The 70,294-nt window shown below is 37.5% G+C and overlaps 7 protein-coding genes and 1 pseudogene across 11 annotated transcripts in view; 5 read left to right on the forward strand and 3 right to left on the reverse strand.

Annotated features, from left to right (window-relative positions):
* The first annotated feature begins 4,063 nt into the window (after positions 1–4,063).
* LOC131954730 (thymidine kinase 2, mitochondrial-like) lies at positions 4,064–9,119 on the forward strand. Of its 2 annotated transcripts, XR_009388791.1 has the most exons (11): positions 4,064–4,350; positions 4,836–4,879; positions 5,487–5,561; positions 5,738–5,791; positions 5,910–6,005; positions 6,443–6,516; positions 6,668–6,756; positions 7,385–7,464; positions 7,638–7,715; positions 7,847–8,007; positions 8,140–9,119. XR_009388791.1 is itself a non-coding variant. In XM_059318471.1 (10 exons), exons 1-10 carry the CDS (start codon positions 4,188–4,190, stop codon positions 7,928–7,930), a joined length of 837 nt encoding a protein of 278 aa, XP_059174454.1. In that variant the 5' UTR covers positions 4,064–4,187; the 3' UTR covers positions 7,931–9,119. The 2 variants fall into 2 exon arrangements, 1 of the variants encoding a protein (XP_059174454.1); XM_059318471.1 differs by having other exon boundaries at positions 7,847–9,119.
* A 7,017-nt stretch (positions 9,120–16,136) lies between these two features.
* LOC131954732 (uncharacterized) lies at positions 16,137–20,220 on the forward strand. 2 transcript variants are annotated; one of them, XM_059318472.1, is made up of 4 exons: positions 16,137–16,297; positions 17,534–17,788; positions 19,011–19,163; positions 19,929–20,220. In XM_059318472.1, the coding sequence occupies exons 1-4, from the start codon at positions 16,237–16,239 to the stop codon at positions 20,126–20,128; spliced, it is 669 nt and encodes a 222-aa protein (XP_059174455.1). In that variant the 5' UTR covers positions 16,137–16,236; the 3' UTR covers positions 20,129–20,220. The 2 variants fall into 2 exon arrangements, with proteins under 2 accessions (XP_059174455.1, XP_059174456.1); XM_059318473.1 differs by lacking the exon at positions 19,011–19,163.
* A 152-nt stretch (positions 20,221–20,372) lies between these two features.
* On the reverse strand, positions 20,373–26,163 carry LOC131954733 (uncharacterized). The gene is made up of 4 exons (XM_059318474.1): positions 26,039–26,163; positions 22,409–22,627; positions 21,561–21,701; positions 20,373–20,611 (listed from the first exon to the last, which is right to left on the reverse strand). The coding sequence occupies exons 1-4, from the start codon at positions 26,097–26,099 to the stop codon at positions 20,373–20,375; spliced, it is 660 nt and encodes a 219-aa protein (XP_059174457.1). The 5' UTR covers positions 26,100–26,163.
* Positions 26,164–27,029: 866 nt separating this feature from the next.
* Positions 27,030–41,943, forward strand: LOC131954736 (uncharacterized). Its single transcript, XM_059318483.1, has 14 exons — positions 27,030–27,239; positions 28,056–28,095; positions 28,756–28,927; positions 29,913–30,001; positions 30,319–30,388; positions 31,601–31,844; positions 32,321–32,414; positions 34,340–34,394; positions 35,798–35,959; positions 36,180–36,299; positions 36,893–37,000; positions 38,594–38,695; positions 40,893–40,964; positions 41,579–41,943. Exons 6-14 carry the CDS (start codon positions 31,615–31,617, stop codon positions 41,608–41,610), a joined length of 975 nt encoding a protein of 324 aa, XP_059174466.1. The 5' UTR covers positions 27,030–27,239; positions 28,056–28,095; positions 28,756–28,927; positions 29,913–30,001; positions 30,319–30,388; positions 31,601–31,614; the 3' UTR covers positions 41,611–41,943.
* A 3,724-nt stretch (positions 41,944–45,667) lies between these two features.
* On the forward strand, positions 45,668–46,611 carry LOC131954729 (keratin, type I cytoskeletal 9-like; annotated as a pseudogene).
* Positions 46,612–48,046: 1,435 nt separating this feature from the next.
* Positions 48,047–53,589, reverse strand: LOC131954737 (nucleolin). Its single transcript, XM_059318484.1, has 10 exons — positions 53,468–53,589; positions 52,263–52,542; positions 51,878–52,007; positions 51,491–51,669; positions 51,311–51,370; positions 50,864–50,984; positions 50,258–50,385; positions 49,803–50,147; positions 49,145–49,394; positions 48,047–48,474 (listed from the first exon to the last, which is right to left on the reverse strand). Exons 2-10 carry the CDS (start codon positions 52,519–52,521, stop codon positions 48,459–48,461), a joined length of 1,488 nt encoding a protein of 495 aa, XP_059174467.1. The 5' UTR covers positions 52,522–52,542; positions 53,468–53,589; the 3' UTR covers positions 48,047–48,458.
* A 1,395-nt stretch (positions 53,590–54,984) lies between these two features.
* On the reverse strand, positions 54,985–58,398 carry LOC131954735 (E3 ubiquitin-protein ligase RING2). The gene is made up of 3 exons (XM_059318482.1): positions 57,570–58,398; positions 56,940–57,005; positions 54,985–56,767 (listed from the first exon to the last, which is right to left on the reverse strand). Exons 1-3 carry the CDS (start codon positions 58,360–58,362, stop codon positions 56,562–56,564), a joined length of 1,065 nt encoding a protein of 354 aa, XP_059174465.1. The 5' UTR covers positions 58,363–58,398; the 3' UTR covers positions 54,985–56,561.
* Positions 58,399–64,317: 5,919 nt separating this feature from the next.
* Positions 64,318–70,294, forward strand: part of LOC131954727 (transcription factor E4F1) — an 11,249-nt gene continuing 5,272 nt past the window's right edge. Inside the window, exons 1-9 of one of the 3 annotated variants that reach the window (XM_059318465.1) lie at positions 64,318–64,336; positions 65,036–65,117; positions 66,037–66,411; positions 66,668–66,758; positions 67,174–67,525; positions 67,686–67,812; positions 68,297–68,375; positions 68,766–69,078; positions 69,626–69,895. In XM_059318465.1, coding sequence (XP_059174448.1) covers positions 64,334–64,336; positions 65,036–65,117; positions 66,037–66,411; positions 66,668–66,758; positions 67,174–67,525; positions 67,686–67,812; positions 68,297–68,375; positions 68,766–69,078; positions 69,626–69,895 — 1,692 coding nt within the window. In that variant the 5' untranslated portion in view covers positions 64,318–64,333. Of the gene's footprint in view, positions 64,337–64,996; positions 65,222–66,036; positions 66,412–66,667; positions 66,759–67,173; positions 67,526–67,685; positions 67,813–68,296; positions 68,376–68,765; positions 69,079–69,625; positions 69,896–70,294 lie in introns of those variants that run through there. The other 2 variants (XM_059318466.1, XM_059318467.1) reach the window with 2 other exon arrangements.

Consider the following 70,294-nt stretch of genomic DNA (forward strand, 5'->3'; position numbering starts at 1 on the left):
TACCACTACTCTATGCTTACCACTACTCTATGCTTACCACTACTCTAAGCTTACCACTACTCTATGCTTACCACTACTCTATGCTTACCATTTCTCTAGGCGTATCACTTATCTGAAGCTGGCTAATATAACTCACTATAGGGTATGAACATCTACACATCAACCCCTGAGTTTAAGGTGATATGTAGTAGAGCCTACCATCGCCCAACTGGCATGTTTAAATGACCTTGTGGCTGATCCAATTATTTTTACTTACTGGAATCCTATTCAGATTTTCTACTTTCAAATTAAAAAAAAAAGATTAAATTAATAGTTTACTATAAGTTTCGATTAATCAGCTAATAGTTATTGCACCATTAAATTAAAACATTGTCTTTGTTTGATGATACTACTGCGTATAAAATGTTGACATGACAACTATTAATTTGTGTACGTTTGATAAAAATGTATTGCCTATAACAAAGGTTTTCCGAAAGCTATTTTAATTTTTTTATTACCTTTTTGTACACAACATTGTATATATTTTCTTTATAAACTGTTGTTGTAACATCACCTGTGTACAATGTACACATCTTACAGTCTTTCAACTTGTGTGATCAACTGTAAAAAAAAGTGAACTTCGAGAAACTGAAATTCTTTTTTAGAAGAAATATAAACCGATCTACTACGTAGATATCCTTATGGTAAACAGCTCTTCTGGAATTGTCTGTGATTTTTTTTTTTGTGTGTTCATTCTATTCTTCCACAATTTGCAATATTTTTTTTTTCAAAACTCATGATTGTTTTATAACCACATTTTAAAATGACTACGTCTTGCTATAAAAGTATGCAAATAAATTTAGATTAAATAAAATTTATTGTTATGCATATTTAAACTAAACAGACCTATATGCTTCATAGGCGTAAATCACTTACAGAAGAAGTCCCTGTGTTCAAAGCCCCCCACCCACCCCCCCCCCCCCCCAAACCCCCCGCTTACCAGTAATTCAGTAAAATATTCATCTGAAGTATTTGAGTTAATTTACTGAAGCGTTTAAAATTGTTCATCTGAAGTATTTGAGTTACATTTAGTGAAGTATTTAAAACTATTCATCTGAAGTATTTGAGTTACATTTAGTGAAGTATTTAAAACTATTCATCTGAAGTATTTGAGTAACATTTAGTGAAGTATTTACAGTTTAGTAAATTGTGGCCCTGGAACAGACATACACCAATCACACACCATGTCGCACACATTGAAACATACTCTCTCTCTCTCTCTCTCTCTCTCTCTCTCTCTCTCTCTCTCACACACACACACACACACCAATCAAACACATTTGAAAATATTCACACACAGACACCCCAAAACACACACTAAGTCGCACACATAAACACACAGACGCACATACACAATCATACGAATTCGCAAATATTCACAAACCGGAATAAGAGTAAGTACCACTTCCGGTTACCAGAAATTGTTCAAAAGTTTATATAGAACTACAAATTTGGTATAATACCTATGTTTTAAATTACGTCAACATAACTGAAACGGTACTCAAGTTATCGTGTTTACAGACACACAGACAAAATTGCACAACCAAATTTTTTCCGACGTTGAGATTTGAGAAAATCTCAATTTCGATTTTTTTGCAAAATTACAACACTTTCTGTGTACTTCGTATACCAGAAAGAAGAGACCTCTGCTTTGCTTTCCTGACTGTTTTCAAATTTGTGAAATCATAATAAAAGCTCTCCGGGCGGCGAGATGAGTCACTACGCCTCTTTCTCGCTAAACTCTTTAGGTGATCCGTCAATTAAGATTAACCACTTGAGACATCGCTACTGAAGGAATAGTTTTTAGCATTCTATTTTTTACCTACGAAATTGCAGAAAGCTCTTAAATGTTAATGGCTTTAACATTACCTTCCACCCCCCCCCCCCCACACACACACATTTACACACCTATCCGTTAATTAATTTCTTCAGTGTGTTAGTGCTTTACACACTATCTTTAAAAAGCCTCGTTTCACACCATGAATGATTTTACGCACCAATGGAAGCTTTTGACACGTATAGATCTGTAAAAAGGAATCGATAAGGCAGGAGTACCAGAGTGCATGAAGACACCGCGCCTATAAAACACCTTGCTGATTCGTCTAACGCCGTGCCCATAAAACACCTTGCCGGTTCGTCTAACGCCGTGCCTATAAAACACCTTGCCGGTTCGTCTAGCACCGTGCCTATAAAACACCTTGCCGGTTCGTCTAACGCCGTGCCTATAAAACACCTTGCTGATTCGTCTAACGCCGTGCCTATAAAACACCTTGCCGGTTCGTCTAACACCGTGCCTATAAAACACCTTGCTGGTTCGTCTAACACCGTGCCTATAAAACACCTTACTGATTCGTCTAACACCGTGCCTATAAAACACCTTGCTGATTCGTCTAACACCGTGCCTATAAAACACCTTGCTGGTTCGTCTAACAGACTGGACCTAAGAACCGACATCAGATACTTTGGGTTTCAATAGCTCCCCCCCCCCCACTACACCATCCCAGTCGCGTAGGCAGGGGGGGGGGGGTTAGGGGGGTCATAACCCCCATAGACCCCTCGGTATATATATATATATATATAAAGTATGAGGGGGGGGGTGCAAATCGAAAGTTTGAGGGGAGGTGTGCAAATCGAAAGTTTGAGGGGGTGGTGCAAATCAAAAGTCTGAGGGGGGGGGGGCAAATGGAAAGTTTGAGGGGGGTCCAAATCGAAAGTTTGTCCCCGGGTAAAAATTGCCCCACCCCTTGAGACGATCCTGGCTACGCCACTGCACCGTCCCACACAATAATCCCCACGTTTGATAACCCGACCAAGTGATTGGGTACACCGTATAGGCCTGTAATACAATTTTTTTCCCACCACCAATATAATGTTGTGGGGACGGCGTGGTCTGGTGGTAGAGCGTTAGACTGCTAACGCTAAACTTCTGAGACTGGATCAGGAACTCCAGTCTGTACAACATGCCTGAGTCTACCCAGGCGGTCATAGTGCTGACCCCCCCCCCCCCTTGCATGCTATTGCCGTGATTATTAAAACAGTTTTCGGCACGAATGAGAAAATATGATGAATATAACATTAAGTAACGTTTACCATAGGTCAGAGATTTGTTAATTAACTAAGCTACAGAGCGAGGGTACGACTGCACGCCTGTCCTTACGTACATCGATTCTTTTCCCTGCCGGTATCGTTATGATTATAGACAAGGCCAGATTTAGGGGAGAGCGATAGATCTACTAACAAAACTAAATTCGATACAAGTTGCCGGCAAACATAGAAGTTAGTTCCGATTACTGTAAATCAGTGTCATCAAAACACACTCATGACTCATGTGTCAACATGTACTGATTAGACTAATTAAATTCCGCTCATCTGGAATCTTTTTAAAAAAACCTGATTTAAAAAAAAAGTGTAATGCACGTTTTAAAAATTAGATGTAGACTGCAGACTTGTATTCTAGCATATTAGATTCTAGTAGTAATTACTCTTTTTTAAAAACAACTTTATTCGGTATTCTCTGAGAAATGTATAGACTACTTTGAGAAATAGAAAAATAAGTCATTAAGATGCATTGCTTTAAAATTTCAAATTATTAGATTTCTTATTCAAGAAAAATCTTTGTGTTTTAATTTTGCAGCTTGTTTACCACTGGAATCACATTATAGTGATTATACTTACACTCTTCTATAGTGTGTTAGATCTCTAGATTCTAGATCTATATGAAATCAATAATATTGCAATTTTGTTGACTTACCGGGCGCATTATTTTGATTTTATTAAGTGTACTAATTTAGCCTATAGTTTAATGCATTTAGATCTAGATAACTTAGTGAACAGTTCTTTGTTGATTTAGACTAGGCTATAGATTTCTACATCTGTCATTTTCATCGCGATTAGAAAGAGAATTTATTTGCGAATTTATTATTTAGAGAATCTATTAAAAATTGCGTAGTAGCAAGTTATTTGGCCTATCCTGCACGCGAGCAATGTATTGATTATCTTTGTAGACTGGTCAAAAATAAATAAAAGCATACTAACATCTGGACTGAAAATTGCATTACTGTGTGATAAAATGACCAATGACTAATGTAACTAGCGGATAGTTTGTAGGATGCCGCCAAAAGTGGAATAAAGACACGACATCGGAGCAAATGGTTGCATCACTAAACAACTTTTATACAGCTCAAGTTTGGCGGAATATTCAAGCCCGTTTATTATCTTCTCCTAAGACTAGTTTGACATTAGGTCTACGTAGTAAAAGACACCAACCCAGGAGTAAAAACCTGATCAAAATTAGAGCAATGAATTTAGAAGGTTGGTGACTGATGGACCTAAAAAGTTGGACCTTAATTAATATAAGATCTAGAAATCTAGACTAGAATCTAATATTCTAATAATAATAAGGCCTAGTTAACTAGGGCCAGATCTAGATCTAAATCTAATTATATCTATATCTATATATAGAATCTATATATAGATCTAGGGCCTATAATGGCCTATATTAAATATTTAATATATTTAAAAAGACCAATTTAAGGCCTAGCCCTAGGCTAAGAGTGCCTAAGGCCTAAGAAGTAGTAGGGTCTATAGTCTTCGAAGATAACTGTGGGCCTATGCCTAGCCTGCCTATGTTTTATTTAAATTTAATTTTTTATAGCCTACATTTTTTTTTTCAAAAAGGTCTATAATAATAATATAGGCCTAGATCTCTAGGTCCTATACTATAGAATAGTCTAGATTCTAGATCTAAAGTAATTAGTAGGGCCTATAAATTTTGTATAAATTTCCATATTTTTCAGAATTAAAAGAGCATCTTCCACATTCAAACAAAACCAAGTTTACCGTAAGTTTAAAATATTTTCCTCAGCATCTTAAAATAATTGGATTGGAGAAAGGGTTATTTATTATTAATTATTAAGCAGCATTATCATTTGTTCATTGTAAATATAGACCTAAATGTATAAATACTGTTGAAGGATACACTGAGAATAGTAGTAGAGTTAAAATAATTTCCTAATTTTAATGAAGGGCGCTAGCTGCTTTAGAACAACCACCAGACAGTAAATACAGTACATTAATAAAAAGATCCTTTTAAAACCTGACAGTCTATGGGGAAGGTGAAGTAGAGGTTGCATGTTTCTGTAATCTCTGCCTATGAATAGCTAGAGTGGTCATCACTATGCTCAGCCACCCTTGCTTTAACTAACTTGAGTCATGTACCAATCAGAATTTGGTTTGACTCAGGGATTCTAGCCGAGGATCAGAACTCGAGACTTTCAAGTTAGCAGTCCAACCCTCTACCATTTAACCTTAACTCCCCTGGTATTTATATGCTACTGATCTATTGCTGTATTCATGCTGTCCAATGGTAAAGTCATTGAAGATAAATAGATGCATAGTGGTGATTTAGTAATGTTGATAAAAAGTTAACAAATACTTTTATCTCTCAGATTGCTGTAGAAGGTAACATTGGAAGTGGCAAAACAACCTTGCTCCAGCATTTCCAACAGCTTCCATATTGTCAGGTATGCCACACGGTATTTATAAAGCAAAATAATATATATTTAGAGCCACATTTTTATCATCTGGACTGTTTCTCAAGGTATTATTTGTCCTTAGTTGAAGTTAAATGGATAGGATGGGTGGATTTTTCTTCAAATCATATGCCTTCTCTAAGATCCTGAAACATCTGTGTTTTCAGGTAATTGGAGAACCTTTGGACAAGTGGACAGATATCAAGGGGCATAATGCACTTGTATGTACAAATAATTTTATCAGATTTGATATTTGTGACATAAAATGTTTACATTTAATTATGGGTGTGAAATTCTTGCATTTCAGCTGGAAACAAATTAATTTTTTCATTTTTGCAGGCTTTGTTGTATGAAGATTCAGAACGCTGGAGTTTCACTTTCAATATGTTTGCTCAGTTGACTAGAGTACAGATGCACAACCAGCCCCACAATCCTGTAAGTTCTCTTGAATTAAGTGTTGTGTCTTCTAATATGTTCTTTAGAGCTATCCTGTCCCTGAGTGTTACAATTGTCAGACAATGGACTGTTCCAACAATAGGTGTGTTAGGCTTGTAAATGTTATTAAAAGTAGAATATCTGATTTAGTGTTAGGATCTGAAAAAAAGGGGTTGGAGGTATTTTAGGACTTAGATTAGGGATAGCATTAGCATTGATATTAATAAGATATATTAATTTATATTTTCCTACCATTAACCTAACTTCGTTATTTAAGAAGATTCCATTATTGTTGCATTATTTCTTTTTACAAGTACACACATACATAAAAAATAGTTCCTAATTTAAGTGTTAAATGTTACAACCATATTCAGTGTTCTTCAACTAATTGCCTCATTTTATAAATATTGAATAACAATTTTTTTACCCTATCCCAGTCAAGGCCAATAAAAATGCTGGAAAGATCTTTGTACAGCACTCGTTATTGTTTTGTCCAGAACAGTTACCTGGAGTAAGTTCCCTTTTTAAACATTTTGCCTCATTAGTTAACACTTTTACTCAGTCTTAGCTTGGTAAAATTATAAGTAGGTGTATGTTAACCTGTTGTTTTGTCTGTACATAGAAATAGCCTTTGTTGATGCCATTTTGTTTTTATCTGACAGTAAAACAATCAATGGCTTTGAGTATTCTGTCCTGAACCAGTGGTTTGATTATCTTGTTTCATCTGGGAATGCTCCAGTTGATCTGATAGGTTTGTTGGGCTTTCAATACATAATGTTTATTGTTGTTATTTATAATTATCAGTCTTATTTTTATAACCAGATTTATTAAATAAAAACTCTCTCAAAACATTATTAGTACTTGCCTGCTTTGTGAAGGAAAGTAAACTTGTATTTATTGACAGGCAAAATTAGATATGTGCTGTTTTATAGTAGGGACAGTGTGGCTAGCGGGAGAGAGCTAGACTGCTAACCCAGAAGTCTCGAGTTTGAATCCAGGTTCAAGTCAGTAGAACGCCCCTGAGTCCACCCAGCTCAGATTGGTATCTAACTCATGTAAGGGAAACAGGGGTGGCTGAACATAGTGCTAATCACACTATCCCTTTACTAAAATCTCTGAAGCAGATGAACTCTACTTCATCTGACCTATTTGTTTTGGGTACGAATAGGAAAATATGATGATAACCGTTAATACAATTTCTTGTATGTTATGTCTAGTAGTATAAAAATTAAAATTTTAGCTTTATTTTTAAAATGTGTTAATTAAATGTTTCACTTAACACTTTTTAATTACGCTTGTGTGAATGATCAAGTTACAGCCTTTCAACGTCTGTAGAGTAACAACACACATTTCCAATGTCTAAATTCTATTTTGTTTAGTTTATCTGAGAGCCAGCCCTGAAAACTGCTATGAACGTCTGAAGAAAAGATGTAGGAGAGAGGAAGTTGGAGTGCCATTTGTGAGTGGTTTGCTGTATACTTAATACAAATTATAGAGTTAACAGAGTATCTCACAAGTAGCAATTACTATTGCTTTCATATAACTGTTAAATATGTTGATACAAGTTTAAATAATGGTACATTATATTTCTCTGTATTTAGTTCCATGGCTAATTGCTGTCAAATATTCCAGGCTTTTGTTGAGTCTCTTCACAAACTGTATGATGATTGGCTCCTAAAGCAGAAATTTCCTGTACCTGCGCCAGTCTTGGTAGGCCATTGACATTATGTTAAATGAATTAATATTAATGTAGTAGTACTAAAATTAATTAGATCATTATTTGACTCGTTTTAATCAAAAATATTCAATTATGATTTAAATATTTTGTTCTTAAATTTCAGCTACTTGATGCGAATTTTGATCTGGACACAATGAAAGAAACTTTTGAAACAAGAAGACAGGAAATCTTGTGTGGGTACAGCTAACATTGGGTTGTAGTTTGGCATTACTAGCCAATTGCGGATATACAGCTGTTTGGCTTATGATCTCAGGTCATTTGATTTCACTTGACATTCTCAGTGCACTGAAATGGTTGGTATCTTCAGTCCTAATGAAAGAACTTAGTGTGCCCAGATTATAAACTTGGGAAGTAGATCTTGTACTTTAACAGATTCTGCCTACTTTTTATTTGTTCTCACTTGACATCCTCAGTGCACTGAAATAGTGTATCTTCAGTCCTAATGAAAGAACTTGGTGTGCCCAGATTATAAACTTGGGAAGTAGATCTTGTACTTTAACAGATTCTGCCTACTTTTTATTTGTTCACTCTGCATATTCACACCTGTAGTGTGACAGTCTGTTTGATTGTGGGCAGCATTTTTAGAGCATATAGAAGAAATGTGACTGCCTTGTATTGTTCTGCTTTGATGATTATTTAATTTTCATAATAGTTAATGTCATTTTATTTTGTTAGAGTCTGTTTTAATCAGAGCTTCTTGCTTTTAGCCTTTTCCACCTTGGCATTAAACATTATTTGCACTAACAAATTATGGGGACATTTTAAGACCCGCTCATCTTAACTGTTCTAAGTGTAAGGGGCTACCTGACTGGGCATTGATGTTTCTTTACTTCTGTACAAGAACGGCATTAATGTATCTTTACATTCAGAATGTATTAATTATATGAAGTATTGTTTATAAGTTCTCCCATTATGCTAGAAAACGTGCCATGTCCATACTACTATTGTGTTCATATTTTTACAATTTGTTTTTCCATTACAATGTAATAAAATTAGTTTCCTGATGTCTTATAGAATATAATATTTAATAATTGTAAATGGTGTTTTGACCTTAAAGAGTTATGCATTTACAGAAAAGAATGATAAAACATCACCACTAGAAATGTATGCATGGTTTTTATTTTATTGAGGTCTTCATTATTTTCTATTATGACATGAACAATGTAAACACATATCCTTTTTAATTTTCTGCTTATGCACAAAATAGCCTGTAGAATAATCATATTTCTTACATGAACAAGTACATTGTGTCATCTATACATGGGGCATTGCATCTGGCATTTCCTTCCTGTATTCAGATTTTTTTTTGTATTAAAGCAAAGAAAAGTACTTTAACTGTATAAGTCTAAGTCAAAATAAAACTCAAGTACAAATTATTCTGTGTTGAATTGTAAAAATGATACATGATATTAATATTTGTGTAAAGGTCTTTTAAAGCAGTTATTTATTGCACTGGCATCAATCTACATTAGAATCATCCAAAAGGACTATATTGTTGAATTCACAACAAAGGCTGAATAAAATAAAGTTCCCTGTACCTCTGCATGGGAGGGATACATGGTCTGAACTAAGCCCAGTCACCTTTAATTTCTGTATGTGAGCCAGGTACCCATTAGAGCTGGATGGATTCAAACTTGAGACTTACAGAGTAGCAGTTGTATGCTCTAATGTCTGACCAAATGGTAGAGTCCACCGAGTATCCCTGACTTTACTCAGCTATTATGGGTACCTGACATGAGTTAGGTGCATGTTGCTGACCTCATGTTCCCCTCATATGGGGGTTCTCCGGATCAAGTTTAATGTGATTGTAATCAATTTGTAAAGGCACATTAAGTAGACATACAATGATATAGAGCACTAAGTTTGCATAAAAGTATTAGAAAACGTCACATTCGAAAATAAATGCCCTCTGTTTAAGGGGCAAAATGTTCAGAAAGTCAGACGTACTTCAATCAATTAAAAAAAACTTAAACTTTTCACTTCATGCTCTGAAATCAATGATTTAAATAAAAATCCACCCTTGTAGCTGTTCTTCAAGAAACCATATAGTAAGTCAGTTTGCTGGTTTTTTATATATATTTTTTCTCTATGAAATTAAAACATGTTTACCTTTACCTCATTGTTTTAAACATGAAATTTTAAGTTTATAAATAAGAAAATATTGATGCTGAAGGCTTTGGTGCTGGAATGGTTCTGCTGCTGATCTTGATGAGAGAATTTGTTGGCTTACTTTTCTTTCTTCGAATTCTGGCATAGAAAAAAATTTTTTGGACAAATGTTAGCACTAAAAAAAAAAAGAAAAATCACTTCGACATCGTGGATTGAACACTTGCTACCGATTGCTTAACTTACAACATACTTAGCTTACACTAGGGCCTACTATTTGTTATTCTTTAAATAATTTAGCCCTAGGGAAGCAGCGAGGGTGTCTTTAAATAAAATGTCGGCTAAATTTTTTGCAATTGTAGCCAATTACATCACACCCACCTTACCGTTATGACACTATTATTAAGTCAAAACCTGCTATATGATACAAGGGAAATAATTCCAGACTGCAAACTACTGACATTTTGCACTGAGTTGTATCCCCTGCAATGTGACCGTCGTAGTAGGACTAAATTATAGTCCTGTAAAGACGGACTGGACACGTTCTCTTTCGAACCTGACGGTCCATGGGGCAAGAGAAGTAGAGTTCGCGTGTTTTTATGAAGGGACAGTGTGGTCAGCACTATGCCCAGTCGTCTTTACGTTCCATGAGTCAGGTACCCATCAGAGCTGGGTGAACTCAGGGACGTTCCCGTAGGCCTAATTAAAAATCTACAAGAGGAAATCCAAAACTATCTTTCTTCTAACTACTACTACTATTTAACATCAGCGGAATTATTTTTTTTTAATGACGATAAGCTATTTAGCCAACTTTCTACCCACCCCCGTCCCATGGCGGACATTCTAATTCTAAAATGACGTCACTAAGTTTCGCACCCAACACATAAATAGTGATAATTACATTGTTTCATCAATGATATACTTAAGAAATTCAAAAGATATGCTACGTAGCATTTCTGTAACCCCGTCTCCCAACATAGCCCATCATGACAGAAGCCTAACCCCTTCACATATGCATGGGATGTTATTTATGGTCATAATCGCATATTACCTTCGTGTGATTGTATGAGTATTAAAACAGTTCGATAACTTGCACCGTGACCTACTAGAATTCGATCATGACCTAACGGATGACGTGATTTTAATTATACCACATCAACTTTACGGACCACGTATTTCAAATGATACCACATTTCATTTTGTTATCTAAAACACAATTGTATCTTTATCTTGCCTCGCAGATCTAGCACAGTAAAAAAATAAACAAGCCGGTGTGATATCTACGTAACACACCAAGCTATTGTGTTATGTTTACTTACACACGGCTTGCTGGCTCGTGGTGTGTGCTCACAGATTATCCCAATTCATCAAACTTTTTTTCAAGTGGTAGGCTTATCTTACACTGAACACAAATGCCGACCGGTAATACTACTTAGGGGTCGTCCATAAATGACGTCAAACTCGAAGGGGGGAGGGGGGTCCGTAACTTTGTGATGGTGTGTGATGATGGGGTGGGGGGGGGGGGGGGGGGGGGTTTAGGTGTGTGACGTCACACTTTTGCATTATAAAAAAGCAATGTTAGAAAACTAGTTTTAGCCGTTATTTAGCGTTTTAAAAACTGTTTTAATAAATTGTAACTGGAAATTATTAAAATACTCTATGTTGACAGAGTTCAGACAATATTTTGGAAAAATAGCGATTTTTTAAGAAACATTCAACTGCAATTTTGAGGGGGGGGGGGGGGGGGGGAGGTTGTAGGCTGAGGTGTGACGTCATTTTAGTGGGGGGTCTGGCTTTTTGTGACATGTGTGACGGAGGGGATGGGGGTAGGTACAAAATCGTCAAAAAAGCGTGATGTTATTTATGGATGACCCCTTAGATCCAATATAGGTGGGATTTATGTGGGACTGCTTTAATTCAACAAGCTTACTTACAGCAAGCTCAGGGCGTGTCTTACTTAGCCCATACCCCTGAAAACACAAAACTTGTAACTAGCCAGTAGTAAAAAAAAAAGCCTAGAAAACATTTTTTTTTTAAAGAAAGACACCGAAAATATGCTCAACTTCCTTAAAATGTAAATTACTGACCTGAATCGATTGATCATTCGAGGCATGGTCGCCATGGCAACCGGTCTTCTTCCTGCCGACCACGACCTTGGTGATCAGCGCGAAAAAACTCGGTCAAGGACAGGTCTGTGAGCTGCAGCAGGTCGCGGACAACGAACTCCACCAACTTTCCTCCCCCGGCCAGCAGGAGAGCTCCGATGACGGCGGCGCCCGCGGCAGCCAGACAACTCCCCCCCTGGCTGGTGTACGCCCAGACGACAAGACCGACGTAGGCAACACCAAGGACTAGGCAGCTGCCGACGGTGATGGCCAAAAGCGCGCCAATTTTGATGAACTCGACGACCAAGCTAACCGTCAGACGATAGACGACGGACACAATGAATCGGACGATATTCGTGGCTGCCTCGCTGCCCGCGTCTGGTTTCATGGTTGACTGGGTTAGGAGTTGAGCAGACCTCAATATTGGAGTTCAGCAGACGTTAACAACTCGAAGTTGACATAGTCAACTGACAGTCAACACAGGACGACGTTAACTTGGCAGTTTGTCTGATAGAGAAAAAAAAATACAATTAGGAGATAGATATTTTTAAAAAATGTCTGGATAGCTAGAACTAACTGAATCAGAGGCGTAGCGACGGGGGGGGGGGGGGTGTTGATGTCCCCTGGGCGCCGACCCTAAGAAGAAAAAAAGTAAAATCTCATTTGAGCTGCAGTTTTTATTTATAATTATTAAAAATATATGTGGGGGGGGGGGGGGGAAGGGGGCAAATTGAAAGTTTGTCCCCGGGCGCCGGGAGGGGTCGCTACGCCTCTGAATTGACTCCAACGACCAGCAAAGCGGGATAGACGATTAGGTCTTTATAAATATTTTAGTTTAGTTAATAATTAATTGACATGGAAACAGTATTGTTTTTTTTTTTTATGGTGTCACCCTGTGTGGTCCGCATCCTTCCTGGTACGCTACTGTGTTTTTCGAGGCAGCGACGCCCGTGGGACCAAAACAGCAGCGGTCCATTGACTCCCCCCCCCCCCCCCCCCCCCCCTCACCAGAAGAGATGTCTGAAACTCCTATCACAACACTACTTCTAATGACGCTACTTAATATTTTCATTCACTTAGTATCGATTATCTGGGTTGTAAATTTAAATGTGACGACCTAGAGAAAGTTTTGTGACTCACTGTATACCACCACATGAAGGGGTTTGGGGGGGTGGGGGTGGTTAAGCCTTAACCTTACAAATTTTTTTTAAAAGAAAACATTTATGCCATCAGGGAGTAAATATGGGAAGTAATTTTAGAGTGTTGTAGTTTGTGACAATCTGTGGAGGGGTAAACACCAGCCACGAAATCGGGTAGTTATGTATGGAGAACCTATCGAACACTTCTAATTGCAACCACCCCCTTCCCCGAACACACCAACATTGGCTGTCAAAATAGTGTGCAGTGTGTGGGATATGGTGTATTTTTATTCTGCTAGTATCGTAGCTATTGCTGTAACGATACCAACATCAACATGAAACATAGTACTGAAACATATATACCGAAACAATACATATTATGTTTTTAATTATAAACCATCTGCTAGGCAACCTTTGCATTGTATAATGGGCACCCCCCCCCCCCCCGTTTCAGAATCAGAAAACTACTCAAAACATTGCATTTAATGAATGGGCTAAATCGAGTACCTGATAAGATAATCGAACTTACTTACATGCGCAGCTTACAAATACACTGTGCTACACCAGCACAAAGTATTGATAAACACACCGCTGTGTCATCTATTGCTCCATAATTACCGTATAATGAGTCCTTGCTTAGCGCGGTAATTAATATAGTGTATTCAGTACCAGTAATGTTTATTCCTGGTACCGTCATCGGTGTCTTTATGTTGGCCTTACGTGAGACATTCCTTGCCCATTGTATGACGCTGTGCATTTGGTGTAGCTAACTACCAAAAACTGTTCCAAGAAAAGTTGCGTCGATTTACCGAAAAAACGACTCAAGATTTCGAATAATCAAACATATAGGCCTAATTTCCATGAAAGTATGCCTATATAAAATGCTCTAATTATGAGTTTTAGTCATACGGTTCTTATAAAAACGCCGACATTACACAATTTAAAAGTAGGCCTGCCCTAAGGGAACGAGCTTTAAAAAAAAAATCTTAATGAAGTCTGGTTTGGTTAGAGGCCCGTTAAGGTATCAATGCTTTTTCAAAATATATTTACTCTAAAACATATGACTTATCTAGATCTAGTAGATTCCAGTTTGGTGTTTATATTTTATTATTAGAGGCATTTTTAAAAACAGTTTTTAATGTGAATGTGCTATAATGGAATTTTTTAAAGAGGAATCTTAGGGTGATATTTGAAAAAAAAATTGTTAGTAAACAAATTGCTAATTTTATTTAAATTAAAAAAATAATCTAACCTTTAAGTCACCGTTCTCTGGTTGTCATAATGTAAGTACCACCGTAAATAGGTTGACCTGGAGGAACACCATTAACGATTACACAACCGTCTATTTTTTTAAAGCAAACACAGGGGAGCTAACCCACGGATTATTAATCGATGGCTCGGTATTATAAATGTGACTGATTATTGAAGTAATCAATGCAGTGTGAATAATTATTTTTTTCAGATCGATAAGTGTAGGTTTTTTTTTTAAAATGCTCGACTAAAAATGCATGTTGCTCATTCACGTTCAGTGGGGTGACAAATATCCTTCCACGCAGCTGGCATCACACCCCCTCACACTCCCTCACATTTTTCTAACTACACACTATAGGTCGAATCAAAGCTTAAAGAATTGATTTTTTTTTTACACACATACACACAACAATAGAAGCTTGTAGAGAAAAAAAAATCAGTGGGTTTAGTGTTCACAGAAGTACACCGAGTTTTTTTTTTTTTTTTTACTGACAACACACTCCTACACCTGCCAGTCCCACCAAACACCCCGCGTATGTTTCTAAACACAGACGATAGGCCTAACAGAATACCGTACTTATTTTTTTCTATGTACACACACTCACATACACACTCTGCTGTGTGTAAAAGAAAACGTTCAGCGTGTTAACTGTTGATCAAACACATGGCGCTGTAACTGTAGAAGGTCAAGGTGAACAGGTTTTAGTCACAACAATAAAACAGCTCACATTTTCCCTTTCCCAACCTGTTCTCCGAGCCTGTACTGTAATAATAGAATTAGCCAGGGGCGTATGACTGGAAACAGCTGGCGGTGATATCATTAAAAGTGTCTCTTCTCCAATCCAGGGTATTTGTTTAGGAAACACCGTGTTTTTATCAGTGTCAGAATAGATGAGTCATGACGTGAGTAAAAGAGCTCTCAACAGCATCACACAGTTTTAGTCTATTTAACAAATAAGGACAAATTTTACAGTCCTATGTCCTTTTCACCCACTCCCCCTTTACACACATACACTAGAAAGTAATGTTACATTCTAAGAACAAATTTACAATCCCGTATCAAATTTTCCCTCCCCTATTCTTCACAAGATTCATATCGTCACAAACTCAGACCCACCCCACCCCCTTTTTTTCTGTGCGCGACTTCATTTTTTGACATCTGTATATATCTACATCCAATTTTTTTAGCTTCACAACTTTATTCTTTTAAAAACATGTTCGAGTACTTTACGAAGGCAGGCAACATATTTTTACGTGCACTAATAGCAATAAATATGGTGAATAAACTATTAATGAAGACCCATTATGGGATGGAGCATTATTGCTCTTATTCTTATACGATACAAATAGACAAACCAAAGAATTTGTATGCAAGAAATGAGGAAAGCAATAATGCTAAAACGTTATGTAACATAACCACTGTTGTAGGGCTATGTTTGACAATTAATTAATATCACGTCGAAGAAAATTTCAAAATTTTCAAAATTTCAAAATTAAATCTCTTTCAGTTTTTCATGAGCGCTTCCTTTCGCCAGTTAGACCGGTAAGCCATAAAGTCAAAACTCTCCCCGTTACCAGCTCGGTGGGAGAGATAAAGATAGCTGATATATTTTACCACTATTATCGCAACTCCCCCCCCTCCACTCCCCGATGTGTAACGCCATTGTATGTGTCTGAAGATGAAGGTTTCAAAGCAAGGCAACTCACAAATACCAGCTTAGATGACGTCATATTTAAAAAAAGATTAATCTCTAAGAAAACAAATACTTACGCACACAACAAAATAGTAGATCTAACAAGGAAGAGAGGCAAACAAAAATGCATCGGTAAACTCAAACAAACGAAAAAAGAAAAGTAATGAAAAAATATTTGAAAGAGTTTCTGTGTTAACAATGACTGTCAAACTTTCGGCAGACATTCTCTTTCTCTGCCTCCCTGTTACGGTGCTTGTGGGTAAGCCATGTAAATGATCTGATAATTCAACTATTACTTGTCTAAACAATTAGCTTGCCACAATGATGTCTTTCAGGTCCAACACCCCCGCTCCCCCAGACGAAATAGAAAAAATATTTAATTTATATGCTTAGTCCACCCAGCTCTGAGATCCTAACTCACGTTAAGGAAATCAAAGGCGGCTGGCTATAGTGCTGACCACACTATCCCTTCAAATGCCGTGGGGAACGACTTCATCTGCCCCATGTGTCTTGGGCACGAAAGAGAAAAGATGACGTTGATTATATGACGTATGAACGTATAACTGACGCAGGGGGGGGGGGTGCCTCAGAATCATCGGCTCCAATACATTGTATTAAAGCAAGACCAAATAAATAAATATTTATAAAATAGATAATGATAGTCACGGGGCTCCTGCGATAGTTTCCAGCACTTAAAGTCAGATAAAAACAATATGAACATATATCGATTATTGTTTACCTTGCGATTGTGATATAGTTGATGGTTCTATAGCCCTACGTTAGCAACATCAGCTCAACATGCACGAACAAACAACTGACAAACAGAGTTTCTTCCAGGCATCTCTTCGGGGGGGGGGGGGGGGGGCGAAGCCCCCCCGAAATTTTTTTACCGCCCCCCCCCCCCGAACGAAATGAAATTTATATAATTTATATAGAAAATATATACTTTCAACAGTGTCCGCCCCCCCGAAGAAAGTTTACCGCCCCCCCCCCCCCCGAAAATTTCAAGTGCCCCCCCCGGAGAAAAAAGTCTGGAAGAAAGAAACACTGCTGACAAATGTTTGTGTAACCCGCTGGTTCAATTTACGTCAAGTTCTCGTCCACAAGATTTTGTTGCCGGAAATGTTAAGCATTTTATTTTTAAAACATGTGGTACACAACTACAACTAGAGCGTTTAGGTGAAATGGTGGTTAGAAACTTAAAATAATTGGGGAAAAACTAAACTGAACACAAAACTACCTGAAACTGTAAGAAATGTTCAAAGGGAGGTAAGTATGAAATTTTAAAAAAAAACACGTTATTTACATTTTTAATTCCCTTGCCGTGATTTATTTCATAATATTTGGATTGGGGAAGAGGTATCCTTGGCGTCTGACATTGAGAGTGACTTAAGGAGTGTGACCATAAGGGGTGGAGGTGAAGATCGGGTCGTTAGTTACAGTGTTCCTTCCGTACTTTTTTGCTCATTTTTTATCACGTTCGCTTTCTCTACAGGTCTGATTCTGCAGGTGGTGGCCTTGACCTCCAGCTCCTGGGTGACAGTGGACCGGTACGTGGTGACCTACTGGAACCCTGTCCACAAGAAGCTCTACCGAGATGACGACCACATGCCACTGGGGACGGGGGCGGCCCACCGGTGGGAGCAGCTGGCCACAGCGGGGGTGTGGTCCGTGTGCTACAGCTTCCCGCACTTCCCCGACAACCACACGGCACCGTACTGTGCTCAGTTCAGTGAGGACTCGCATCAAGGTAGGCGACTTGACCACCACAAAGTAACGTAGGTAACCCCACCACCTCACACTAACGTAGGTAATTCGACCCCCCCCCCCCCAGAGAGAGAGAGATACACACACTAAAATAGGCCATTCGATCCCCCCACACACTATCGTAGGTACCCCACCACCACACACTAACGTAGGCAATTCGACCCACACACACTAATGTAGGGAACCCAACCCACACACACTACGTAGGCAACTCAAACACCACACATTGACGTTGGAAACTCTTGAACCTCACATTAGCGTAGGTAGCTAGGACACCTCACACTAACGTAGGCAACGCGACCACCTAACACTATCGTACTGTGCTAAGTTTTGTAAGGACTCGTATCAAGTTAGGCCACTCGACCACCTACATGTCATGGTGGGGTGGTCACTTGTTTTATTGACCTCACCCATGTAAACAAAGTGCAGGTCAGCATTAAATGAAATGTTAGAATTGTAAGCAGTAGCGTAGCGAGGGGGGGGGGGGCGGGGGGGGGGACATATGTCCCCGGGCGCCGACCTTAGGGGGGGCGCCAAATTGAAAGTTTGATGGGGGGGTGCAAATGAAAAGTTCGAGGGGGGGGGGGGGTGCAAATCGAAAGTTTGAGGGGGGGGGTGCAAATGAAAAGTTCGAGGGGGGGGGGGGGTGCAAATCGAAAGTTTGAGGGGGGGGTGCAAATGAAAAGTTCGAGGGGGGGGGGGGTGCAAATCGAAAATTTGCTCTCGAGGGGGCGCCAAATTGGAAGTATGTCCCCGGGCGCCGGGAAGGGTCGCTACGCCTCTGATTGTAAGCAAGTCGTCAAGGGCTTCTATAATGTAAGAGCTGTATGTTGTTAAAGTACATGAAGGAGAGTTGCGGCTTAGTTGTAAACGGCGTATGAGTGTTGTGATTTAACTGTTGTAAGCCTGTGAAAGTAGTGTTTTTTAAAGGCTTTGGAGAGTTTTACGCTTGTTGTCAATAGCCTGAGAGATTTGTTCTTCTGTTGACAAGGACCTATGTGATGTGAGGGTTGTAGTTGTATATCAATAATTATGGGGTTTTAAGTATGTATATCCTACATGATGCAGATTCGTGAAAAAAAAATGTGCGCTTGTTGATAAAACTAGTGTAAAAAAATATTCCAGCGTGTTGTGTGAATTAAAAAGTGATCACGAAACACGTGTAATCAGCTGAGACTTATGTAATGAGAGCCTTTGTTCCCTAGACATATGGCTGTTGACCATCCAAGTCCTATCCACCCTGAGCCCCACCCTGTCCGCCCTGGGTCTTGTCATGTGTGTCTTGGCGCCCCTGTTCGGCTGCTGCTGCGGCTCGGGTCGTCTGGTGTGGATGGCGAGACGTCTGCTGGCGTGGAGTGGTGAGCGCTGCCATCCGTTGCATGCGTTCTTGTGACGTCACACACACACACGCACGAACACACACACGCACACAAACAAGCACACACACACAAACACGCACACACACATAAACACGGACAAACACACATACGCACACAAACACACACACATAAACAAGCATGCGCGCGCACACATGCATACACACACATACGCACACACACACGCATACCCACACATACACACAAGACTTTAAGACGTCTACCATGTCACAACGGGACGACATGGTCGAGGGGTAGAGCACACGACTGCCACCTCGGGTTGGTCGGTAAAACGTTCGTGAGTCCACCTAGTTGAGTCTAATGGGTACCTGAATAAAGTCTGGTATCCAGAGTTTCTTCCAGGCATCTCTACCGCCCTCCCCCCTTAACGAAATGGAATTTATATAGAAAATATATACTTTTAAGTGTCCGTCCGCCCCCACCCCCCGCAAAAATTCCGAAAATTTTAAGCCCCCCCCCCCCCTCCCCGGGGAAAAAGCCTGGAAGAAACACTGCTGGTATCACAGCTATGATTGGGTCTAAGGCTAGAGGGGGGGGGGGGGTAAAGGCCCGGTGGGTGGGGGGGGGGGGGGAATAATTTATGGGAGTGGGTAAAGTGCGAGATCCCATCAAAATAGAGTAGAATTATGATGAAGGCAGTGATAAAAGCAAAAACCAACCCTTCCAACTTTAAAAAAATTGTAACTTGTTAAAACAAAAACCAACTCTAAAGACCAACTCTTGCAGGTTTGTTGGGGCTGGTTGCTGTGACGTATTACCACGTGATGATGTCCAAGGAGTTTCTGGTCTATTACGACACAGGACGTTACGAAATGTTCAAATGTTGGGGGTTTCACGCCTACCTCGACGGGGCCCTCATCCATCTCATGGTTTGTCTAATTTACAAAACGAACGAGAAAAATCTGAACACGATCCAGAAAATTTAAATCTTCAGACATTTCGGCTGTTTGCTCTTAAATTTAATTTCTTGCATGTGAAATTTCACTAACACAATAAAAACAAGAGTCTTTTGTATGTGAAATTTTATTATGGTTTATGTTTTCAACGCAAGCTGTTAAAATAAATTTTTCTGCCAGTTTAGTTTAGTCGTAACATGGGTCAAACAGATACGATGGGAGCAGGAGGTAACAAGGTTTTCCTAAGCGGACAAGGGAACACAAGTCGGGAACATTATCTTACGCAGCCAAGAGAACACTGTTCTGGAACAACCCGCCATCCCAAGTAGACTGGTCTTTGTAGCCTGACGACAAACTGAAACCCCGCAGATACGGCTGCGATGATTGGACCAAGAAGAGCTCGGTAGAACGGCCAGCCAATCAAAGACAGTGTTGGGGTCTCGTGGTGAGGAAACAGGAAGTCGTTAGTCAGTGAGTGGTAGGTGAGGACAGCCGACAGCAGGCCAGCGGCACCTGGAGGAGGAAATAGAGTAAAAACTTGGGGCATCAGCAGTGTTTCTTCCAGACTTTTTTTTCTCCGGGTGGGGGGGGGGGGGGAGGGGGCACTTGAAATTTTCGGGGGGGGGGGGGTAGACTTTCTTTGGAGGGGGGGTGGACACAGTTAAAAGTATATATTTTCTATATAAATTATATAAATTTCATTTTGTTCGGGGGGGGGGGGGGGGGAGCGGTAAAAAAATTTCGGGGGGGGGGGGGGGGCGAAAGCCTGGAAGAAACTCTGGGCACCAGGACGGAGAAGATCCATTTCCGGTTACTTTATTTTTATTGATTTAAAAAAAAACAATTACAAACTCCTGTAGGTAACAATTTCTATCAAATATTGATGTCCCATCGGTTAATAAAACTGACTGATATAGCTATAGAAAATGTGTGTTTAACATACTAAACAATTTTTTATGCATTTAAAAGCTTGTTTTGTAAGGATTTTTATACTTGATCTATTTTTATCAGCGCAGCATTAAGACGCGAGTTGTGTTTTGTGAAATTTCGAATATATTGTAAAAAAAAACAGTTTTGTTTCATTAACTGCTGTATGAATACGGTACCGTAGTTGTCTTAGTGTGCTTTAACATATCGACTTTCTGGCGATGCTAAAAAGAAATTATGTCCTCAGATAAGTATGGAACGTAGGTAGATCTATGCCCAATTGCCCTTTCTAGTCGAGTTGGCTATTAGAACATTTTAAAAAATTCCTTTCACATGGCCTCGAAATATAAAGCGATTGTGAAGTCAGCATATTGTTGCGCTAACTTTCCACAACCTTACACATGTATCCCCCCCCCCCTCAGAGCTGGATGGACTCACTGAAGTAAAAAAAAGGCGGCCATTGCCCGCTGTCACGCACCCCAAACTACCGACGACTACCGCAAAACCCCGACAAAAACCGTACCAGTCTACTCACCAGCTGACATGAAGAGGACCAATGAGAGCGCCCGACATTTTCTGGCGCCGACCAAGTTGGTGTAGGCGACAAGAACCACGCCCACCCCGCTCAGCATCAGGCTGTAGATGGTCAGGGTCTGGGCCAGGAATATCCAGGTCTCTGGAAGACATGCAAGGGGGTCGTTGATACACGGGTCATTTTGATACACGGGTCATTGGTACATGGGTCGTTGATACACGGGTCATTAACACACGGGTCAGCGGCCTATGTCCCAGGAGGGACGACAGGCAAACCTAACCTAACCATGGGTTGGTACATGGGTCATTGATACACGGGTCAATGATGAAGGTCCGATTGATTTATAAAAAATTCAAACAACAGAGATCATGGTAACGCGTTAAAGTAAAAAGCTAGAGGAAAATAAAATATTACAGATAATATTAATGATGTCTACATCACAAAATACGCACTATGAATGACGTCTACATCACAAAATACGCACTCTGAATCACCTCTACAGCACAAAATACGCACTCTGAATCACGTCTACATCACAAAATACGCACTCTGAATCACATCTACAGAACAAAATACGCACTCTGAATCACATCTACAGCACAAAATACGCACTCTGAATCACGTCTACATCACAAAATACGCACTCTGAATCACATCTATAGCACAAATACGCACTCTGAATCACGTCTATAGCACAAAATACATAACGTGGATGACGTCTAAAACACAAAATACATAACCTGAATGACGTCTATGAATGACGTCTATAGCACACAACACCCACCCTAAATAACGTCTTCATCACAAAATACCCACCCTGAATGACGTGTACATCACAAAATACCCACCTTGAATGACGTCATCATAAAACTGGGCACAGTATGGCGGGCTGTCCTCCACAATCTTGACGATAAAGCCGACCTCAGACGTGTAGCAGACGCCCCACAGGCCGGCCCGGACCACCTCGCGCTGCTCCTCACCCCCCACGGGACAGTCGGTGTAACATTTCTGACGTTTGAGCACCACCCACGCGTCGCTGGTCAGTGACGAGAGTTGCAGGAGAACCCCTGCGTGACGTCATAAAATTGTGCTCGGGTCAACTGACGTCATGGGGAAGCTTGGTCGTGTTTGTGACGTAGTGGCGTGCGGGGTATACGCCATGTCAGTTTGTGACATATGTCATCACTACTACATCTGTCAGTATGTGTGTGTGTGGGAGGGGGGGGGGGGGGGTAATGTGAGTGGGTTGAGGTGGTTGAGTCATTGGGGTTGTGGATCATGTAAGTATTATATAGTGATGGGATGGTGTTTTATTATACTGTGATGTATGTAGTGGGGGTTGTGTTGTAGCTCATATTTAAAATAGGTCTATATTTTATACAACATTCCCTTTTATTTTTATGTTTTCAATATATTGTTGACATCAACATTGGTTGGATGAATGGGCTGACACCTCAGGCTAGCACGTTTATAATTATAAATAACGAAATTTGTATATTAGGGACCTAGAAATATTTTTAAAGTATTAGTTACAGCGGTCTATGGAAAAATAATGGTATGTGGGGTAGTCGTGTGGGTAAAACATGAAGCAATTCGTGCTGGTAGAGAAGTGCAAGAGAATGTGGGAAGGGTTGGCTTGTGGGTTAGGGAAGGTTTCGTTTGTGGGTGGATTATGGGGGGGGGGGGGGCGGCGGGTGATTTATGGGGTGTGAAGTTGGTGTGTGGGGAATCATTGTGTGAGGGACTTAGAGGTGGGAAGGTGATCATTGAACTAGGTAGAAGAATTTACTACAATTGTGTCGGGCAGAACTGAGGTCGAAGAATTCTTTCGTGGTAGAAATGTCATTGTGAAATGGCTGTTGAGAGTCTTTTGTGAAATGACTCATGTAAATCAATGTCAAATGACTGATGTAAGTCAATGTGGAATGACTCCTGTAAGTCAATGTGGAATGACTCCTGTAAGTCAATGTCAAATGACTCCTGTAAGCCTATGTCAAATGACTACTGTAAGCCTATGTCAAATGACTCCTGTAAGCCTATGTCAAATGACTACTGTAAGCCTATGTCAAATGACTCCTGTAAGCCTATGTCAAATGACTACTGTAAGCCTATGTCAAATGACTACTGTAAGCCTATGTCAAATGACTACTGTAAGCCTATGTCAAATGACTCCTGTTAGTCAATGTGAAATGACTCATGTAAGCCTATGTCAAATGACTCCTATAAGTCTATATTAAATGACTACTGTAAGCCTATGTCATATGACTCCTGTAAGCTTATGTCAAATGACTCCTGTAAGCCTGGCTGTCAATGTCAGAGGTGTATTTTGTCCCATGACACATCCCATTCCTCGTGCTGCTAATTTACTTACCATTCCTCGCGTCTTTGTCCCTCCTGACAACATGACCGTAAATTGTGAGCTAAGAGTCTAATTATAAGCCACATAAAATTTACAACGCGCTTGTTTACAGCATGTAACGTCGATCGATAATCAAACACTAAACGTAACAGTGGGGGTGGTGGGGGGGGGGGGGGTACAGCTATTATTGTATTGTCTGTGAACACAGGTAGGACATTGTAATTTTATCAAGCGTCTTTCACTGAACAAGTGAAGTAAATATTCTTTATCTCCGGGCTCAGGCTATGAAAGGGGGGGGGGGGGGGGTGATACTGTTATTGGCACTATGCCCAGCAACCTTGACTTTCCTCGATTGAAATAAACTACCCTTCAGAGTTGGGTGGACTCGGGACGCCCTAGAGACACGAGTGCGTGAATCCAACTCGAGACTTTCGGTCAAGTGTTCGTGCGCGCTACCGTTTGACCTGTATGTGTGTATGAACCTCGTTATGACCTAATATTCGCATGTAAAAAATAATTCATCTCCCCCCCCCCCTTCCTAACTAGTCAGGTCATTATAAACGGTATTATCCATATCGGCTATCATCACTATCATCGTCATCTTTTCCCGTTCGTGCCAAAGAAACATGAAATAGAGTTCATCTGTTTCAAAGACCTCGGCATATGAAGGGATAATGTGGTCAAAACTATGTTTTTTTTCCCCTAACGTGAGTTAAGTACTCATCAGAGCTGGGTGGACTTAGGCGCTTTCTACTGACAACCCGGATTCGAACTTGAGACTTTCGGGATAGCAGTCTAGCTCTCTACCACTATCAGTAGGTGATAATGTAACGGTGTTGGACAACTGAATGTGGCCTCGCGGTGCTTTCAACACTTGATAATGTAATGCTATAGGGCAACTGAATATAGCATCCGCATAGTTGTGAGCCGCTTTTCAATAGGACTTTTATACGAACGATGCGCATCAAGGATAAACAACATTTACGAAGAAGCCGGTCGACTCAAGAACCGGAATAAATAGGTAGACAAAGACCGGAACAGACCGGTAGACTCAAAGACCGGAACAAACCGGTAGACTCAAAGACCGGAACAAACCGGTTGACTCAAAGACCGGAACAAACCGGTTGACCCAAAGACCGGAACAACCTGGTCGATGAAAAGTCTGGAAGAACCCGGTCGACGGAAAGACCGGAACAAACCGGCAGATTCAAAGACCGGAACAAGCCGGTCGACAAAAAGACTGGTTGAATGTGAACTCCGCGATAACGATCCTAACGATATAAAGACACTTTAACCTTTAATGAGGGTAAGGCTTTGCTTAGGATAATGCAACCTTAATGCTAGTACGGTATGGGATGGCTATTCAATGCGTACCAAGTGATGGTGGGATCTGATAAAACCTGGACAAGACAAAGTGGAATCGCAGAGATTTTTATTTTTTTTTTTTGCCGGTTACGTTATTAGGGTCAGGATTAGCGTCAAGTTTAGGGGGGGGGGGGGTATTGTTTCAGGCGTAGTACTATGCAGTGGAGTTACAACGATTATAGAGCCCGCATCTAAAGTACTAAAACTAGAGGCTATTTTGGTGTCACCCTATCTTCGAGGTGTCACCCCAATCTCAGATGGTGTCACCATGTGCCCAATGATGTATACGACTTTAAGAAGTTATCAAATTAACTGTGAGAGGCAGACTTTATCATTAAAACTAGCTTGATTTCGATTTGGTGTCACCCTCTTAGATGGTGTTACACGTTGTGGTCCATACTACTTCCGCCCCCCCCCCCCCCGGATAGGGCGCTACTCGGGCTATGTTTAGCTTTAGACCTTGGAATGCCCATCTATTTCAACTATCATTTAATAATTTCAAAGAAAAGATAGCGCTTGCTTACTAGAATCTAGATCTAGCTAGATTCTAGACCTAGAATCTAGTATCTATAAAATTAAAATAAATCTAGATTCTAGATTTCTAGATCTAGAGTTCTAGAGTCTAGGTCTAAATAATAAATATTGGACGCTAGATTATAAATCTAGACTTTAACATCAAAATAAATTACAAATTATTTGTTATTTAATAATAGCAGGCGTTTTTCATTTTACACAATTGAACTCGACTACTAACCTATAATATTCCCTACTGTAGACAATAAAACGGCATTTGTGTACAAGCCACAAATCCTCATTTGGCCGGAAGTAATGGGATTTTTTAATTGTCATATCAACATCCGGCCTGTCGTGCATCTTCCATTTCTTTTGATTCAATGTAACGATTTAAAAAGTACAACGTCTACTATAAACAACGAAAAAATAAACGCATTTTTTATGTTGCTTTTTTTCTGGAATTTAAAACTCGACACATGAATGAATCTGTGATGGCAACACATTGAAATATAAAATTAATTTAATTTTCAATCCTATCGATTATTGATATACTTATCCTTTTTTCTTAAATTTATAAATAGTATAAAATCAACGGGAAATCATGGCCGTGCCAGTCATTTATTAGGTGAGCTGGTGAGTTGGAGCGTTGCTTGCAAATATTGTAGCATACATTAGTAGCTGATAACTGTGAGATTATCGAGAAGTCCAACGTTTTATGGGGGGTCGTCCATAAATGACGTCACACTCGTTGGAGGGAGAAGATTATTCGGCGGGGGCTCTGCCCCCCCCCCCCCCCCGAACGAGATGGGATTTATATAGTAAACATACACTTTTACTAGTGTCCGCCCCCCTCCCCCGAAAAATGTTGACCGCCCCCCGAAAATATCAAGTCCCCCCCCCCCCCCCCCCCCCTCGGAGAAAAAAAAGTCAAGAAAAAACACTGGTGTCCATTCGGGCAAACGGCATTCGGGCTAATGTCTTTCGGGAATTTGTCGTAGACCCATTAAAAAGAAACCATAAAGTGGAAAGGAGATCTTAGAGATAGTTAAGTATGACAAGAATTCTTATTTATACAGATCCAAGTGTTAAAAACAAAGAAAAATTAACAAATAGTAACCTACTTCATATCACCCCAGCCAAAGTCAACCCCCCCCCCCTTTTTTTTTAAATTTTATTTTACCAACCGAAATCTCTAGGACGTCAGCCCTTAACAAACCCAAGTGCTTGCAACCAGGAAGTGGTGTGTGTATCAGCCAGTGCCAGAGGTTCTCATTAAGTCTGCGAACACCAGGTTGTATGTCTATGATGTGACCTGTTGGGTGAAGTCTACAGGTGTAGTTGTATAATACAAGTGTGTAGTGTGGAATATTTTTCTGTGAATTTTAATGACGTAGTGTTACACGATGGTGGTTGTAGACCGATGGATTCTTGTCGTGATCTGCGTGAGTACAATTGTTGTTTTCTTGAAAAAAAAAGGTGTGCAGCTACTGTACAGCCACTGTACAGTTACTGTACTGATATACAGCAGAGACCACGGGAAGTCTCTGGCATAGTAAGGCTCGGGCATAGTAAGGCTCGGGCATAGTAAGGCTCGGGCATAGTAAGGCTCGGGCATTAAAGGCTCGGGCATAGTAAGGCTCGGGTATAGTTAGGCTCGGGTATTTGGATACATGGGCACGGGAAGACTCGAGCATAAGAAGATCCGGGCATAAGAAGACTCGGGCATAAGAAGAGTCGGGCATAGTAAGGCTCGGGCATAAGAATAGTCGGGCATTGGGATACATGGGCGTACGTAGACCCGAGCATAAGAAGATCCGGACATAAGAAGATCCCGGCATAAGGAGACAGACGAGGCATAGGGCGAGGCATAGGAAGATACAGACACAGAAAGACAGTTTGACCATAAGAAGACGGGCCGGACATAGGAAGACCCGGGTATTTAAAAGACCCGGACATAATAAGACCCAGAAGACCCAGAACATAGAGCGACCCGTGCCAGGTGCCATAGTTTTTTTGGAAGTGACTGAGAAATAAATATTTCAGTCTGGCGCTGGATTGTAATTGCCAAACATTGACACAGGACTATAGACACAGGACTGACAGACAGACATAACACAGGACTTTCAGACATTGGCACATGACTGGCATAATCTAACACCTGACTACCTAACGTGTATACATGAATGCCAGACTTGACACAGATGTGCCTTATGTAGTTCTACACTGTGAATATTTACCTTTACCTACACACTTTTCAGGTTCTGACGGTCCATTGCTCAAGCGTAGCCAAGTCAGAGGGTAAAATATAAAAATCACATAATTTATGTTTGTCTGTTTGCGATGGTCTGTTATGTAATCATATACATAACCGAATATATATAGACGCTGTTGTACATATAATATGCATGTCTGTATTAAGGTTGGCGCGCTTGTGTATTGCCTCACCATATATATATATATATATATATATATATAATGTATATATATAGGTATATATATATATATATATATATATATATATATATATATATATATATATATATGTGTGTGTGTGTGTATATATATATATACATATATATAGCCTGTATATATGTGTGTGTGTGTGCGTACGCGCGCGCGCGTGTGTGTGTGTGCGTGCGTGAGTTTTATACCTTTAAATTTAATTTCTACATTTTCAAAATATTTATACTGATTAAGCTATCCAACACTAACAATGACAGTACTGATAGCCCTAAACCAGCTCATAATCCAGAGCCTTTACCCTAATTTTAACCCTGACTTAAATCCTAATCCAAACCCTGACCCTAGCAGCATTACCAGCAACAAATGGATTGAATAACAGAGGATGTTTTATAATCATAAATACTCTTGTGCTTGTTACATTTTTAAACCATTTAGATTTACGACGTCTTTTTTCGTGCTCTATTCACACCCTCCCTCCTTCATCCCCCCAACCAGTTCTCTGTCCTAGGGGCTATTATTGGCACGAGCCGACAACCAGCTGCCAGAAATGTCCAAGGGGAAGCTACCAGCCAGGCCAGGTAACCACAGCTGTGACAGAGTGCTCCTCTTGTCCGGAGAACCTCACAACCCTGATCACCGGGGGCAACGGCCAAATCCTACTGTGTCCGTAAGTTAAACCACGTCAACCATAAACGAAGTCACGCTTTTTAAAACTAGGTTGAACAATCCTCCTCTTCGTCACACATCGTCACAAAAAGCTGACCCCCCCCCCCACACACACACACACACACACACAAATAATGTCACACCTAAGGCCCGACCCCTTATATTTTTGTAAAGACCGAATTAACAACAAAGTTCAGGCCTTATACTTTTGTAAAGACCTACTTCATAATGAAGTTCAAGATCAATTTCAATTTCGCTGGTATTTTTTTTTTTAATTTTATAAATCAGCAATTAAAAAATGCCAGAGGGATGGGGTTGGCCTGAACCAAACTGACTTAGGTACGCAATGATAACTGTGTACATGTTGGTAAACTAACTGTGTCCATGTTGGTAAACTAACTGTGTCCATGTTGGTAAACTAACTGTGTCCATGTTGGTAAACTAACTGTGTACATGTTGGTAAACTAACTGTGTACATGTTGGTAAACTAACTGTGTACATGCTGTTAAACTAACTGTGTACATGTTGGTAAACTGTGTACTTGTTGGTAAACTAACTGTGTACATGCTGGTACAATTTGTACATGCTGTTAAACTGTGTACATGCTGTTAAACTAACTGTGTACATGTTGGTACAATTTGTACATGCTGTTAAACTAACTGTGTACATGTTGGTACAATTTGTACATGCTGTTAAACTAACTGTGTACATGTTGGTACAATTTGTACATGCTGTTAAACTAACTGTGTACATGTTGGTAAACTGTGTACTTGTTGGTAAACTAACTGTGTACATGTTGGTACAATTTGTACATGCTGTTAAACTGTGTACATGCTGTTAAACTAACTGTGTACATGTTGGTAAACTGTGTACATGCTGGTAAACTGTGTACATGCTGTTAAACTAACTGTGTACATGTTGGTAAACTGTGTACATGCTGGTAAACTGTGTACATGCTGTTAAACTAACTGTGTACATGTTTGTAGTTGATTGTCCCCTGGGTCACCAGTACAACTTCACGACCAAAACCTGCACTGCCTGCCCCATCTACCAGTACAGGAACGAATCCTTGCAGGTAGGACTTAATGTTTCTGACCTTCTCAGTTACCTCTGGCTTTGTTTCATTCTTAGCACACATTGTAAAATTGTTGTCTGGATATACAATTGAGATCTACGAAAAATTTTAACTGTATATATTATTGATGTATAATACAATTGTTGACTGTATATTCTATTCAAATATAGTCTTGAAAATAAAATTGTTGATTGTATATTAATGAGATATATTAAAATTGTCGACTGTATATATTATTGGTATATAATAAAATTGTTGACACTATACTTTATTGAGATATAATAACATTGTTGTACACCCCCCTCCCACACACACAGGCGTGTTACTACTGTCCCAGCGGGCAGACAACCAACGAGACTGGATCCAGCCAGTGTTTCCAGGCAACAGGTGAGTGACCTCCCCAGTTACAGTCAATTTTTTTTATCGTGAGCACTCCCTCCCCCCACACACACAACACACACACACACACACCCACACGCACGTCGTGGTGTAGGGATATCCCCGGTGCTAGTCTATAAGATACTGTGTTTTTATGTCAAGGTCACATTGTATCAATCTAACATTTTTCACAGATATTTTCTTTGTTAACTGATTTAATTTAATAGAAATTGATAACCTGATCGCATAAGCCTACCAACATGTTTAACACAGAATGCAACACATCATATCTCAAGATTAAAGCCATGCTTTTTGTTTAAATGAAAAAATTTAAACAAATAGGATCTACGCTCTCGTTCGCGTACATTACAGGTTTGAAGTAAAGTTGCCCTTTCGGACCTAGCGGTCAATAGGGCAGCTGCCTTTATTTTCCTTAACTTGAGTCCGGTACCCATCAAAGCTGAGTGGACTCATGTATGTACTACAGACTTGAGCTCGGGATTACAACTCGAGACTATTCGTGTTTAGTCGAGCCTTCTGCTGTCAAACCCAGTGTATTGTACAGTAAAGTATAGCTATGGGGTGGTCGGTCTAATGGGAAGACTGTCCCGTGTTCGGTTTCTGGGATTTCAAGCACTAATGGGTATCTGGATAGTCGGGTGTCCGGGTGTGGGAGGTAAAGTTGATGAGGCATTGTAGAGTTTCTCTTTAGACCTAGCGGTCCATTGTGCAGATTAAATAGAGCTGATATGGCGTGGTCAGCACTATGCCAACTCGCTTTTACTTTCCCCAAACGTAAGTCAGGTACACATTAGGGCTGGGTGGACTCAGTCACAAGTCCGAACCGAGATCCGAACTCGAGACCTTACGTGGTAGCAACCAAACTCTCTACAGTCAATACAGATTAACACCGCCCCACGACGATGCATAGTCAGAGTTTCTTCCGGGGTGGGGGAGGGCGGAGTCGGTGCCCCCTCCCCATATCCCCCGAAGAAAGTCAAACGCCCCCCCCCCCGAACAAAATGCAATTTATATAGAAAATATATACTTTTAACATAGTCCGCCCCCCCCCCCCCCCCCGGAGAAAAAAAACTGGAAGAAACACTGTGCATAGTACTGATCACAAAATTTTTTCACAAACACATTTCACACCGAATGTATTCCTCTATTCACCTTCAGATGCTAAAACCGTTTCCGTCTGCTTAATTTAATTTTCCATAGAGTCGCCGCCTGCCATGACGTCATTGACCGTCAACGTGGACTTACAGTTCCGGATAGGGAAGTGTGAAAACGTGGACCACATGAAAGCGGTCTTGGTGGCCAACGTCCTTCTGCTGATGCGGTACCGGAGGAAGATCTACCCTGACCTGTGTCCGACTGACGCCTGCTCTAACATGCTCGTCAGCGTCACAAACGTCTGCAAAGGTGACACGGCAGACGTGCGGCTGACCATCGTAGACGTCAGGTGAGATTTTCGTAGGAAATTAAATGACGTACGGCTTATTGATGGATTCTTTTTTTTTATTAAACAGCCGGGTAGAAATACAATAGACAATTACATGGGTTAAGTGGGACGTTTGTAAAAATGACTTGGAAGACTTACGAAAACGTTCAGTGATTTTTTTTTATTGAGTGCCAGTCGTACGGCTGACCATTTAAAAAGGCACGTGATATTTTTTTTATCAAAAGGCGGGCGGACGTAAGCCTGACTATTACAAAAGTCACATGATATTTTTTATTAAATGGCAGGGGTATAAATACAAGTGAGCATTGCAGACGTTAAGTGAGATTATACAAATATTAACGCAAAAACGTGAATATATACATACATATCCAATATACTGTATATATATATGTGCCGGGTGGATATCTGAGGTCAATGTATACGGTGCTCCTTACCTATGTACGTCCCCATTAAAGTTCTGCTTGATGGTGTTTCAGCTCTAGGTTAAAGGAAGATGGCACTTCACTATATCGAGACGCCGACCAAGTTATTCTGGGGGCTTTTTATGACCTGACACCGCTCTTTGACAATGTGAGTAGAATTGAAAACCCGGAGGGGCACAGTTAAAACTTCCCGGGGGATTGGGGGGGGGGGGGGGAGCGTACTCTGGTTTAAGTATTTAATTTATAGAGACATTTTTTTATTTTGTCAAGGGTGGGGAGGGGTTGTGGATGTGCACTGGGAGTGGGGAAACGGTAGTGTATTTACACCGTAGAGATAGCCTACCTGAAAGAAACTCTGGTGGGTTTTGGAATACATGTTAAAAATTATCTTCACTACCTCATAAAAACCACAACGTGCTCTCTGAAAGTAATGAATAGCTGTGGCTCTTTTTAAAAATGAGGTATAAGAATATGGTACAATAAAAATAGGTGAATGAATATGTTACTTTATTTGGTTGTTGCTCTAGTAACTCTACTAAATATTAAAATGGCATTCAATGCATGGGAGTCGTCCATTCAATTATAGACGATTTTTCCCCACAGTTCCGTATCCTCATTCGTCATCGTATAAAGTCAAACCCCTCTCCCCTCCCCCACCCACACACACACTGAATAATTTAAGTCGAGTCCACCGCCAATCCCCACCCCATAAATCTAATGTAACTAAAATGTTGACCATTTTTGTTCTTAAGATATACAAAAAAATGCCCCCACCCCTCATCACACGTCTAAAACATCTCATTCTTCCAGCAAGGTCGGTGACGTCATTTATGGACGTCACCTTGATGCCAAAACACTGCACGTCTTATGCTTAAAGCATTGGATGCTTGATGTCTAAAACGTACAGTGCCGAACAGCATTGATTGAAATCTACGTAGATTGTATTAACTGATAATTAACTGATAATTAATATTCCAAGGTGATCGGAAGGAGATTTGATGTCTATGATGTAACTTTTTAATCTCATGATTTGCTCATTATGATGATGGTTAATTTGTTGTGAAACAAATTGTAGATGTGCCCATTGGGACAGTAATTTGGTCATCTTAAGTGTAGAACATACAGAAACAGCTAAAATGGATTTCAAGGAACTTATTAATCATCTTATAAAGTTAAACCCAGATCTGTATAAATATTGAGCAATTGTTTAAAAGTTGTGCTTGGTTATGGGCGTCACAAGGTCGGTTACTCTACACGTTTACTAAAGGTGTCACCCAATTGTCGCCAACAACTTTGCACTTTCGGTGGGATGTCACCCCTTGCTCACATATTTTAGCTGGATACAACATAGTTTTGAAAGTAAATGTTACAATGTTTCGTCAAGGTGTCACGCGTAAAGGTTGTCATCAGATGCGGGTCGCACCTCTGCCACCGCCATGTGACGCTTCAGTGTTTCGTTACTTTAAAAAAATCAAATCAACTGTAAGCCTGTAACATCATTACAAAACTACGGGGTAGTAGGCCTACGATATATAAACAATCAGGATGTATAAAAAATAAATACACCGAATATTTATCTATCTATATATATAATTCTCTTCTGGGAGACGCTAGAAAACAAGCTGTAAACGCGCTCCCTACCATCCCCACCCCTACATGGTCTTATTAGTGAGCTGTGGTTCACGCCATGTTTACCTTCGTGGAGTCGGGTTTAGTGACGGCTATTAGGGGCAGATAATTTAGTTTGAAACGATTTTAAACGTTGGGGGGGGGGGGGGGGGAGGAATGGGTGGGGGGGGGGTTATGGTCCTTAACGAGCTACTTATAGTGTTTTAAAGAAATATTTTCAGTGTCAGCGTTGGTACTGTCGAATTCACAAATTATGAATTACTGAAAAGTAGAAAAAACAACAACTAAATAGCGGCGTATGTTATGCCGCGGGCCGGCTCGTATTATTTAAAACCCTACATCGGAAGTAGCAGCTGATTTCTTCGTTTAACTCTGTTGTAGTCTAGCATAGGGGCCCGAAAATCCTAGCTACGCAACTGAACTGATTTGATAATTTACTTACAGATAAACATCTTGCCTTGTAAATCTGGAGAGATCATGGATCTATCGGGAACATGCTGTAAGTCTTCTCGATCAGTGTTCTACATCAAGCATCTAGTCATGTTCAGATAAGCCCCGCCACTAATGCAAAAAGTGCACACGCGAAAAGTGTTTGCCAGTTTCAATTTAATGCAAGCAAACTTGAGGGCTAGAGTTAAAGGTACCTAAAACATGCAAATGATTAATGGCACGTCCCAATTTCATCCTCTACTATAAAATCTATAAGTACAAGTTTCATATCATATTGTTTTTAACCTTTTTTTTTGGGTGGCGGGGGTTAACTTTTGGCGTGGCTTATCTGGACAAGATCTCAGCCATCTCTTTTACTGTTACATTGTTCTGTATGAGTGTTCTGAGTGTTCTGTATGAGTGTTCTGAGTGTTCTGTATGAGTGTTCTGAGTGTTCTGTATGAGTGTTCTGAGTGTTCTGTATGAGTGTTCTGAGTGTTCTGTATGAGTGTTCTGAGTGTTCTGTATGAGTGTTCTGAGTGTTCTGTATGAGTATTCTGTATGAGTGTTCTGAATGTTCTGTATGAGTGTTCTGAGTGTTCTGTATGAGTGTTCTGAGTATTCTGAGTGTTCTGAGTGTTCTGTATGAGTGTTCTGTATGAGTGTTCTGAGTGTTCTGTATGAGTGTTCTGAGTGTTCTGAGTGTTCTGTATGAGTGTTCTGAGTGTTCTGTATGAGTGTTCTGAGTGTTCTGAGTGTTCTGAGTGTTCTGAGTGTTCTGTGTGAGTGTTCTGAGGGTTCTGTATGAGTGTTCTGAGTGTTCTGTATGAGTGCTCTGAGTGTTCTGTATGAGTGTTCTGAGTGTTCTGTATGAGTGTTCTGAGTGTTCTGTATGAGTGTTCTGAGTGTACTGTATGAGTGTTCTGAGTGTTCTGTATGAGTGTTCTGTATGAGTGTTCTGTATGAGTGTTCTGTATGAGTGTTCTGAGTGTTCTGTATGAGTGTTCTGTATGAGTGTTCTGTATGAGTGTTCTGTATGAGTGTTCTGAGTGTTCTGTATGAGTGTTCCGTTTGTGAGTGTTCAATATCGGTCTTCTCTATCAGTGCTCTAAGCGTTCTAAGATTTCGATTTTGTTGTATTAAAAAGGTCTTTTACAGTATTTTTATCAATTGAAATTGTCAAAACTGTTCTTTGAAAGTAGGTTGTGTCTTTTATGTAAGTGTTTTTATGTATGCGCCATTTAGTTAATTTCTTCAACAAACCATACATTTACACTACATATGGTCCTCATTTATACATATATAAGCATTAAGCTTAAGTGTATGGTTTATGGAAGAGATTATGTATATCTATATATATATATATATATATATATATATATATATATATATATATATATATATATATATATATATATATATATATATATATATATATATATATATATATATATATATATATATATATACCAGCAAAGTGCCAAGGCGGTGAGTTTGCCAACCATACAAGTGGCCAATGCGAGAGGTGTGGGAAAGGAAGTTTTTCTGAGCAGCCTGCAGACAGTTGCGTGAAGTGCCCAGACGGTGAAACAACGAAAAACCTCGGTAGCAAGCATCGGTCTGATTGCTTTAAAGGTAGGGCATAATTCTGTGCTTCGTATTTTTTCGCTTTCGTATTTTTTCTGTTTTAATACAGTGTGTTTCTTTTTTAATTATTTTAAATAAAAAAATTCAATTTTAGGCTATAGTTTTTTGTATTTTTTATAACTTTTATGCTCATTTAATAATGGAGAGTACATTTTATTCTCCTTCATTGGAGAAATGAACTTTTTGAAGTCCCCCTTTTTTTTTACAGACATGGAGCTAGTGATAATTGTAAGTGCATCTTGTGGCGGTGTCGCGCTTATCTCTATCATTATTACAATCGTCGTCTGTATAAGTATAAGGAGACGTAGAACATCCCGTCATCAGCAAGGTGAGTTGTGTCGTTAACACTTTCAATAAATCCGAATTTTTAATATTTTTTTTAAACTGCTGCTCTCTGCTTGGTGCCTGCTATCAAGATGTTTCACATACTTACATAGTTCATAATTTATTTAACTCAATCTAATTTAAAAAAAAAAACTTACTAATTAAATCTTATCGAAAGGGTTAATTTCCGTAATGTTAAGCTTTTGGCACGGATGGCAAAATCAAAATGTGCAAATAAATCCAGTAAAAACACAAAATAATGTCTTGAAAAAGATAAAAACTGATTAAAATTATAATATTCCATAAATAAAAACACACCTTAACATACCAAAGATCTACATGGTTAAAAAATTGCAAAAAAAAAGCTATTGAGGATTGTTTGTCAAAGATGCCGATGAAACAATGAGCATTATCAAGGTGATCTGCTATGGCTGATGAGCGATTGAATTGCTGAGAGAGTTCCTTTCAGGCATCTCTTCGAGGGGCTACTGCCACCCTTCACCCGGGAATTTAAGTCCCCCTTCCACCCCCAATGTTTTAAGTATCCCCCGGAGAAAAATGTCTGAAAGAAACACTGAATGCTGGTATGTTTGGCAGGTTTGAAGACGTTCAATGAAAGACCCGAGAAGGCTCAGCGCGCCCAGAGCAACGATTATACCAAGACTGCGCATGTCCAAGCTAACAGCAAGCCACGATCTCGGGCAGGTGTGTACCTCTGTGTCTGTGTTTGTTTGTCTTTCCAATCAAATCTTGCGATCGAAATTTCTGGCACTTCCCAGTTAGCTAGCGCGCTGAAATTTTCAGGGAAGCTTTCTTTTGGATGACCATAGAATATGCAATTGTTATTATTACTAAATTGATCAATGGAAACATTTTATTGAGCATTTTAGACCGCTATATAATCTATATATATAATTCTCCTCTTCGAGCCATTAGAAAAAAAACCAGCGACGCGTACCTCGCGCGCAGTGAAGCGAACGATCCAACGTTGCCACAGGCTTAGGGTCAGATAATTTACTTTGAACCGAGTTTAAACTTACAGGATATAGGCCGGTTTGGGGGAGACGATATGGTCGAGTGGTTGGGCACACGATTGCTATCCCACTCGACACGGGTTCAAATCTATGTGTTCTAGTCAGTAACGTATTCACACAACGATTTTTTTTCGAGTTGTCTTTTTACGAGTTGTCTTCGTTTACCCAAAAAAAAGTGAAAAGATAAAATCGATAGCAAGATTTTAATGCAAACAAACAGACAAAGACTAAAAAGTAGAAAATAATAATCATTAAAAAAGCGATCAAAAACGTGGAGCGCCGTGATTTTCTTACAGTTTCTAATACTGTTGACTCTCTACAAGCTCCCTAATAAAAGTCAGTAGTATTATCTAATCAATAGTAATATAACTTTTACTTCGGCGCCCCACGTTTTTGATCGCTTATAGTAGAGTGATCGCTTGCATTATTGTGATGTATAGTATTTATTTTCTACTTTTTAGTTCAATCAGAAAACGTGGGTTTTTAAAAACTTTTTTAATGATTATTATTTAAACAACGGACCACATAGATAATTAGACACATTTCAACCACAAACCACATAAATAATTAGAAATATATTAACCACAAACACATAGATAATTAGACACATTAACCATACATCACATAGATAATTGGCCACTTTTAAATCACAACCAAATATGCAAAGATGTACATTTGAAGCACACGCCGCATGATGAATACAAACCACATTGACAACGAACTTCATCTTTAAACCACAAACCTCATACACATTGAGTTTGATTATAACCCAATTTTGGGTTCGTCCATATAATAGTGTCGCAAGCTGCGACGTTTAGCGAAGTTCAGACTTTTGGGACGAGGTGCTTATCGTTACATTGGTAGGTTTTAAAAGAAACGTGATCAAATATAAATACTAATTGTTGTGAGAACTGGGTTTTTTTTTAAAGGAGAGCGCTTGGGTGGAGATGAAGTGGGCGAAAATCGGAAACGTCATTTCGGCTGTGGGGTTTGGTTTAGTGACAACAGGGTGAAGTGCAGTAAAAAAAAATGTATAAAATTTAAATACCACACGCAATCAACGGACAACACATAAAACCGCGACTCACAATAATAAACCACTCCTTAAAGCAACAAACCAAACGAACACTCGAAGCTGATGTTAAGCAACAGATAATTCTCTTAAAAGCAAAAAAAAAGCTATCACAATTTTCACAATGTTCTGAGTGCGTAAAAACACAGCACCAACACAACGTTACAGACTACAAACAAACTGTTGTTTCAGGATCAAATCCCAGCAGAGACACAAACCAGCCAACTCTCTATCACATTCCTCAGCCAGAGATAGATGTAGATGTGATGTCCTGTCATTACTACCTAAAGCTAGGTAGGCCAATATATTGTTTTATGTATGTGTGTGTATACCAGAGGCGGATCCAGGTTTTAGTTGTAGGGGGAGCAAAAAGAGCAAAAAAAAAGGCGCAGAATTTCTAACACGTTCTATATACGTGTATTATATATATATATATATATATATATATATATATATATATATATATATATATATATATATATATATATATATATATATATATATATATAATTACTAGCTGTATGTCATTACTTCGCTATGATGTTAAATAAATTGAAAGTAGCACTCTGAAGAAATAAGAAAAAAACACACAATATAGGCCGACAAAACAAAAATTGTATCAATCTAAACAAAAAAATATATACACACACTACAACCAAAAGCAATGAACGTAACGCAATCTGTTTTGTAATTCTTGTAAAAAAAATTCGTACATAATAATTCCTGGGAAATTATTTAAAGACAAGTGAAATAGGGGAAATAATCACTCTCTTAATATAAATATGTATATATCTAGACATTTAATTATAAATGTCAAAACAAATAAATAATTACTTAAGAATTTAATGAGATTGTTTAAAACTGTGTTTGCAATATGTTTTTGTCTAGAATCAGAATTTAATATATCGTCATCATAAATGCTAAAGTATTACAGGATAATGAAAGTTTTTTAAAATCAGAGTTGGTATAAAACCACGCTTTTCGATTTAATAAAAACGTATCTGTAGTAACAGCCTACAATGAACTTAAAATCGGTCTTTTAGTTCAGATCATATATTTTTAATTAACTACTGCTTCTTTGTGTTAAAAATCATTTTTTTACAGAGTGATAGGTATGGGTTAGATCACTGTATTGATCACACACCTTTTTACTAGTAATTGCAAAAACAATATTCACAGAGTTTTACGTTTAAAACGCTAATTTTCTGGCGGCATCGTACTTTGGTACATCATTACGCGTTTTTCTACATGTACTTAACAGATCAGTTCGGGGGTGGGGGTGGGGTGGGTTCAACTTTATTCACCACTGTCCGGTTACTTTAGGTCTATTATCCAACTAAGTGTATACCTAGTTGTGACATTAATGTCGCTCTACACAATTGTGGTGGTGAGGTGTGTGTGTGTGTGGGGGGGGGAGATAACCAACTCAGAGTGAACATAGCGTCAGTTTTTAGATGACTGTTCTAAACATACATATGTATTACACAAATATATATTACACACATATATATTACAGAAATAGATTTAAATAAGTAGCAGTGGTATTATGACAATTTTTTTTTTACAGAGGGGTCCATGGGGAGGGGGGTTGTAACTGTTTCATATAATTTGTAATCGTAATCACTATCGCCCACACTGTAAGAATACTACTACTTCATCGTGATGACGTTGTTGACCTTATCAAAATGTCCCCACCACTACGCAGTTTGCTCATAAGTAAATTTAAATAGAGGTGCCACATCAGTTGTATTTGTTTCTGTATTGTAATTTTTTTAAATTAATCACACGATTCAAACTGTATATATATAAAGTAATTATGTGTGAAGTTTTATGTATAACATTTTCTAATTAAATTATTCATAAGCAAATACATTATACAGTTGCCTTAAACGTAACACCCCTCTTGCCAAGTGGTACTACCCGTAGAGGTTTCTTAAACATTGCAATGCATCGTAATGGTTATTTTTAGAATGGCAAACTGATGCAGCTGTTAATACGTATTGTAAATATAGACACTCCTCTTACTAGACTAGTACAATAATCCTTAATAGCTGCATGAAAAGAAATCTTGTGATTTACATAGATGTGCCGACTAAAAATATTTTTAACAAATATCCTATTTTAAAACTTTGAGTTTAAAAAGTTTCCAAAAAGGCGCCACTTTGCTGAAAATGGCCATATATGTATATATATGTGTGTGTGTTTTTGAGTGTGTGTATATATCATCATCATCATCATTCCTTTGTGGCCCCTGGGAAGCAAAGGGCTGCAACTACACATTTCCAGCGGACTCATGTGTATATATATATATATATATATATATATATATATATATATATATATATATATATATATATATATATATATATATATATATATATATATATCCATGTACGTGTCTGAATCTGTGCTGCACTGTTTGCACGCCAAGACTCATCAACATGCTCAGTTTGTTCAAATTCGAAGTCAAAATAAAATTGTGTATTTTCAGAACCGCCAGACCTTGATTATCTTGCTCCCGATTACGACACCTCAAGCGTTGATTACAGCAAAAACATTGACGGTGACTCTTTTGTTGTTATCATGTTGTTGATTGTTGTCATGTTGTTGTCATGTTATGATTAGTCTAGGACTTCTACAAACGAGAAGTCATTACTCATTTGTATTTTCTGAATCAAAACATTTGTGACGCAGAGAAAATGTGTTTCGAGTTTTAAAACATTTTTTTTTCAGGACAACTGAAAAGAATTTTTTTTATTTTATGTAGGTCTAAATAAAATTTCAATAGAAATTCTTTTTCGAACCTGAAAGTCGACGGGTAAGATGAAGTAGCGTTCAGCTGCTTCTGTGATCTCGGCGTATGAAAGGATAAAGTGGTCAGCACTATACAGCGTTACCTTTACTTTCCCTAATGTAAGTTAGGTACCCATCAGAACTGGGTGGACTCACAGACGTCATACTGGCATTACCCGGGATTCGACCTCGGCACATCCGGGTTAGCATTCGTATGATCTACCTTCCGACCACACCGTCACATATGTTATTTATATATATATATATATATATATATATATATATATATATATATATATATATATATATATATATATATATATATATATATATATATATATATATATATATATATATATATATATATATATGTTTGTTTTCCAGATAACATATATGATGAAATAACATCCAAGTAACAGGTGAATGGAATTCTGTGTAAAAAGTGAAATGGTGTTGCGATAGTATCTGCTAAAGATAAACTAATTTAATTTGTTATTACCTGTATATAGCGGCGTCACTATGTCGGGTATAACCTGGTGATGTCACCCCCTCCCATAAAAACAATTTTGCCTTGTAAGTTTGTTGCCACCCCACTCCCCCTATTTTATTATTTTAATTGGATACAACATTGTTTTGACGGTAAATTATGTTACTATTTTTCGATTTCGTGTCACCTCGTAATGGTATCACCCGGTGCGGACCTCACTACGTCCCCTCTTCTTGACGCTACAGCGTACATCTACTGCTAATTATTTTCAGTCAACAAAAACATCGTCAAAAAAACTGCCCTCTTATAAGCACAACAGATTATTCCAAATACAAATTTTTTTAAAGGTAAAAATGAATGCGAATGTTGTTCCTACGCTGAAGAATAATGTAGCATTATGTTTTTTTAGCATTATATTTACTTTGATCGTGGGTTTTCTTTTTAAAACGGCTAAATGCCATGTATCACTCTAGACCAGGGGTCTCCAAACTACGGCCCGCGGCCGGATGCAGCCCGCGAAGTCCTCTCAAATCGTTTGTTGGTGATTGCTGAGGAAGTATGCCCAGAAAAATCAAAGACATGCCTGGAAGAAACTGGCCCCCGCACTGAAATTTGATAGTTAATGCGGCCCTAGTACTGAAAAGTTTGGAGACCCCTGCTCTAGACTCTTGTCCATTAGGCTGATTTTAAGGCTGATTGTTTTTAAACATCAAACAGAAAAATTTCACGCACTGGTTCAGATAAGCCTATACTCGCTTTACTAGACGACGCTTCACAATCACAAAGGGATCAATTATTTTTAATGCCACAGTCTTGGGGAGAGTTGTGGCTTAGTCTTCCGTAATGATGTAATACAAGTATACAAGGGGGAGGGGGGAGAGAGAATTTAATAAATGTGATGAAATATTTTGCTCTTTGTAAGAAAAAATATATTTGTTCTAAATACATATTAATTTAATAATTTATTACTGTCACTGTTCTGATGTCTTGCGGAGGGAGGGAGGGGGATAAAATTGAGCTAGAATAATTTGACAGGTTATCGTGTTATATTTACAGGCCTATATAGTTAAATATAAACGTTTTATCATTGTTTTGAATTATGTACGTGTAGTGTGAAAACAGTAAAATATTTTACCTTGAGTCACCGTCTTTTATAGGCCTGTATAGTCTAAATATAAACGTTTTTATCATTGTTTAGATTTACGTGTGTGTAGTGTGAAAACATTAAAATATTTTACCTTGAGTCACCGTCTTTTATAGGCCTATATAGACTAAATATAAAGTTTTTATCATTGTTTAGATTTACGTGTGTGTAGTGTGAATTTATATAGAAAAAATATATACTTTTAACAGTGTCCGCTCCCCCGGAAATTTTAGTCTGCCCCCCCCCCCCCCCGAAAATTCCAAGTGCCTCCCTCCCCCCTCCGGAGAAAAAAGTCTGGAAGAAACGTTAGGTGCTTTGCATCTAATAAAAATGGCGTTAGTTTATAAATCGCTTACCTACTTGATGTCAAATTACCCAAGGGAGACAATGTTTATTTGATTCACAAAGTAATTTTTTTTTAATTTAATGAAAGATTTGTTTATGATATAACTTTAATTCGCATCTATGATTTTTACTTTTGTAAACATTCCTAATTTTTAAAAATACGTAAGAATAAGCTTCTAGCTGTTTTTTGTTTAATTTTTACAAGCATAATTTAAAACGTAACAGCTTTGACGAATTTCATTTTTATTTCAAAGACTTCCGAATCATCTCCTTGAGAATTTGTTATAGAGCTTGCAAATAATTGTTTTTAAGTACACGCATGATAAAACAAGTAGATCTAATTAAAAAAAGTCTAGTGACAATTTTAGCGCAATTTCCTTGTGTTATCTAAAAATAGCTCTGTCGTAGCGTAAATCAAGAGCAGGGTTAGTAAAACCATTGGTTAGTTATTAAAACGTTTTTTATTAAAAAAAATTTAGTTAGTTATTAAAACGTTTTTTATTAAAACAAGTAATTAAAAAAAGTCTAGTGACAATTTTAGCGCAATTTCCTTGTGTTATCTAAAAATAGCTCTGTCGTAGCGTAAATCAAGAGCAGGGTTAGTAAAACCATTGGTTAGTTATTAAAACGTTTTTTATTAAAAAAAATTCAGTATTTTACATGTTTTATTTACAATAGAGTACCATGACTAAAAACCATTGCGCGCCCAGCTACCGAACGTGACGTCGCAGCCATTGAACGTGATGGCGCAGCTATTGAACGTGATGACGCGTGTGGTGTGGTTGCATAAAATGCCTACTAATTCGGTCCAAATTTTAATTAATTCAAAAAAATTTTGTGACCGAACGAAAGGATATTTTTGAAAACTTTCTTCGGCAATATTGTTCTAAATTATGGCAGGAATCGATTGGTACATGTTTCAAGTCGCTAAGTGGTCTGGTTGCCGAGATATGGGCCAAAAACTGCTTTTTTTCGAGTTTTTTTGGCTTTTCCGGGAAATCCATGAAAGAAACCCGAAATTTTTATGGCCTGTGTTCATCCTCGTAACTTGCTTAACATAATTGCTTTTGGAACTAGTCATCGATATTGCTTCGTTGAGGAGGAGATACGACTTAAAGCTGCGGACACACATCCATCCATCCATCCATCCATCCATCCATCCATCCATTCATTCATACATTCATACATCCAGAAATGACGTGTTAATAAACGCAATTCTCCAGAATGGAAATTGCGCTAAAATTACTCTCTTTAAACAAAACAAATTCAAAAAAATATTAAATTTTCTATTTTCTTCTATATTAAACCTAGTATTACCAAAAAAAAAAAAATGAATAAATAAACTTAAAAAAAAAATAAAAATAAACCGGGAGTGATCTCCCCTAAACTTTCTCGAGTATCCTAATATAACACTACGTGGGATGGCAACTCGGAATATAGACATGATTTTTGTTTACTTAAACTTTTAAAAATAGAATAAAATCTAGTAGAAAAAGAATTGCGCACCAAGTGAACGCCAAAGCAAAAAGCGCATAATAGTGCGCAATATTATTAGTTCTTTATAAATTTACATGCGTTTTTTTGAGAAATCGGAAATAGCGTAAATTAGTACTTCCGTTCAACGGAAATTACTCAAAATTTGATAGAAGGTAGAGAATTAGATCTTTTACTTACATGTGAAATTTCATTTATCTATCTGAAATAGTACTTAAGTTATAGGCTTTTGAAAAATTCAAAGTAGAAAAAGTACCACTTCCAGTTATCGGAAATCGCTCAAAAGTTGATACGGATCTACGATTTTAATAAAATACTTATATATGAAATGTCATCAACCTAGCTGTAACGGTACTGAAGTAATCGTGTTTACACACAGACACACACACACACAGACACACAGACATACGGACAATATTGCAAAATTACGTTTTTCCGTATCAGTGAGGTGTAAAACGTCGAGATTTGTAAAAATCTCGATTTTTTTTTGCACGATTACAATACTTTCTCTATACTTTGTATATACGAGAAAGTAAAAAGTACTCTCTTTAAATTGCAAATAAAAGTAATTTTTTTTTTAAAATTGTAAAAAAAAAAAATAGGGAAAAAACTTGTTTTAATGAAAATATAAGTATTAAAAAATAAATAAAAATAAATAAATGTAAAAAAAATAATAAGAAATAAAGAAAGAAAGAAAGAAAGAAAGAGAGAGAGAAACCAGTGGCGCACATGTAGTGTGATATTAGTAATCCATTGCAAATATCACAGTTCCAGAGTTGTAGCGTTCTCAACCAGTGGCATAGCGCGGTCGGGTGTCACCCGGTGCGGCACTTAATGGTGTCACCCCCCCCCCCCCCACTAGAGGCGTAGCGACTCTTCACGGGGACAAACTTTCAATTTCAATTTGCACCCCCCCCCTCGAACTTTCGATTTGCACCCCCCCCCCCCATCAAATTTTTCTCTATATATATTTTACTTTTTTTGCCTTGGTGTCACCCCCCCCCCCTTAAATGGTGTGGGAAAGGTCATAGGTCGTGGTGGAAGTAAAATCAGAGATCTAGAACAAGACAGTAATGCCAGAATCAAAATATCCAGAGATGAGGAAGGATGAGGGTGGAATGAAATCAGTGGAACAACAGAAGAGATTTAAATTTCCCAAGAGACTAATTGAAGAATGCCTTAGTGGTGGTGATTATAATGGTAGTCGAGGTAGACGTGGTGGATATGACGGGGGGGGGGGCGTGGACGTGGTGGAGGATGGGGCAGAGGAGAACGTGATAGCGGCGATGGATGGGGTAGGCGAGATGATTATGTCAGAGGAAGCCGTAGTGGTGGCGGCGGCGGTGGTAGAGGCTTTGGAGGTGATGGTGGCGATGGCGGTGGTAGAGGCGTTGGAGGTGATGGTGGTGGCGAATCTTAAACAATTTATGTTGAGTCATCTGAAATAGGCAGAATAATCGGTCGTGGTGGAAGCAGAATACGAGACATGGAAGCAGACAGTGGTTGTCGGATAAAGGTGTCACGTGATGGCGACTCATCTGGTAGAAGTTCTGTTGAGTTATCTGGGAGCAAAAACGCTATTTCTGAAGCAAAAAGGTTTATCCAAGATGCTGGAGTTGAAATTGTTAATGAAAACGATCGTGGCCGTGGTTTGTGATTTAATCAACTATTTTCAGCAGATAAAAGCATCAAGGACTCACAAGATTTTCATCCAAGTAGCAATGTCATCATTTTTATTTTTTACTTTTTTTTTTTGAGTATAGTTACAAAGTCATGTATCATTTATCATCCAGACCAGCAGAGGCGTAGTGAGAAGGGGGGGGGGGGCCGCACCGGGTGACGCCATTTAGGGGGGTGACACCAAGGCAAAAAATAGCAAAATATATAGAGAAATATGATAATTCCACTTAATTAAGTGATTAATTCAAGTGTCAAATAGTGTTTTAAGACGGGCAAATCGAAAGTTTGAGGGGGGGGGGGGGGTGCAAATCGAAAATTGAAAGTTTGTCCCCGGGAAGGGTCGCTACGCCTCTGGGGGTGACACCATTAAGTGCCGCACCGGGTGACACCCGACCTCGCTACGCCACTGCAGACCAGCTTAAATTATTTTTAAATTCTCGGAAGATTTGAGTCAGATGAATGTCATATGTTATATATAATTGGACTTAACCCCTGGAGAAATCTAATGTATATACTATTCGCAAACTTGATATGTTCACTCCAGATTTTAAAGTATTGGTCTTATTGTTTTTAAAATCGTGTTCATTGTGCATTTTATGCTTACAAATTTCCATCTTTGAATAAACACAACCAATTATATAAAAAAAAGAGAAAAAAAAGCATGGTCTTTTATATATTAGAATTTTACTAAGAAATGACCTTGGTCTAAATATAGGTAGCTTCTATTTTAGAAAAAAAAAACTAGAAATATTCAAATGAAACAAATGCATTTTTTGGGAGTTCAATGAAGTCACCTTTTTTTTCGAAGATTCCCCCACTCACCTTCGTCACAAAAAGCCAGACCCCCCCCCCCCTCTAAAATGACGTCACACCTCAGCCTACTAACCCCCTCAAAATTGCAGTTGAATTTTTGTTTTACATCACGATTTTTTTAAAATATTGACTGTCATCGGTCTACTTCGAGTAATCAAATCAATTTCTATTACAATTTAGGCCTATTAAAACGGTTTTCTAAAATACGAAATAACGGCTAAAATTTTAATCAGACTCAAATTAAATGAAACTAGATGAGTCTACTTTGAATTTTATCCGTATTGTAACAGAGATGCATAAATAATATGAAACTTGATATGCATCTCTGCTACAATATGCCTAAACAAACAGAAACAAAAAAATTAGAAAATGTATGTGATGCCTTTACAATAAGGAAAATCTATACTGTATGTAAAATTTCATGTATGTATTACTATATAAACCTGCTCATACTGTTTCACTCTTCACTTGAATGGAGTAAGTGGTATGAGAGGAAGAATAAAGGGAAACCAAAAAAAAAGGCATAATTTATATTGAGCCTATTTCTTTTTTTTATTGCCCAGAAGTCGTTGCTAAAAAAGACCAAAGAGCCTTTTTCTAAAAAATAAATATTCTACTCCACTTTGGCATCTTGATATCTTCTGACAACCAGATACAATCTGTCTTTTCTCTTGTGTTAATTGTGATGTTTATAGCTTGTTCAATGCCTGTTTAGGGGGGGGGGGGGGGGGGAGGGAGGGGGCTTTGGTGAAAATGGTTTTATTTAGGTCTAATTATACAATTATAGGGCTAATGACAATTTCAGTACCAGACTGGTGACACTGGCTGCCAGTAAACTTCTTGTGAATAAGGGAATTAATACAATGTAAATAAGTGAACTAACACAATGTAAAGCTTGACTTGAAAGTAGCCATTTATTCATACATCAAAGCTAAATAATAATAAAAAAAACAAGATGATGAGACCATGACAGAATGAATGTATCAAATCAAGTGTTACACAAGTTTACACTGACAACAGTAATCAACAGTTTGAACACTCGTGACCTGCAAGCAGAGGGCACACTAAAATCATTTCCTCTTGTTAAAAATTCATTTCCTTAAGCTTTTCAAGTTCTATGTACATTAAATATATCAACCAATCAGATATGAATCCACCTTGTACCAACCAATCAGATTAAACTCACAACAAAATGCCATGGCAACCATTGGTTAATATACTATGTTTATTTTTTGTACAATTCAATACTAAAAATCTGCAGACTGGTCATGTTCCTTACAACAATACTGAACCTCAATTATTTACCATCCAAATCCCCTGAAAATACAAGAACAAACAACATATTGAGAACACGTATAAACAGGAAGATATAGAAAGAACATTTTTTAAACAGCTAACACATTGGATATGTGACTGCATGGCTTAGCAGGAGAGTGCCAACCCAAAAGTCTCGAGTACACCCAGCTCTGACGGGTATCTAACCCATGTTAGGGAAAGAAAAGGCATCTGGGCAAAGTGCTGATTATCCTTTCATACGCAGAGGTCACAAAAACAAGTGAACTCTACTTCACTTGCCCCATGGACTGTCAGATTCAAAAAGGGGAACATTACTTTTTTCTAACACATTGGATAGTCATTTGAACTTGATTACACCTAACATTGATATTTTAGCCTATTAAGAACAAATGTCTATGAGCATGTCAATATATTATATAGATCTACATCAGTTATTAAATGACTAGCAAGAGTGCACAAAATATTGCCTAATCCAGATATCTCTCACTATTTACTATCAGTTTTTCTGCAAACCTGTAATTCAACACCAGGTTTAAGTTAAAAAATCACTACTGATGTGGAAATAATTTAACCCTTTCAGACATTTGTGCTAGGAGAAGGGTTTAGGGATGTCTGACAGACCAGACAAAAACCATCTTCTCACCAGCAGAAAACAACAAGACAAAGAACAGCAGTGATACTTTCCACTTACTTTCTTCCACCATTGCCTTTTCCTCCTCTGCCCCCACCACCACCTGATCTTCCTCCACGTCTTCCACCTCCTCCACCACCACCACCTCCACCTGACCCAAACCTTCCACCATAGCCACCACCACCTCCACCACCGCCAGATCGTCCACCAGCTCTAGGGTTGAGCATCATCAACTGATGCTGTATTGTCTGATTCAGCTGTGCCTGCATCATCATCATCTCTGCAGCCATGTCTTGGGGATTCACTAGTCCTGAAAATTTTTGTGGTGTATCCGTTAGCAACGATTTATGTTTGCAAAATGTAAACACAAATTCTTTTTAAAAATTGTATGACTCCCCTGATTTATGAAGCAATTTTTAAAAATAGTTTTCCAAGTATTAACAGTTCAAAATAGAAACCTGAGGCGTTTTTAAGTATAAAATTTTGAAGTAAATGAGTTCAATAATTCAAAAAGCTATGTAACTCCAACTTTTTAAAATTTTATATGGTTGTTTATATGAAAAACTATCACAGAGCTACATTAATGTACAGAATATAGTGTAAAAAGAAATTATTTTACAAACAGTATCAATGAGGAAAATAACTAATACTACTAAGAAAAGTACCCTACTGTACGTAATTTTTTTTACATAAAAAGAACAATACCAATAATTTTTACCTGCACCACCACCACCATAACGTCCACCACCACCAGGGAACATGCCACCACCTCCATATCCACCTGAACCTCCGTATCTCCCTCCCCCGTTCCTCCTGTCAAATCGTGTATCCCCCCAGCCTCCAGAGCCTCGTTTAGATGGTGGCTCCCCTCTGCCCCGCTTGTTTGCAGTGTCCTTCCTTCTGCCTTCAATAGCCCTCTGCTGCTGCTGTAGAGTTCTTTTCAACACTCTGGAGGTTTGAGTTCTCTCATCTTTACGTTGTTCTGTTCTGTCAGCTGTCTCTGTGGGTGCTAACTGGAGATCTTCTACAGCAGTGACTGATTTTTCTAGTTCAGCTTTGGTTTCTATAAATCAAAATAAAACATAATTTCATTCTAGAACATGTAAAATGGATGTTTCATTTTTATATTTTCAATACAGTACATTTAACCTCAACTACTCTCATTTAGCTTACCACTTTCATTTTCAGATGGCTCCTTGTTTTGTAAAGCTAGTATATGAGTTTCATTGATAATAACTGTAACATATGCCTTCATAAAGATAAGTACATCTGTCTTAGAATTTGCCTCTACATGACCAATCCTGTTAAGAAAAAGTTTTTCAACTATAAAATGCATGTCACATCGTATTCAAAAATTATCAAAGGAATATTTTTTTTAATTGAACAAATTGCATATCAGTAAAATGTTTGCAAATGAATAAATTATAGACATTCAAAGACACTTACCGTTGAGAAATCTGAAAGTAAAAATACTTTAAACCACATTCCTTCAAAACTGTCATTAAAGCAAAAATATTTATCTAGCAACCACCCTTTAAAATGTATTTGATACTAAGAAAATAAAAAGCTGTTTATCAACAGCTACTTAAAATGTGAACTGATGTGATTAAAATCTCACAAACTATTTCTGATCAGGCATATCAGCAAAATCAAAGTTTGCTGTTAATCTTGTGACCTTCTTTAGCCCATTACAGGATGTGCAAGGCCATCTAAGATTAGCAGGCAGATTGCCAGTAGGAGGACATGCTACAGAATGTGCAGGCGTCCTCCTTTACTCACCGCAAATTGTCATGCGTTTGTACTTCAGTGCTTTGTGATAGAGGGAAAAGAACACGAAGGAGCTCTGGGCTTGTGTTTTCTGACAAATATCGCACCCAGAGACTTCGCCGTTTCTGGTTGCCTGTGAAGAAGATTGGTATGTCAGTATGTAAAATTTGGTCTCTGGTTGAAGCTTGGCGAACAAGGCAGCCCCAGGAACCATGGTTTGTTTTAGAGTACAAACAGTACAAAATGGCAAGACATAATCATGCCAAAATATAAACATTGCAAGATTTTTATCTGATTCTTACTTCACAGGATTTTGTTATTGCTAATAACATTACTTTGCTAGCCTCTAATATGAATAAAGAAAAAAAATAACGTGAGTTATTAATAATTTATATTTTATGTTGAAAATTTTTTTATAAGCAAGGCAAAATACTGTCAACATGAATTTTGAACTCTTACCTCTGGATGTGGCAGTATTTTTTATTTTCTCTGACTTCGTTGAATCAAATACAATAGTGGCTACAACAGAGAGAAAAAAATGTATAAATAATAATTGCTTAACTTCAGTTTAAGGACAAAATTGTATCTATGTACTTAATAAATAGAAAGCAACATATAGCATATAGTTTAATAAAATACCTGTTTCTTCTACTTTGCTGAACAAAGTCTGTGGAGAGTTGGGATCTACTTCTCCTTCTTGTTCTTGACTACGACGAGTTATTTCTATTGTTACAAAGTGATGATAAAAAGGCATTCGGACCACTCTGGCCATAACAGCATTTGCCTCATTATTAGATACCATACACAACTCTGCTATCCTATTAAAATAAAACAATGTAGTGTTTTAGTAACATTGCTCAATATATTTGTTATCTGGCCGTTGTGTAGGTAGTGTAACTGCTGGAAGCTTTATTTAATGAACAAGAGTTTAGTACTGTGAAAATTGTATAAACAATTTATTAGAAACACGAACTGATCTTTAAAAAATTTTTTAACATCAGTTAAAAATAGTAATCTTTAGCTTACCCTTGTCCATTTTTACGCTTTGGCACATAATACCAAGCTTCTTGGGAAATCTTTGTGGCAGCGTCCAATATACAATTTCTACAATCTTCCTGGTCTATGGGGTATATACGTAGATGCCACATCCAGCGTTCTAAAAGCAAAAGATAAAGCAAACTAATGTCAGAATTTCAACAACAAAAAAATAAGTGTTGATTAAAGTTAAAGGTTTACTGTCTTTCTTAAAATTGCCATTTAAATTACTTAGGTATATTTCTATTAACTTAAGGTTTTTTATACACATAATTTTACTATTTAGAAAAAGCTGATGCATTCTCCTGTGCTTATTATTTCTAAATTTAGAAAAATTATAAAAATTTTTAAGGCCTAAATGAACCATTTTTTTTACCTTTCATTTGTTCACGTTGCCACTCAGGAACTATGTGAGGTGCATACCGGGGGATAGTTATTTGAGTTTCTTTTAATTCTTGCTCTAGCTCCTCCTCAGTCTTTACTACGTCTTCAACTTCAGGTGCAGCAGTACCATCTACATTTTCATTTTCTGTTTGCATTTCTGCATTTTCTTCTGTTTCCTTTTTGATTTCTTCATTGCTCTCTTCTGGAGTAGCATCAGCCATTTCTATGGCAGTGTCTGTTGTTTCTGACATTTGTCAGCAAATCAAATGAACCTAAAAAAAAATATTAATATAGTCACAGTAATATAGGCCTAGATTAATTCAAATTAATTGTGAGTTACCCAATACGGTAATCTATCGTTTTGGGTACGTAAAATCGCCCGCGGCTATTAATGTACGAAAACGTTACCTCATTATCAAGGCTGTAATAGAACTATATTGTGATATGTTTGTGTCAAATATTATAGATAAATGAATAATAAACCTAAATCAATGGCTAAATATATCAATATAGGCCAGAAATTAACTTTAAACAGCAGTGTCTGCAAGCAAGATTTGCTATATAAACAGCAGCCATTTGTAAAATAGAGTGACTTCCGCCTGAATCTCGCGCTAAGTCTATAAAAATAAAACTTTAACAAGATGGCTGCTATAGTAAATGAGCATGGTTGCATCTGTTGGAAACATCGCTGGTGTTCATTTATTAGTCAAAAGTTTTAATTCAATTGTTTAAATACAGGTACATAAATGAAACAAGGAAACATTTTTGTATTTTTCAAAACATAAATCCTCCTCAAAATGTGAAATAATCATTAAAATGTAAGGAGTCACCTGTTTTTCACATTACTAGTCGCGGGCGATTTTACGTACCCAAAACGATAGATTACCCCCAATACTAAATACTTCTATTCTATAATTATTTCTGGATAGGCCCCATTATTAGAATTTAGTCTAAGTCTAAGCTATTAGTTATTCTTTTTATATTCGAATCTAGATCTAGTATTAAAATTGGATGATATTTCGAGTCGACTATTTGAATACTTTCTTTCTAGCAGAACGAGTACCCGGTGTTTCCCGATCGCCGATCATCGTGGACAGTAGAGTAGAGTTAACGTGCTTCAGACTTGAGTGATATAAGAAGGACAAAAATAATTTTTAAGCAATACTTTTAGAAAGATAAATTTAGAAACCATCAAACCTTATTGCAATAACGTAGATTCTCTGTGCGTTGAAGCCTCTGTGTGAAACAGTTTAAGAGCAACGGCTAGATAAAAGAAATATCCTAAAATGTAATGGCGTCTTCCTGTTAGTTATTTTAGGGCATTTAGACAGGTTCCTTTTTAAAATTTCGCAAAAAATGTTAATTATTTATTAAATTATAATTAAATAATGACAGTATTTCTCAAACAATTTCCTGAGATTACATCGTATGATAATTTGAAATTCGCATTAAAATGGAAACTTCCCAAATGTATCCATTTTATTTTAGATTTCATTAGGAATTAATATTTTTCCTGATTACTCATGTTTGATTTTTTTTTAATGGGCACTTGGCCTAGTTCATGGGATTGCTTGCTACTCTTGACTACTTGAACTAAATCCTAGGTGCTTTCTTCAATTTTCATTTGCGCAGAGTCAGATCTGGCAATGTAAATAGTATTCTTTCCACGTTTTCCTTCTTTGAATGTACAGTGAAATAAAATATGCACCTTTTGATTTTTATGCATTATTTGACAAGCATTACTAATCAAGATATCATGCTAGCAAGTTGAAGGAAGAATGTGAACTACTTATAAATATACAAGATTATTTTATATATTGGGTATAAATATGAAGAATCAAAATCGAAACTTCCTATAGGTGTGACTTCTCTAGTTCTCAACATTAAATTTGCAATCTAAAATAATTTCTAATCTAACGGTTTTCCACAATGTATCAATGAGTAGTTTTTATTATATCTATTGCACTATCATGCAGCAGTTGTTTTTTTTTTCAATATGCGGCAGTGTAACAAACTTGTTGCAAAGGTAATATTATTTAGTGGGACCAGGTATTTTATCCAAAACAATGCTACACTGACTGATACAAATCTTTGGCATGTAACTTGACCACTGGTTGTTTATGCCAACAGACTGTGAACAATTATGGGTAGAGCTCAAAAAACTTAAAAAATCAGTAAAGAAATTAAGGAACCTCAGATAGTCAAAAAAGTTAGGACCCCCGGCTAGAGTCCATGGGGATGGATAGGGCATACCCTGAGAAGGGGAGAGGACAACATCACAAGGAAAGCACTTGACTGAAATCTCCAGGGGAAGAGGAAAGTAGGCCCCCAAGGAAATCCTGGAGGAGTACCGTAGAAGATAAGACAAGGCTGCCAGGCTTACATGGGCATAAATAGAGACATTCAAAACAGAGTCCAGTAGAGAGGTGTGGTTGCAGCCCTTTGCTCCCCAGGGGCCACAATGAAATAAATGTCCATTTGACTTCCAAAGTCCACCCAGCTCTGATGAATACATGACTTTGAGAAAGTAAAGGTGGCTGGGCACAAAACAACATAATGTTCACAGACACTGGTGAACTCTACTTCATCAGCCCAATCAAGGATCAGATCCAAAAGGTGTTTTTTTGCTAGCTTGCATCTCCTCATACTTTTTAAAAAAAAGTGCTTTAATTTTCATGCAAAACCCTAAGATTAAGAAGTCAAAAATTAAAGAATGCAGAAACTACAGTTTATTGTTTTTACAATGTATTAACATACAAAAAATGTAGCTTTTTTACAAGTCAGAAACAAAATTGATGAAATAATTCATACTGTAAATATTTTATATAGAAATAAAATCCCACAGTATTCTCATAAGAACAGTACAGACAAAACAGAAAAATGCTCAATAAGAAAACAGAAATGGAACTAATTGAAGTTGGCAGTGGTGATACAACAATGAGTATATACAAGTTAAGTTGTACACAGAGGTTAAAATCCAGTGATATTCAAGGAACCAAAAGTAAACAAAGTGCATCTATTCTAGAAAAAACAAATGTTTTCAGCTATATCTTAAAAGTATGAAAGTGCAGTATGATCTTAGTGATCGACAAACTTCCTCAGTATATATCACTTCAAAATCCAATAATTTCAAGGTTCTGATGACTGATACTTCCTCAGCCAGCATTAGGTAGAGCTCCATCTACTTGATCACTATAACATAAGCCATGAATGTCCTTTCAGCTTAACCTTTTGTATTAGTACAACTTACTTAATGAACAATTTTATGTACAATTACTGTATTAAAGATGAAAATTAGTAGCTTTTAAAAAAATCTGAAGAACTGTTATGCACAAATTTATTTTAATACAAGCCTTCAATTAATTTATATTTAATTATGACCATTTAAGCAACCCCAGTGGGTATTGATGTCTAATAATATCTTTCTGCTTTGCATATCGGAGCCAGTTTTACAATATAGTTTGCTTATATTTCATTATGTAATAGCTGTTGCCATTTAATTAAATATGTATATTCTAGCTTTACATATTTTGAAAACAATTTTAAATATTTGTTTTGTATAATTTCAAAAGAAAATTAAATTGCTTTTAAAATTTTACACTAATTTTTTATTATTTTCCATGCAATAGGGTTTAGTACTGTAGAAGTGTTTAAGAATTTAGGAAATATTTCATAAGTGTTTAAAGAAATAATGCAATGTGGTTCAAGATTATAATAGTGTGTCAAAGATTTTGTTTTAAATACTAACTGATATTTTTTGTAAAACTTCATTGGAGATTTCCAAACATAGCTGGCTAAACTCAAGGTTTTACTGATTATGGGGAAATAAAACTAGGTCTTACTAAAAATTTATAAGAAATAGATATTGCACAATGTGATAAGAATTAAAAAACTAGAAATACACTTTGATCAACCACCTTAGTTAGGAAACAAAGCAATAGAATTGTTTAAATAAAGCCATATAGACTGAACTAAAAACATGTTTTAATTACTTTAAGAATGTACACACACAAAAACCCAGATCTTTAAGACACAATTATTAATCTCTATTCACTAGATAATTTTACTTGCTGACAAAAAAAAAGGAGCTCAGACATTAAATAAATCCAACTGTTAAAAGCCACAACCATTGAAATGCCTAACAAATGCTGTTTTACAATGAATTAGCAGTACAGAAAGGGTCAACACATTTGTGCTCAAATGAGAATTGTAAAAATAACATGCATGTTCTTATTTCAGAAAGAATGCATTTCTACCACTATTAGCCAAGATGTTGCTGAGGCGATTCCCTTTATTTTGTTTCTGTATGCAGCTTTTTAAATGCTGACATGGCAATAGTCGTTTTCCTCACTGAATAAAAGATTTCCAAAGGTTTATTAACTTTCCAGTATTTCTCTTTTACTTGTTCCAAGCTTGTAGGTCCGCTCAGGAGCACAAAATGTCCAGGTTGGGATGATACAAAAATGTCAAATAGTTTGCTGCTTGACTGGTCTTCAGCTAAAATTGTATAAGATTTAAAAAAATATATTTCAAGGCTTTGAGTAGAATTAATTTGTAATAATTGGACCTGCTTCTAATAACTGATTGCTGGCTTTAAAATTTTGAATAAAATATAATTTTTAGTCTTAGATCATTATAATACTGTACACTAAAATACAGTTCAACTTACCATCTTCTCCATCAGTTGCATTATCCAAGGAAAGTCGTATAGCAAGGTATTTTGAAAGATGATCCACTTAAAAGAGAAGAATGGAATTAGGTTACTTTAAATTAAGCTCCAAGAAAATACATAATTATTCATAATTAAAAATCAAATCTATTAGTATTAGGTCCAACTTCAATTATTTTTTTTACCTCAAATATGTGAAATAAAAAGAATACTATAGATAAGAAATACCACAGAGTTCTGAAACAGGTTTTTATCAAAACAAATATCAATATTACTATTGACTAGGGTTTATCCCTTGCTTGCAGTGTTATTTTTTAACTAAAAACTAGGTAGGCTGAAGTTAGGTGTGTGAGAAATTTTGTATTCCAAAGCCATTTATGAGAAGGAATATTTAAATAAGTTGTAGGCCTATAACTCCATTACATTTATGTATGACCACTGTGTGTGGCAGATTTACATACTGTCATAAAAGTAAAATATGCATGTGTGATTAATATCCTGGTTCTTTAAATAAGTCATTCTGGGTAGGCATTTTGGAATATTAAAATTTGAAAAATCAACAAAAACAATATTTTTGCTAAAAGAAATTTGAACTAAAAGTCAATGCTGAAAATCAAAATGACTTTTTACCTGTAGCATTAGCTGTTGTTTTGATATAGCGTGTCTGTGATGCTGGATCAATAAGATCACAATCTTGAGGATGGGGTTTGAAAATAAGCTCAATTTCATTTACCAGCTGAGGAATTACTGGTTCTGGACTACCTCTAGAGTGGTGTTCTGACATACTAGCTTCTCCTGTGGAGTTCTCAGCACTGGAGTCATCTGAAAAATGTTTAATTGCTTTGGGGTGCATTGCGTCGTTAGACATATTTTCATCAGTTTCTGCCATCCCTTGCGATTCTGAAACGTTTCCATCATTTGATTCCTCATCTTGTCGTCTTTCTGAGTTTTGTTTACGAACACGCTGAGCTCTGTTCAGTGCCTGCAATCTGAGACCTTCTTCAATGCTGGTGGTTAAGGCAGATGTGTTGTGATGCTTGCTCAGTTTGGCCATTAACCTTTCTTGGTGTGCTTCATATTCATCCCTACTAGGATAAATTTTGGATATTAGTGCGTCGAAATTGGGATCAGGTCTTAGGGATCTCTTAGATACGAGTTTTTTTCTGCAAGTTGGACACTCTTTGTTTCCGCTGCGAAGTGCAGTTATGATACATTCCTGACAAAACCGATGTAAACATTCCTTTGTTGTCATAGTGTTTTTGAGCATATCTAGACATATTGGACACATAAGTTCACTGTGTAAGCTTCTAGGAGATACTGCTATTTCTGTATTATCCGTAATAGCATCTTGTGGTGTTCTATGCAGTTCATAAAGACTTAATTCCCATGTTTTGTTTGGTGCGTGAGTTACTTCGTTCGCCATCTTGTCGAAATTTGTCGATAGTGTCCAAAAGCTTCCGGTGACTTCCTGCTATTTTAAACCCCGAAATTTACAACTAGGCCTAGGCCTAGATTTTCCATAATATGTAGATTCTAGAACGAGATCTAATCCAGATCAATAATCTTGTGTTTATGATTGAACGTAGGCCAAATTAGAGTCTAGATCTATCTTGGTCTTGATGCGTTTCGTTTTCAAAACGCTTGATTCCACGCCAAATTTAAATACTAAATAGGGCATAGAATCTATATTATTCTATATAGAGATTTACAAAGAATTAAAAAGTCAGGAAATTATCAAGTTAACGCTCTTTTATAGTTGTAAGTTATTGTTACTGTTACTTTTTAGCGCAATTTCCATTCTGGAGAATTGCGTTTATTAACTCGTCTTTTCTGGGAATGGATGGATGGATGTGTGTTCGCAGCTTTAAGTCATATCTCCTCCTCAACGAAGCAATATAGAGGACTAGTTCCAAAGCAAATTTGTTAAGCAAGTTCCGAGGATGATAGTGGGCCAAAAAAATTCCCGGAATTCCTTCCTGGATTTCACGGAAAATCAAAAAAAAAAACCTCGAAAAATGCAGTTTTTTGCCCATATCTCGGCAACCAGACCACTTAGCGACTTGAAACATTTACCAATCGATTCCTGCCATAATTTAGAACAATAGAGTTCTTTCATATGACGTCACGTCCGTTCGTGATACCTACGCCCGCCGCCACAGTGGTGTACACAAGACGTAAACACAATCAGCTGTTCGCCAGCGCTGGACGTGTTCACCGTATGTAAAGAACCGCACCCGCGGAAAAGGAAAAATACGTTAATAAACTTGAACTCTTAGGAATTGAAGATCCTTATACTGTTATTGACAGTTTCGTATAAATAAATATGTGGACAAAATTTCTAAATAAAAATACTGTTAGTAATACTGTTTGCGTTTAGAGTTAAAGTAGCCGAATCTGATCAAATGCAGTTCTCGATACTTTGTTTCATGTAAGGACAGTAAAATAATAAACTTCATTTTAATTATAAAAGATAACTATTAATAAAACAAATATGCTCGACCTTCACAAATACTAATAGTAAAAGACAAAGTCAAAAGTAATAGGCTAATAAGAATAATAAGATCTAATAGTAGGCCTAATACCTGGCTCCGCTGGGTAGACATAGAATCTAGAATCTACTTCTTTACTTAAATTTAATTACTTTAGATCTACATTCGATTCAAAATACACCCATAATAAATCAAAAGTAGTCATAATAGGCCTAATAAAGCATTTAATTGTCTCTAAGATCTAAAATCTCGCTCTATTATCTAATCATTTTTTTAGCAAACGAAATTTTCTGAAATTGAAATAGATTAGGCCTATATGACTAGACTTAGATCTAGAATCTGCTACTTAAATTAAATTGTAAAAACTTTATACAAGCATGTAGTTGATATTATTGTACTAGAAGGCTTTAATAAATTACTAAGGCCTACCTACTTTGTTGTCTTTTTACAGCAATATGTATCTGATACTGGACTGAGTTTAATTAAATTCAAATTCATATCTAGTAATTGGTCTACTAAGTTTTTGTAGCCTAGTAGTACAATCTAGATCATACCAGCCAACAACAAATAACCACATTATTATTATTTGGTTAATGATTAGGCTAATTTTTTTTTTAAATCCACTGTTTATAAAAGAAACAAATCAAGCTAGAAACATTATAAGTGAGATGGTTTAGAATAATAACAATGGACCCAGTCTACAATTGATACAATTGCAGGTCTACATAGGGCCTACAGTCTAGTAGTTTACAGTAGGCACCTAGTGTGTAGCTAGTATACTAGTGTGTAGCTGTCCAGAGTTAAGATTCTTAATGCCTTAATGCTTTCCCCTGATAAGCCGTGTGTGCTATAAATGACATAACATGACACCGAGGTGAGAAGTGTTGAGGGGAGAGCAGTGGGACTTTCCCCTTTGTTCTCCCTGCTGGGCCCTGAGGGTCAAAATTATATAAGAAATACTATCTCTGTGGGGCTGGGTATAACGGAGGTGAGACATTTTCAGGGGAGGGCAGGGCAGACTCCTCTTTGGTTTTATTGTGGGCTAGATACAGGTGGGGGCAGCCATTATGAGAGTTGAACGTCAGTATTAATGTGTCTGATTACTTCCCTGCTGGATTATAAGGGTCTTAAATTGTATAACATGCTATCCAGATTGGTTACTACCCATGGATTATATTAGCCGTTGTAGTGTGGGTTTTGTAGGAGTTAAGTGGTCTCACGTTTGCTACAGTAGATAACCTCTTACTGCATTTGATCAGCTTCGTCTACTTAAACTCTAAACGCAAACGGTATTACTAACAGTATTTTTATTTAGAAATTTCGGCCACATATTTATATTATCCACGAAACTGTCAATAACTGTATAAGGATCTTCAATTCCTAAGAGTTCAAGTTTTTTAACATATTTTTCCGCGGGCGCGATTCTTTACATACGGTGAACACGTCCCCAGCGCTGGTGAACACGTCCAGCGCTGGCGAACAGCTGATTGTGTTTACGTCTGATGTACACCACTGTGGCGGCGGGCGTAGGTATCACGTGATTTAGGTCACGTGTTTGCAAGGACTCTATATTGCCGAAGAAAGTTTTCAAAAATATCCTTTCGTTCGGTCACACGAAAAAATTTAAAATTAAATAAACACCTACAAACCGATCGTTCTCCTAGCTTGAACGCACCCCAGCATTATACGTCTATCTATTTTTAGATAACATAAGGAAATTGCGCTTAAATTGTCACTAGACTTTTTATTAACTTGTTTTTCTTGTTTACATTAAATTTAAACTGATGACTTTTGGGTATTTTGAGTATTATGAACTCTAAGTTTTTCATTTTTGCATAAAATCAACATTAAACTCATGGAACTTGCTTTGTACTTTCATTTTTCTTATAAATTTCTCAAACATGTGGTTTCGACTTCATATTGCACATACAAAAAGTACAAATAAAGGCTTGTAAAAAAAAGTTAGACCTAAACACTCATCGTGGGTAGTTATGTTTGCAAAGCTACCCTAAAGCATAATTCTTACTAAATTTACAATGGTTTGAAGCGACCATATCGTTTTATGAGAGTGTGCATTAGAAAGACACTCCACGGAGATTCTGATATCGAAGATGCATTGTATCCATCACATCAAATGCACTTTGTAGTTAGTGCACATCCTTCCAACAGAGCATAGGCATAAAAGAGCCTCCGTCCATTTCCATGTCAGAGAGAAATAATATGTTCTATGCATGCGCTAATTTTAACTTCATAAACACACACACACACACATATCGAGACAGAGAGAGAAAACAAAAGATAAGATGTTTTTTTTTTTAATTTATACTTTTTTAAACGTAAACTGTTGACCAACATCATCAGACTAAATGAAACGGGAAGCTCAAAACGCAAAACTCTTCAGGCTTCTAAAAAATTATAAAATAGACAAAACCTAAAAACACCTGGGATAAAAGCCAAAAAGTAAAGGACCCGCAAGATATGTAGCATGATGCCTCCCCAACAGAAAAGACGCGTAGCAATTAAGTAGAACACTGGTCAATATAGGATCAAACAAAAAATCTAGCTCAAAGAGAGGAAGGAAGATGGACATGCAAATAAGTTAAAAGAAAGTACGCTGAAGGTCCAGCTGCTAAAGTTATGACAACGGCACTTGATTGTAGTTATCTTGCGCTCCTCACAGAAAGGAGATGTCGTGCATTATTATTGAAATTCAGCATTGAATATCAGAAGATAATTAGACCTACAGGACCTACGAATAAAGTATGTAAATGAAGTTTTGAAATGCCTTGGGGGGGGGGGGGGAGGGGAAGTCATGTCTGTAGTTTAGAATTAAATGTGTGAGGGCATGGTGGCAGTGCTGGAATGATTAAGTGGCCTTATCGGATGTGACAGTTTATTGGGCAAAACACGCGCTTGTGATCTTAGCTAAGCACTTGGTGTATGAGCGAATTGTAGCCTGCTTTAAATTTATCGGGACGACGTGGTCGGACGGTAAATCGTGTGACCAATATCACGAAAATCTCGAGTTCGGATCCCGGATTGAATACGTAGGACGTTTCATGGTCCAACCAGATGGCATTTGACTCAAGCACAATAATCCCGTCTGGTCCGAAAGAGCGACCTCATTATCATTACATTGTAAATAGAATACGGTTGGCCATAATGAATGTTCTATTATTGTTAGGTTAGAATGTCGCCCTCAAGGGGCATAGGCCGCTGACAAGAGCTTTCCAGGCATATCCGTTCTGGGCTAGACTCTCCGACTGTCCCCAAATATATCCAGTCTTCTTGGTATCTTATTCCAGGTCACGTCTCCAGGTCCAGAGTTTCTTCCAGGCATCTCCGAACATTTTTTACCGCTCCCCCGGAACGAAATGAAATTTATATAATTTATATAGAAAATATATACTTTTAAGGGGAGTGTCCGCCCCCCCCCCCCCGAAGAAAGTCTACCGCCCACACCCTCCCCTTCCCGAAAATTTCAAGTGCCCCCCCCCCCCCCCCCGGAGAAAAAAGTCTGGAAGAAACACTGTCCAGGTCTCCCTTGGTCGGCCTTATTTTCCTTCTGCCCTAAGGATTCCAGATAAGGGCGTCTTGATGGATGCAGGCTTCCTGAGTGTGTACTCAATCCATCTCCATTTTCTCTGGAGGATCTCTTCTTCAGCTGGTAGTTGGTCTGACCGTTGCCATAGTACCTCATTTCTGATGGTGTTAGGCTAACACATACGAAGGATCTATAAGATGCGTGCGTTTTTATATGCTTGAATTTTCTTCTTATTTGTGGCGGTTACTCTCCATGTGTTAGTAAAAAAAAAAACAAAAAAAAAACGGGTTTTACTAAGTGTGTTGAAGACCCGGATTTGTATTCAAAGAGTTAGATCTCCAGAACCCCAAATATTTTTTTGTTGGTTAATGGCTGTTCTTGCCTTGTCCGTCCTAATTTTTTTTGTGTGTGTCTTCTTCTGTCCCGTCTTGTTTGTCAATGTTAAAGGGGTGCTGATGGGTGTATTGACTATGAGGACTTTACTTTTCCCTCTGCGAACGTTTAGACTCAGGTATATAGAAAATTTAGCTGAGCGGCTTTATCTTGCAGTAGCTGGCGTGTGTGTGTGTGAAAGAGGAGCCGAAAGGTTGTCAGCAAAGTCCAGGTCATCCAACTGGTTCTCTGTTGACGTCTTCATAATCCAATCAATCATCAATGGCCAGCAGAAACAAGAATGGTGAAACTATAGGCAACCTTGCCTTACTCGAATCCAGTCCAGTGTTCCTTCCAGACTTTATTTCTCGGGGAGAGGGGGGGGGGGGGGCACTGTTACAAGTATATATTTTCTATATAAATTCCATTTCGTCAAGTCCGTCACCCCCCCCCCCCCCCCCCCCCCGCAGAGTTGCCTGCTCCAGTCCGTACATGGGAGTTCTGTATAGTCTGTTGGCCACGCACTACTCTACATTTGAAGGCTCAGTTTAATAGATGTTTCCCATCTAAAAAAATTAACTTGTCGAGTTACGTCGCGTTGAAAAGCTGTTGGGGCCGAACGGAAAGACACCATACAGTGATATATGAAGTGCTTGTATAAATATATAATGAAGCGCCAGTGGCGTGGCGAGGTCGGGTGTTACCCACTTTGCTCTTAAAAGACTATTTAATTCACTCTAATTAATCATTTAATTAAGTGAAATTATCATTTTTCTGTATATATTTTGCTCTTTTTTTGCCTTGGTGTCACCCCCCTAAATGGTGTCACCCGGTGCGCTCCGCACCCCCCCCCTTCTATTCGCTACGCCTCAGTGAAGCGCTTGTACAATGTCGACGGTGGTCAGTTGTTTTTCTAAAATAACATTTTTTTTCTTACACAGAATAGACCTAGGCCTAGTGCCGCTTCAATCGAAAAGAGTATCGGACAGATGGTGTCGTAAAAAAGCTTTTACTGTTTTAACTGTTTTATGCCTCGATCTATAATTCTATAGGCTTATCGCCGTTCATTTTTAAACAATAAAATGGAATAAAAATTCAAAGTATAATTTAAAAAGTAGGCTTTTAAAAACCCATGTTTGAAATCAACAAATAAAAGACTTAAGTAAGAGTTAGACCCAAGTATTAATAAAGACTTAAAAAGAAGCTATAAAGGCGATAAAGCCTAAAAGACTTTCACTGTTTATTTGCTTATTTATTAGTATTAGGCCTATTCAGAGTATTTAGCTCTAAAATCTCCAGGGCAACGACATTTTTCTTCTTAACTTAATTTTCAGATATGTAAAACGTATACGACACTTTATTTTGGTATTTATGCATGCAATAATGAATAAGCTAGGCTATCTACAAGATCTAAATCTAGATTTGACTCAATATGAATAATATAGAAATCTGGAGTGCGGCAAGTAGGCTATACAAAACAATACAACACAAAACTAGTCCTAAAACTTAACTCTATATCATGGGGCATTGCCTAAAATGCAATTCAATAAATTTAATGAACAGATGAAAAAAAAAGTATTATAATCATTTTTTTTTCAATTTAAAACAAAACAAAACAATTTGAGTATTAACACGTTTAACGCGATGTTGTGTTCAAACGGCAACCATTTTATTAATTTTACGTCGAATAGACCAGAGGTCGGAAAATGACAGAGTTGGAGAACGACAACAACCCTGTTGTTGATAACAATGTATCGCTCATCGAATTTGATGGTAACGCCCACTTTTCTAAGATAAAATTTCATCTCTTTACTTTTGTAGTCCGATCTGAAGAAAAAAAAGAGCAATACAAATTATAAAATTGTCTAAATAACAAAGTAACTTTTTTGTAACTATCGAAAACAGTTCTACATCAGAGGGAATATGGGCCAATGTATTATGTTCGAAAGCTAAACAAAATATTTAAAAATATGAAAGAAAAAATTAAAAATACTTTAAAAAGTAGATATAGCTCGGTTAGCTGTTCTTAGACTAGATCTAGATCTAGAATAAAATCTAGATCTTACTAGATCTAGATTTAGTCTAATACTAGATCTAATACTTAAAATACTCATACTAGATCTAGATCAGTTTCATATGCCAATGGCATGTTCAGTTTATTGAATATTAATATTATGAATATTTAATATTTATATTTTAACTGTATCAAGTAAACCTGACTGAATCCTAACCCCAAACACTAAAACAGTTGATACTTTGATACCTGCACACACAAAAACCCATTGTGATAATACTAGTATAATTATACTATATAATATAATAGTACTCCTCTATCTATGCTATGACCAGAGTTTCTATCAAACACCTCTTTTTCACACACCCCACCACCCTCAAATGAAATATAAGTGATATAGGCCTACAAAATATTATATACTTTAACCAGGGTTCATCCCCCTAAAAATTTAAGTCTGCCCCCTCCCCTCCCCATCCCAAAATTTTCAAGTGCCCCCTAGAGAAAAAAAATGTAAAATGGAAACACTGTCCATGACCATACATCATACTGCAGTAGCCTACTCACTAACATTTACTAACAGTGTTCTATTAATTTTGTCCTCTAGATTGTCTAAGTGTTTTTTTCAAGACTCAAATCTTTTGGAATTAATAATTTTAAAGATAACTCTTTTGTTTGCAGTTGCAGATCAAGCAAATGAACCTGAATTTGGGGGTGAAGATGATTTCTTTTTCTGTAGGAAGTGTAATAAAATATTCAAAAACTTGCCTCAGTATTTGGAGCATAAAGTCAAAGATGAAAACTTCAGAATTGCACAAATACGCTCCAAGGCAGATAAAAGAATGGTTTTGCCTCGACTTGTACAAAAAGGCAAAAGAAAAACCAAAAAACAAAAAAATGAAGATCATACAGAAACCTCAGCCAACATAGAACCTTCAGAATCGTTGCCAGAAGTTTTTGTTAAACAAGAACAACAGCCACAAGATAGTACAGACATTCTTCCAATGGCAGCTGAACCAAAGCCATTAAATAATCAATGCTTGCCAAAGAAAAGAGGTATGGTCTTAATTAGATCACCTTTTTTTATTTAATTACACCCTATATGTCATCAATATGAAATACATAATTTCTTAGATAATTAATACTAATAATGTTTAAAACTTCATGTGTTGTTTTACGTACTGAAATTAGTGGTCCACAAATTTTGTTAATTAATTTTTAATATATAAATGTTAATGTGTATAAAGCTTACATCACTTGAAGATGATGCTGAAAGAGTTCATGTTAATTACTGTTATTGTTATTTTATAAGGGAGAAAGAAAAAATCAACAGTAGCTGAAATTCAAGTTGTGCCTGAAGAAAATAGTTATATTTGCAAGCTTTGTGACAAGAAATTCAGAAGGTAAATCTTTATGTTGACAATTACAAAAGGTTCATACTACTATACTTGAATACTGCTTGTTCTACTATAATAGTTTTTCTCTAGAATAACAAGATATTATATAGTGACATATCTCACAATGTTTCTCACCATTTGTATGGTTCTGTTATTTATTTAATGGATACTGATCATGTATTGTTTTCAACATTTTACCCTTCTGTATATTTTAATTTGTTTAAGACCCTTTAGTTTACTTAACTAAGTACTAATTATTTCTACTGACAATGCATAAAACAATAGTTTATTTCCTTCTTTTGTGAATATTTATCAGCCAGACATAGCATGCTATTGCATGTTTTGTGACCATTTGAAAATATAAAGTGAATTCTTAGTAACTAAAAACTATTCTTCTGTTTCTCATTCAACTCCATAATAGAGAGGCGACTCTTCGATGGCATATGACATACGATCATAAAAACAAAGATAAAGCTGATGAATCAGAAAATTCTGAAGATGAGTTGATAATTGGAGAATCAGATGCTAAAGATGAAGACTTCAAAGTTGAGGGAAAAGATGAAGAAAAAGATGACGACATTGAACCTAAAAAAGAGATCCATGTTATTATTGAGCAGTCACTAGGAGAGGTCCACCAGGACCAAGAAAAAGCCCAGGACTCTGAGAAAACAGGTTACGAAGCAGAAGCCAAGCAGAAGAAATTGAAAGATAGGAAAAATGAAACTACAGAGCGACCATTTTCTTGTGAAGTTTGTGGCCAGAGCTTTAAAGAGGTAAGCTAAAATATAGCAGGTAGAAATGGGATTTGTTTTGGCAAGGCTTTCAAACTTTTTGTTGAAAGTATTTCAAATAGATGTTGAACAGTGAGTGTTGATTATGTTTTCCACCAGTATTATAGGTCTACCAATGAAAAAAATATCTGTACTATTTCAGCTGACAGTTTTAAAAGTGCATGCATTGGTACATTCAGATGAAAGGAAATTTGTTTGTAGCTTTGAAAACTGCCCATATGCTTTCAAAACAAAAGGTGGATTGGTACGTCACACTAGAAGACATACAGGTTAGTTGAAAATGTTTTTAAAAAAAGGAAAGAAACAATGAAATTAAGCTTTTTTAATCATTTCTACTGTGGGGTTAATAAAATTCCATTCAGGTTTTTGATACAGTTAACTTATCTGCATCGTGTTAACACTTAGTAATTTAACCTTTCCCAGCACTTCATCAGTAGCTGATTTTTCTTTTGAGCATAATTTATAACTGGCAACATTTTTTCCATTACTACAGTTTTGGCCAGCTATTGATCTTTTATTTTGCTGCATTTTCTTTTCCTTATTGTTAAGCATCTCAGTATGGTATATTTCTCATTTTAATTGTGTCTTTATATTTCAATTGAATACTCAAAACAGACAATATTAAACTGATAAAAGACCACCACCATTGTTTTTATGATAGCTTGTAGCTGGATAAATAGTTCTCAACAAAACCAAAATATTGTGCTTTTTATTAAATGTTAATCTGTGTGGTTAATCAAAATATTTTCACAGGAGAACGTCCTTTTGCATGTGAGCGATGTGGAAGGTCGTTTACAGAATCAGGGGCCCTGACACGTCACTTGAAGGCTCGGTTTGTTCACTTCTAAGCTTATAGTTTTTGTATGTTACATGATAGAGTGCTCGACTGCAAACAGTAATGTCTTGAGTTTGGATCTCTGTCTGAACTTAATGTAGCAGGATGTCCCTGAGTCCTCCCAGCTCTGATGTGTACCTGACTCATGTTAGGGAAAGTAAAGAAGCCTGGGTATAGTGCTGACCACACCATCCCTTCATATGTCAAGCTTAAGAAACATGAACTCTACTTCATCTGCCATATGGATCACTAGGTCTGAAAGGAGAACTTAGCTTGTACTTTACTTATATATTACAGTAATAATAGTCATTAAATTAATCATACTATTGGTTAGTCCATCTTTTTCTCTAACTTTTTTCCTTTAGCTTGATTTTGTTCTTTCTCTAGCCGCAACTGTTCACAAACTCCAACATCAGCCTACCCAAGATACATGAAAAACTGGACGTACCACCCTAACATCCCAGCTGTTGTGGACCCCAATCAGCGGTCAGTACGCGCAAATGGGACCAAGAATTTTGTCATGGATTTTGAGAACCAAAAAGAGGACATCCATTACATAGTGACTGAGGAAGGAGGAGAGGGTGTTGTCACGGCAACCATCAGCTCACCCCATGTGGAGGGGGGCATTAAACAAATTGTTATAACCCAAGGTCACTTGGCTGGCCAGGAGCCACCAGCACTTGAGAAAGTGGTCAATCAGGTGTGGTCTTATTTCTGTACTAAATTTTATTTCTTTGATATAAAAAGTTATGATAGTGATATTGTGTATTTTCTTGTACTATTATTATTTCTTCAATTTAAAGATAGTGGCCATTTCTTATTTTGTTAGCTATTTGTATTAACATCTATTTGGAACCTATTTATTAAATCTTAAAGCAGTATGCATTTTGATCCCATGGGTCTAAGCAGTAAAAGAATCTGTCTCTGAGCTTTGGCAAATTATACTCAGTATCTACAAGCTGTGATTCTGAGAAAAATTTAGATTTTTGTGGAATTATTGTATTATAACTTAATATTTGGACACACCATAAAAAAATAGTCCATCAAAAGTACAGGCTTATAAATCTTAAAATGAATATATATCTATATACTTTTGGTTCAATCTTGGAATAACTGATAGTGCAAAATGAAACAAACTGAGGATCATATTTAGTAAAAAAAATTTTTTTTTAATTTATTTAATAATGACAGTTTACAGTTTGATGCAGGTAGGACTCCCATTAACAAACTCTTATCTCTGTGTGCAGGTTTGGGATGCTGGTGCTGTTGTAGATGATGTAAACACATTAGCAGGAAATGAAGTGGTTAGCACCAGCGGAGTCACTGCGGATGTTGCCAGTGTTGATGCTGTTGAAACAGCAGGGGAAGCAACTATTGCAGTGTCCCTGCCTGGTGCTGGACCCAAGGGAAAACAGCTGGAAGCTGCCATTGGGGAAAGTTTGAAACACAGCACAGCTATAGACTCGGATCTCATGGACATTGTGGAGGTGGAACTTTTGAAAGAGTCTCAGTGCCATGTAAGATTGATTGTCGAGCAGTACAAAATGTTCATAAATAATCTCACACAGTTTTAGATGACTCTCTCTTACTGTAAAATGACATCATCAAGTTTGAACCCACATACCCACCTCCTAAACACTAATCCTTAAGAAAATTTTACATGATTTCCATCTTATATTTTTAAGATAAAGAAAATGTCACAGCCCTTTTTTATGACTGGGTTCATGGCACAAACTAAAGGCAAATACAAACCACATTATTGGTGATTTTACAGTCTTTTATTGATATCAGATAATATAGCAGCTACACTACTAGAACCACGGCTTCAGTTTCGTCATCTCCTCGCGCTCTCTCTACCTCTCTCTGCTTCCTTTCCTTAGCGCATGCGCACACACATCCTATATTTTATATTCATA

The sequence above is a fragment of the Physella acuta genome, unplaced genomic scaffold (genome assembly GCF_028476545.2).
Source record: "Physella acuta isolate Inbredline_101_S28 unplaced genomic scaffold, ASM2847654v3 ptg001023l, whole genome shotgun sequence".
NCBI lineage: Eukaryota > Metazoa > Mollusca > Gastropoda > Physidae > Physella > Physella acuta.

Bases quoted from the DNA above. Each gene is read 5' to 3' on its own strand.
- LOC131954737 (XM_059318484.1), bottom strand. From the start codon at position 52,521: ATGTCAGAAACAACAGACACTGCCATAGAAATGGCTGATGCTACTCCA. The intron at 51,371-51,490 runs GTATTTTATTAA...TCTCTGTTGTAG, and splicing joins CAGCAAAGTAGAAGAAACAG to CCACTATTGTATTTGATTCA. The intron at 50,985-51,310 runs GTAAGAGTTCAA...TCTTCTTCACAG, and splicing joins AAATACTGCCACATCCAGAG to GCAACCAGAAACGGCGAAGT.
- LOC131954735 (XM_059318482.1), bottom strand. From the start codon at position 58,362: ATGGCGAACGAAGTAACTCACGCACCAAACAAAACATGGGAATTAAGT. The intron at 57,006-57,569 runs GTAAAAAGTCAT...TTCTCTTTTAAG, and splicing joins AACAACAGCTAATGCTACAG to TGGATCATCTTTCAAAATAC. The intron at 56,768-56,939 runs GTAAGTTGAACT...ATACAATTTTAG, and splicing joins TGCAACTGATGGAGAAGATG to CTGAAGACCAGTCAAGCAGC.
- LOC131954736 (XM_059318483.1), top strand. From the start codon at position 31,615: ATGACGTCATTGACCGTCAACGTGGACTTACAGTTCCGGATAGGGAAG. The intron at 31,845-32,320 runs GTGAGATTTTCG...ATGGTGTTTCAG, and splicing joins CTGACCATCGTAGACGTCAG to CTCTAGGTTAAAGGAAGATG. The intron at 38,696-40,892 runs GTAGGCCAATAT...GTGTATTTTCAG, and splicing joins TCATTACTACCTAAAGCTAG to AACCGCCAGACCTTGATTAT.
- LOC131954730 (XM_059318471.1), top strand. From the start codon at position 4,188: ATGGTTGCATCACTAAACAACTTTTATACAGCTCAAGTTTGGCGGAAT. The intron at 6,006-6,442 runs GTAAGTTCTCTT...ACCCTATCCCAG, and splicing joins ACAACCAGCCCCACAATCCT to TCAAGGCCAATAAAAATGCT. The intron at 6,757-7,384 runs GTTTGTTGGGCT...TATTTTGTTTAG, and splicing joins TGCTCCAGTTGATCTGATAG to TTTATCTGAGAGCCAGCCCT.
- LOC131954733 (XM_059318474.1), bottom strand. From the start codon at position 26,099: ATGAGGATTTGTGGCTTGTACACAAATGCCGTTTTATTGTCTACAGTA. The intron at 21,702-22,408 runs GTGGGTATTTTG...CATGTCTTCCAG, and splicing joins TTATGATGACGTCATTCAAG to AGACCTGGATATTCCTGGCC. The intron at 20,612-21,560 runs GTGAGTAGACTG...TTCCTCCTCCAG, and splicing joins GGTCCTCTTCATGTCAGCTG to GTGCCGCTGGCCTGCTGTCG.
- LOC131954732 (XM_059318472.1), top strand. From the start codon at position 16,237: ATGACTGTCAAACTTTCGGCAGACATTCTCTTTCTCTGCCTCCCTGTT. The intron at 16,298-17,533 runs GTAAGCCATGTA...CTTTCTCTACAG, and splicing joins CCCTGTTACGGTGCTTGTGG to GTCTGATTCTGCAGGTGGTG. The intron at 19,164-19,928 runs GTGAGCGCTGCC...CAACTCTTGCAG, and splicing joins ACGTCTGCTGGCGTGGAGTG to GTTTGTTGGGGCTGGTTGCT.